This window comes from Elaeis guineensis, chromosome 9 (assembly GCF_000442705.2).
Source record: "Elaeis guineensis isolate ETL-2024a chromosome 9, EG11, whole genome shotgun sequence".
NCBI classification, from domain to species: domain Eukaryota; kingdom Viridiplantae; phylum Streptophyta; class Magnoliopsida; order Arecales; family Arecaceae; genus Elaeis; species Elaeis guineensis.
The window spans coordinates 20,057,600-20,129,688 of NC_026001.2; the positions used below are offsets into that span (position 1 = coordinate 20,057,600).

General features: G+C 35.8%; 4 protein-coding genes across 6 annotated transcripts; 3 read left to right on the plus strand and 1 right to left on the minus strand.

Annotated features, from left to right (window-relative positions):
- The first annotated feature begins 625 nt into the window (after positions 1–625).
- Positions 626–2,126, plus strand: LOC105036545 (myb-related protein 315). The gene is given in 4 exon segments (XM_010912301.3): positions 626–771; positions 1,125–1,254; positions 1,413–1,423; positions 1,426–2,126. Coding segments are annotated over 4 exon segments (804 nt in total). The 5' UTR covers positions 626–638; the 3' UTR covers positions 1,956–2,126.
- Positions 2,127–18,031: 15,905 nt separating this feature from the next.
- Positions 18,032–30,459, plus strand: LOC105051349 (elongator complex protein 3). The gene is given in 10 exon segments (XM_010931726.2): positions 18,032–18,549; positions 19,695–19,764; positions 19,882–20,011; positions 20,014–20,053; positions 20,275–20,449; positions 22,877–23,043; positions 23,544–23,763; positions 23,864–23,968; positions 29,256–29,408; positions 30,106–30,459. Coding segments are annotated over 10 exon segments (1,683 nt in total). The 5' UTR covers positions 18,032–18,085; the 3' UTR covers positions 30,265–30,459.
- Positions 30,460–53,842: 23,383 nt separating this feature from the next.
- On the plus strand, positions 53,843–56,277 carry LOC105051348 (uncharacterized). The gene is given in 3 exon segments (XM_010931725.4): positions 53,843–54,684; positions 54,687–54,873; positions 55,569–56,277. Coding segments are annotated over 3 exon segments (1,416 nt in total). The 5' UTR covers positions 53,843–54,080; the 3' UTR covers positions 56,194–56,277.
- Positions 56,278–56,609: 332 nt separating this feature from the next.
- Positions 56,610–67,782, minus strand: LOC105051346 (uncharacterized). Of its 3 annotated transcripts, none has more exons than XM_010931721.4 (10): positions 67,624–67,782; positions 64,019–64,044; positions 63,518–63,602; positions 63,214–63,423; positions 61,368–61,490; positions 59,251–59,332; positions 59,106–59,179; positions 58,633–58,721; positions 58,490–58,562; positions 56,610–56,976 (listed from the first exon to the last, which is right to left on the minus strand). In XM_010931721.4, exons 1-9 carry the CDS (start codon positions 67,696–67,698, stop codon positions 58,493–58,495), a joined length of 834 nt encoding a protein of 277 aa, XP_010930023.2. In that variant the 5' UTR covers positions 67,699–67,782; the 3' UTR covers positions 56,610–56,976; positions 58,490–58,492. The 3 variants fall into 3 exon arrangements, with proteins under 3 accessions (XP_010930023.2, XP_010930022.2, XP_010930024.2); XM_010931720.4 differs by having other exon boundaries at positions 56,610–57,054; XM_010931722.4 differs by lacking the exon at positions 56,610–56,976 and adding an exon at positions 57,067–58,202.
- Between the last annotated feature and the right edge of the window lie 4,307 nt (positions 67,783–72,089).

A 72,089-nucleotide genomic window follows, 5' to 3' on the forward strand; every position in this document is an offset into this window, starting at 1 on the left:
ATAAGACCAGAAAAGCAAGAGAACAGTGGAATCTAAAAATGGGTACAGTATCTAAAGAACAGCATCTTAAAAGGATGTCCTTTTAGGACACAGCCTCCCGAAACCCTCCCTTATTCCATCCCTACTTGCGACACAAATGGGAGGCCACTCCTTGAAGACAGAAGGCAAGCCAAGCTTCATGGGGACCACGGAATCCACTCCACGTCCGGGGTTTTTCTCCAAAGAAGAAGTATGGGACTAAACGGACCTGGCTCCATGTTTTCGTGCTCGTCAACCACCTCTCCTTTTTTTTTTTTTTTTTTTTTTATGCTCATCAAAAAGAATCTTTCAGCGAGATTTTCGAAGGTGATTTGCTCCGAGCCACTTTTAGTTTGGACGGTCCTCCATTTCTCTATGTCCGGCGAGTTCTGCAGGTTTTCTGGACTGACTCGACTTGGTATGCCTGGTCTCCAATCATGTGGCCCTCAAACACTGCCATTTCTTTCAGCTGGGCATGAACTGGCAAGAATCTTTAAGCCTTGGGTTATAACACCTATAGGGTCCTTCTCATGCACTGGCTCTCCACCGAAAGCTTGTGTCCTTCTTGTTCCACTTGGTACTCCTCTCTCCTCTCTCTCTCCTCTCGCTGTGTGTTCAATATGGGGAGACAGCCGTGCTGTGATAAGATTGGATTGAAGAGAGGTCCATGGTCGATGGAGGAAGATCAGAAGCTCATCAACTTCATCATCAACAATGGGGTACATTGTTGGCGTCTTGTTCCAAAACTTGCTGGTAACTCTCTTTCTTTTTGGTTAGAGATCAAGTTTTGTGAAAACAAGTCCACACAAGACTAGCATGAGGGAGATTTATGAAAGCACTATTTGGTTGCTTTTTGTTAATTCCATTTTGCAAAAGATAGCTTATAGAACCTGAATAATGGAACTTTTTGCTCAAAAATTAGCTCTCCTTTTCAGAAAAATCTTTATGCCTATTCTTCATAAAATTTACAGGAAAAAAAAAAAAAAAGGCATGCTTGCATACATGTGTAAATCTCTGCTAGCCTGAGCATAATTTTGAGTTGAAATTGGTTCTGAATTAGCTAACAAGATGATGTGGATATGCTTTTGCTGTTGTACTTTATGGAGGTTTGATGAGATGTGGGAAGAGCTGCAGGCTAAGATGGACAAATTACCTTCGGCCTGATCTTAAGAGAGGAGCACTCTCTGAGGATGAAGAGAATCAAATCATCCAACTCCATTCTCACCTCGGTAACAGGTCTCCTCCTCCAAATTTTTTGCCGTAGTCTTTATCTCAATTGTCATATTATCTTCTTGAGGGACTAATCATTTCATTAAACATAGAATAAGGAATGAAGCACATCAGTCATTAATCTTCTCTGCATGAGTTGAGTCTCTCCTGTATATGCATGGCAGGTGGTCCAAGATAGCTCTTATTTCCCAGGCCGCACCGATAATGAAATCAAGAACCATTGGAACACTCGAATCAAGAAGAAATTGAAGCTCCTTGGATTGGACCCTGTGACCCACAAGCCTCTCCAACAGCCTGCCAAATGTGACAGCTTAAGGAGTGACTCTGCTTCAGAATCTTATCCCTCACAGATCCAAGAAAAGAGCATAGAGATTATGGACTTGGTTTCTAGTAACCAAGAAGAACTTCTGGTGAAAAATGAAGAACAAAAGGAGGTCCAATTTGACTCCAATGACACTGAAGTTCTTTTGCATGGGAATGTGGTGCCATGGGAAAACTTGGATATTGAAGAGATGAAGCCTCGGCCCGACCCTTCGAGCAGCTCCAGCGCCTCATTCTCCATAGATGACACTCTCTACCCTTCTGCGCAAAGAGAATCTAGTCTTGAGGGCTCCAACCAATGTTGGTTTGATACTACTGACTCTTTTCCTTCATGGGAAGCATTGTATCCTCTTGAAGATATCTTTCCATTTGGGAAATTCCCATAATTCCCATCATTTTTTTCATGTAAGAGTCACTGTCAGGCTTGTAATTAGTCAATAAAAGGGAACAAGAGGAAAAGGAAAATAATAGAGAGACATATTTCAATGAAAATTCTGCTATATCTTGTAACATGAAGAGTCTCAAATGGGAAATTGCTCCTTTCTTTTAGTAATATCTGGCCCTGCAATATAATCACCATGTCCAAATACCTTTTTGTATTACTCTCACCATTCTTGCAAAACAAATTGCTCTGAGTTTTTACATTCGATTGGGATTTAAAAAAATGATGAATCATGTAGCATTACTCCACCTTTTTGTATTACTCCACCACCTCCGCCGGCCCCCCACCTTAAAAAAAAAAAGAGAAAAAAAAACGATGAATCAAAGATCTCAACTTCTCATAGTTTTGATCTATGTGTGCATTTACTAGGCTTTTGTGGTTAACATATTAGTAGTATGGCACATCTTGTTAAAATCATAATGACACCATTATTGCGCGCAAGACATATTCATGATCGCACTTAAATTAAAGAAAAAGAGGCTTGAATGAGTCCCAAAGTGCAGAAACATCATCACATTGTTGTGCTGACAAGTTCGGTCGCATGGAAAAATGCCACAATATTCAAGATCATCAATTTTGTGAAAGTGCAGTAATCAGACTCCTAAGTAGTACAATTAGAGAGAGAAAAAGAGAGGGTAAAACTGTTAAATTATATGCTGTTTTTAGAATATATGCAATTTGTTTCTGCAACATAATACTATCACAAATATATACCAATCTTGAATAGTATTTATATAAATACTGATTTTATAAAGAAAAGGTGTTTGAGTGTGATTTATCTTTCTGTCATTTTAAATTATGTTTCCAGATTCTCTTTTCCCAAACAATTTCAATTATATAGTTTGGTATATTAATATGATGAAAAGAACATACTTCTAAAGCTAATTATCTCCAAAGCTATGGTTTTATGAGTTAATGTTCTCCTCAATAACAGTTTGAAGTTTCAAAAACATTGGAGAGGAAAGGACAGATAAATGTGTATGACAAGATCTGACATGCCTTTTTCTTTCTGGAGGGTGATTTCACATATACAATATATGCATCCTCTTGAGCAGCACTGCAAGGCAAAGTGTCAGATGTTGGATAACCATTTATATATCAAGAAATAGAGCTTACCATTTTTCTTAAGGGTGTTGGGGTGTTTCTTTTCAAGTAGGATTGTTGCTTCTGATGTTATGTGAGTTTGAAATAAGAAATTTTCTGGCAATCCTTGTGTTGTTATTGTGGTTGTTAGAAGTGTTCTTCATTATTAGCATCAACCGCATAGCTAGAAGTTTCCTCTCAAGCAACTCTAGAGGTGATTTGTTCAAGGTCAATGGATAAAACAAATTTGAGCCCTTTAAGATCCAAAACTTCCATGAATTTTTTTATGCATGTGGGGAAAAAAGAGAGAAAGAAATGGACCACTGAACAGAATTCAGCTCATCTTTCCTGCTTGACTCCATGGTTATCACTTTCAGGGTGGATTTCTTAACCCTTTCCTTTCTTTCTCTCTTTCTAATTCCTTTTTCTTCTCTGATAAATGGTGGATAGCTCAATCCTTTCTTTTCTTCTCTGTTCCCCTCAATCTCTATCTTGTTGAATAAACTTGTCTTCTCTCACCAATCATTGATATGGGCTGTTGTTTAATTTTGGATTCATTGTACTTTGATAGTTCAGCCTCTGCTATTGGTGGCTAGCATGTTGGTTGGTATGCATCTTTCATGCACATTGGTTTAGAAAAACATGGTACATGCATAAACTATAACATAGATAACAGCAAAAGCAATGCCAAAGTCTAAACTAAAGAGAGCTCTCAAGCCAAAAATCAAGGGCTTGCAGAGTCTCGGCTTCATAATGGAAGCATGCAAGAGGATCAGCATATGTTTAATCACATGGATACTTTCTTTCCTTCATGGAGTCAAAGGGAAAGGAATCCTACCGAGATCAATCTTCTAGGCTTCTTGTAGTTTATAATGCATTCAGTTGTGCAGTTGTTAAATGAGAAATTATTATTTTGCCATTCTTTTAGGAATCAAGACTTCCATAAAGAAAAAAGAAGAGGAAAAAGGAAATAGAACAATGGATCGATGAATGGCTGAGGTCATTGCTTACATGTCATTATTGTATCATAGTAGAGGATATGGTTCTAAATGTTGTAGGTTGTTGCAACCTAATGAAGGACCAACAGCATTTGTTTATTTACAAGGTTCTAAAAATGAAGCCGTACCATGCTGGCATTTGGGATACCACATGGTCCATATTCCATGTGCCATATGCAGATGCATATCTACTAACATATATTATTGTTATTTTAAACAAAAAAATAAAACAAGTAAAAATTTTTAAAATAAATAAGATTTATAAAAATAAAAAATTTAAGCATATATTTTTCATACTTTCAAGAGCTTATTTTGGAAAATTATGATAAATAATTATTAAATCGAAGAGAAGGGATAGGATTGGATGGAGGATGAGAAGTCTGCGGTAAAGAATATGAATGGTATATGCAAACTGGATATGCCTATGTATACAACTTATGGTATACTTACGGCTAGGCCGCATCTAGAGATTGAATAGGCCAATACAATTTGATCAAAGCACCATATTATGATATCTTGAGGTACATTTGATTGTCTAGACCGTATTTTAAAATAACACACTTAATTTTTTGTCAATTTTATGTCATGAAATAAAAATATGAAATACTAATTCAACTTTGAATCGGTATGATTTGAATCTCACATTACTCCATGCTTGAATTAGCCAAATTATTCAAACGAATCATTTTTTATTCAATAATTCTCTAGTGAAGCATAGACCAAATAATTAACTCGGTCAAGAGATATATATTATCATGAGGATTGCATTTCAAAATAGTGCACCTAAAATTTTTATTATATTATGGTGATTAAATGAAAATCTATGAATTGGCTAATTCATTTTGGAGTTGGTAAGAATTGGATGATTCACATAGTTCATACTTGGATTAGTCAAATCATGCCAAATTATCATTGGATTCATAAGATTCCACTAATGCGTAGAACTTGATTTGGCTCCAAACCATGCTGTCATATAGCAACGTGAATTAAGTGGTCCAAAGCTGTTTTCTAACTAGAATTTGTGGCCATAGATTGCATACTTACTGTTTAGCCCCTTGTCCCTACCATGCTCCAACACAGACATATATATTTCACATTTGTCTTTCAATAAAGCCTTTGTCATCTTCTCTAACAAAATGCAGTCAAACAGGAATTTTCTTAAATTATTTGAATTAATTCTCTATAGTCTAAACCTCAAGGATAAATGGTTTAATGCTTGGAGTAAACTATCTACTTTATATGGTGGAAGAGTTAATGTTGAATTAAGTGTAAAAGTAGCACCATCAACTTCCTAAATATCTATTTTACCCTAAATTTCTTAGAGACGATCAAGTCCCTGAGAACCTAAGACCAACTTTCGACCAACTAGTCTTAGCAATTTATTGGAGCATTGGTAATGCTCGGACCTTCCCTAAAACATGTACAACTTAAGAGTTATACTCTTGCTATTGCATTGGCCCTCTTGGCACATTGGTGCACAGTTTGTTAACAGGAGCATCTCACTAATTTCTATAGACTCCATATAAAACTTTGAAATCTTTGAGAGCTGCCCACCTAGAGGGCTGCCTTGCTTCTTCATGGCTCCATATAAAGGGAGTTCTCAATGTTAATATAATCAACACTGATAATCTCATTAACTTCTTGGACATTTATCAGATCACTGTGGAGTATCTTAGAAACGCTAAACTAATAATGGTGATCTACCAATAATTTTGACCCTCATAGTTTAGTCTACAATCTGAATGCACTTTGGAGGAGCACATCTTAATTGTGACCATATTTCTTGATTCGTATGCTACTGCATAATGGCAAATTTGCTTGATTGCATGAAGTTTGATCTTCTCTATTGACTTAAATAAAGTTTTGACTTTGGATTTTAGAAACATAAACAAAATCCAGACATTTGGACCACTTCTTAATTGCTCTTAGATAGCATTTTGGAACCCATAATTTCACAAAAATTATGACAAATCTTCTTCAGCATTTGTTTGGAGATGATCATGCTCTTTACAATCATTTCCTCTTAGGCCATGCTAGGATGCTGGGAGTTATTATCTACCCAATAAGAACTTTTTGGTAGGAAGAGAGTTAGAAAAAATCAATGGAAAGGAGAGGTTGAAAGAGATCAGGAATCTTATACCAGACACAACTAACTAAAGTTTTTCTAGGATAAGTAATTGCTTTTCCTAACGTGATTCAACTTATAAATTAAAATTTGGGATTAGTTATGTCATCTTGCTTCCATTGTAATGTTAGAATTAAAACACTAGCAGAATCCTGCTGGGAATATCTTAGTGGCCGATCAACTCTTCTAGTGTCCAAACACAACCGTCGGTGCTAACAAAACTTAAGAACTCATTTGGTTGACGAGAAGTGGAGGGAGGAAGAGGCAGTTTTGGGAAGTGAAGAAAAAACTTATTATTTGGTTAGAGTTTTAAGAGAAGAGAGAATGGAAAAAGCACTTTCTATGGAAGTCACTTCCCACGTTTCATAAAAGTGAAAATCCATGGGAGAGATGGGTTTTGACACTTTCTGTGACATACAAAGTGGTAGTACTTTTTTCATTTCTAAAATATCCTTTTAAGATATATAGCTAAAATTTAATAAAATATCAATGAATGGTTAGAATGAAATATTGAATAGTGATATAATATTATATTAATATTATCTTAATATTTATATAAATATAATATTAATATTTATTATATTTTAATATTATTTTAATATTTATATTATTATAATATTTTTATTAATATTAATATAATATTTATATTAATATAATATAATATTTATATCTATATTAATAAATTTATTATATTAAAATATTTATATTATATTAATATAATATTAATTATTAGTATTATATTAACATAATAAGTTATTATGGTCTAATGTTATATTATAATATATTAATGTTATATTTATATTAATATAAATATAATATTTATATTTATATCAAGTTTATAAGTAAAAATGTATGGTTTTATATCTACTAAGGGTATAATAGGTATTTTACATAGTTTTTTCTGAAAAATAGGTACTCATCCAAATATAAGCTACTTTATAATAAGTCATCTTTCCATGGTCAATCAAATATATACTAAAATGCTATTCCCAAGAAATAACTTCCTGAGAAGTTACCTCTCAGAAGTTACTTCCTGAAAAGAAAAGTTCTTTCCGCGAACCGAACCAAATGAGTCATAAAAGGAGGAACCTTAGAATACTTATTCAAGCTCAATTATAAATGTAAAAGCTAATACAATACCATGCAAACTATAGTAAGGGCATATTTGGTTAGAAGCAATTGAACTTTAGAATTGGGATTGGAATGAATAACTCCTATTCTGACCATCTGGTTGGGGGGAAGTCCCATTCTCATTTCAATTTTGGAAGAAATGATAATTTTCTTTCTTCCAAAATTCAATCTTGACTCTCTTTTAGTATTCAAATTTTATTTTGATTTTGATTCCAATCATGAACCAAACATGTTGTGGAATATGACTATTTTGATTTTTATTTCAATCCATTTTGATTTCAATTCTAGTTGTGAATCAAATAAATTCTAAGTTTTTTAGCAGAAGAATTTTTCAGTAAAACAAATCAAAAAAGGAGAGGGATGAAAAAAATTATATCTAATGAATGAATAAGGTTGCAGACTCGATATGAATTACTTTAGACACTCTAAGTATCCAAGAAGATCATCAAATAAGATGTGGATCACTTTGACCATTATGGATATCTAGGAGGATCATCATGCTCAACGTATTTCACTTTTGACGGCTATGGATACCATTGGATAGGATCCAAAAGATCTACCATATTAGGAAGATGAATTGCATGCCAAACTTCATGAGGCTATAACTTAGACATAGAATATTCATTGAGATGATCCTTTTATGTTTTAATTAGATATTTTTCGAGATCTATAACTTTGGACTAATCCCTTAGGAAGTTGAATTAGACTGAAATTCTATCTTTTGAATCTCAAAATGAGATGGTCAAATAAAAAATTTACTTTTCAGGAAAGACTTTCACTGAAGGTTATCTTCCAATATATAAAGAATTAAATAGAGCGATAAAAAGTAAAAATGATATAGAAGATAAGATTTATCTTCGATAAATAGTATTTTTCTTGTAATTATTTATAATTAGTCATATTTTTTTAGAAATCTAGTTCTATTCAAACTAGAAGAAGAATTCTACTAAAATTATGCAAGAAAAAATCACATTAGTATGATAAATAGGGACTATAATTATTCAAGAAAGGATCACATTAGTATGATAAAATAGGGAGTATGTACCTAAGTTTATGAGATGTAGAGAATCAATGAAAGCAAAGGAGACTTCAATCCTATTTCATAATCCTCCATGTTCTAGCTTTCTTTTGTGAGATTTTAGTTATGCAGATTGAAAAAAATCTTTGTTCTTTCCAATCATATCATCCTTAATGCTCAAATGGGCAAGAGAAAGAGTTTATGGGCAAAGGCTAGATTCAAGTGATGTTTATTTTTTTCTCTTCCATCCCTTTATATTTACTTACCTCGGTGTTGTCTAAACCCCATCGCCTCAGCCTTTTAAAATTATTATTCCAGTACAAAAATCATATGGGATGGGCATCAAAAAGAAATTATGTGGTGGACTTCTTATTTGCCATATTTTTGTTAATTCTCATCTTAAAGAAGAATTCAAAAGTTAAAGACTTTTTTTATTACAAAGTATTGATTCTATAATTAAAAATATAAATAAAATATATATATATATGGCATCTTATTTTTTTTATTAAGCCTCTCCATCAATCCTCTTTCTTATCAAGCTGTCTCTCTCATTCATAAAATTTTTCTTCTCCTAAATCCCTTTCTCTTTCTTCAAATTGTTTCATTTTTTCAGGATCTTTGTACATAATAGTTCATGAAATCTAAGAAATAGTAGGTACATAATTTTTTGGATTAGACCAAGTTAGAAAATTATGTGCTATGTACTGGTACTAATGAACATGATATTCTAAAAATTGTGTATCAATTTATAAAGAGGTGTTACTAGCTTGCTAGATAACAATATATTTGTGTGTATCATCTGACCATATAGTATGTACTGATAAAAGTATATTTTAAAATTATATATTATTTATCTAAAAATATGCATTTAATTATTACTAGATATACATCAAAGAAACTTGTAATATATTTAGAAAATCATAAGTACATATCATCTAGCCATGAATATATAGTGGTAAACATGATGTTCTAAAATTTATGTACCAATTTTTTTGGAGTATATATTAGATTGCAAAATGACTAATTTGTTAAGTATATATCACTTGGCTATGTAGTGTATATTGATGGACACTATATTTTAAAAAATATATATCGATTTATCTAGATATATATATATTGGCATGCTAGATGACTAATTTACTTGGTGTGTATTATTTGACCATGTAGTGTATATTCATAAAAATAGATTCTGAAAATAAGAAAGAAAGAGGATATTGGGTGATTTTCTTTCTTTTTTTATTCTTTTAATCATGAGAATGATGTATTTATTAGGAGGAGTCTCTAATTTTTGAATTTTTTTTTAAGATGGTATAAGAAGAAACATGATAAAATAGAAGCCCATCCTATATTTCTATATTAGTGCTAGTACTATATGATTTTTATTCATTGTGTCATGTGCTTTCTTCTTATATGACTTTGGATGCTTTTTTTATAGCTTTTTCAGACTTAAAATTGATTTTTATATGTGATTATCTTCACACAAATATTCTATACAAGTAGAAGTGTAAATGGAGCTCACAATCCAAAAAACTGATCAGAAATCAATATGTAGAGCTCAAATTCATCATTTTTTCCTGAACAAAAGATAGTAATAGATTGGTTTGAGTTATAATCATACATCAAGTCTCTATGAGCCTAACTTGAACCTAATAAAGGTCAACCTCCCTGACTAAGGTCTGACCTATTGATCAATTTAGTTTATAAATCTATTGTTAAAATAAAAAAAAAAACTTTTAGACTAGTAATATTTAGATTCAATCTTCTTAATCTCAATCATCATATAAATGCTGTGACTAACTAATAGACTCACCCTACTCAAGTATAAACTAGAGAGAATCTCGACTTAATCAAAATTGTCAGACCTATCTTGACTAAGCCAATTGACTAAAATGGCTTAAATCCTGCCAACAACTATCACTTTCATATGATGATAACATGCTAATAACATATCCATTTTGATCAAATATCTCTAATTCTAAATAACGAGGTATAGAATCACACAAATTCCTTATCAAAAAAATAAATAATTATGAAAATAGCATGAACATGGTTAAAATTATCATGTACATAATTCGCATCTTTATTATAATAGTACTTTGTAAGATGGATTGTTAGTATTAATTATTTAATATGATAGTACTTCAAGTATTAGTATAAGATCTGATCTCAAGAAAGAACTCTAGACCTCCACTATCCACACTTCACCTATAAATATGAGCAAACTTCAAGTACCTATTTGATCTTTTTTCTAATTTCTTCTACTTAAATAAAAATCCACATTATTCATGAACTCTTTCTGGCTTTATGATCGATTTCTGAACATATCTTATATTGTATATAATCATTACAAAAAAAAATTTATGCATAAATTTAATAAATATTTACAATTATAATTTGCTTCTCTTTTTTCCATCAGTTAAGGTAATTAGAAGATGGACATGCTAAAAAGCTTACTAGTTGATAAAAAAAGACAATAAGTCTCACACTTAGATTGGAATAGATATGCAGAGAGCCACTAGCATCAGATTAGCTAAAAAAGAGATAATAAAAGAATTATGATAAGTAGCCGTATTCAGTACATAATTTTTAAGATTTTTGTTACCATCACACTATCTGTTCAAATGAAAAAAGATGAGATATAATTGAAGCTATGATTAAAATATTCTACTACTACTAGAAACTTAGAGTCCTACTGAGAAACTAAAAGTAAGAAATTAAAAAATGAAGATAAAATAAAGATAAAAATAAAGGCAAAAATAGAGACAAAAATAAAGATAAACTAGTTTCATTGATCAACGAAAAGAATCTCATTTAAATTACAATCTATTATTTATATATAAAAAATTATTAAATAATCGTTAAGTTCTTGTAACTATCCATGTTGTCTCACCATAATCTTCAATGGTTCTGAAACTTTGTCTCACAATTCTATGCACTTGATGCATAATATAACTATGAGCTAAATTTTATTTTAAAATAAAGTTAATTCCTATTCCTTCAGCCTATGCTTCTATACTTGTCATAGTCACTCAACGAATATGGATCAATATTGTTATATCTAACAAGAATTTGTAAGTTCTATTATCCCAATCTTTGCCTCATTTATGTGGCACCTGTTTAAAGCTTCTCTCTAAGTTGCTAATATAAGATATTAACACATACATAATTTTTTTAAAATATATCCTATTCCAACAGACACTACTCTCACATCTGTGCAGAAGAAAATCCATGCCTTCACTATCTACTATAATAATCTTATAGGTGCGATGGCCAATCTCATTCATAACTATGAGTATATTTCAAACACCTATGTCTATGCAATCTTTTTCATGATTAATCCACTTAAACAGATCTTTTAGTATCCATAGACTCTTTTCTGACTTTATAACTGATATATAACACACCTACATTGGTATCAAAAATCTAGTTTAAAAAGACTGAATGAGCTGGTGAATGATGAATGATTAGTTTTGCTCAAATTATTCTACTTGAGAAAATAGATCTACTCAAACTTGGAGGTCCGACATGCAAAAAAAAAAAAAAACACCAAAAATTATCGAACTTGATTCGACGAGGGATCCTTCGATATCTAAATTAGACCAAGTTCTTAGAGAACAATAAAGATTTAAAAGAGCTATGAGTGTAGTAAAAGAAAATAAAGTAGAATTCATCTATTTGGAGTCCTTTGGATCTGATATATATAATAATTAACATATTACTCAGATGATGCATGGGTTGTTTCTCTTTTAATTTTATCATATATAAATTATTTTGAATCAATACTCTTTTTCAAAACAAATGTATATACTGAAAGTTGATTGTTAATCTCACATACATTTAATATTAAAAAATTTATAGATTAAAAGATAATAGAATATAAAATGCTATTCAATTCACATGATATAAAACTCTCAAATTTTATTTGAATAATAAAGTAAAGTATAATATGTGGTATCATATATTGTAAATTGAAATATAAAGTCAAATTATTTAAATAACATGATGACAGAAACTAATATAACTATTTTTATCTTTTCTTAATAGAAAAATCAGTTAGACATTTATTTTTATCTTGAAACATATACATCTATTGCCCTAACGAGCATGATTCTGATTTTGAGTATGGTACTCAATCGTACACTGGCTATGAGCCCACCAGTATGAGAGCCATCCGAGCTAGGTCATTCTTTTGCTCATTCTTTTTTGTTATTTTTACTTAAAAAATTTTTGATGGTAGTTCTTTAGTTTAATTCTTGTGTTCTTTTGATATAGTAACTGTTTATTATCTGAAAATCTTTGACAAATAAAAAAAATCTTTTTTTTGATGAATTATAGATAAAATTAGCAATTTTGAAGTATGTGATATATGTTCTCTTTAATAAACTTAAATCTGTGCAATAGTTCGCTCCAAGTTTGAGGAGAAATAACTCAGATTTGACTTAATTTGAGAAGTAAAGCTTCTAAATTTTTAAAATTTTGAAAAACAAAGTCATTACCCTTTAATTATAGGCATTAGCATATATTTATATACTTTACTATGATAACTGCCCTTTTGGCAACCACCATATTATCCTTACTGACATACTTATAATATCTAGTTATAGTCATACATCTCTAATGCCACTTAAACTAGTAAAACTGTAGATAACTATCTGATATACTATTGAATTCTAAATCTGAATCTCTTATATATTTTTTTTAAATAAAATAAGCACATAACCCTCCTTCCCCCTTAACACTATCTTTTCGACAAGGGTGATGTGTGTACAATATGTAATTCTTTTAAAATTTTATTTCTTAACAGCGCTAATTATAAAACATCGATTATCTTTGCCTTCAACATAAGGTTTCTATAAGCCTAATGTAACAACCTAGGATCTTATCTAAAAAATTTAGCTGGAAGGTATTATTTGGGTTTCTTAGTCTATATAAGAGTTAAAGATCTTCTTAGCGAATAACCAATATGAGACTAAAAATACACCCACACGGATCCTCACGCCCTGATGTCATCGCCAGGCTGAGGGTCCAATTTTATACATCCATTCATATACACCACATCGGCCCAAGGTCAACCCAATAAATTCGTGCTGCGGAATATCCTAGTCTTGGTTCACTTTAATACCATTTATAATAATTCACAATCTCATTCAAAAAGACTAGCTAGAAGATATTATTTAGATTTCTTAATCCTGTATAAGTATCTAAATATATGTCCGTATGAATCCTCACATACTCTCCCCTTTAAATCTTGGTGTGCTCACCAAGCTAAGAGTTCAAATCTATACTTCCATTCATAAACACCACGATCAGCTCGTGGTCAGCCCTACTAAATATGTACGGTAATATCTTGTAATTTATATAGATTATGCTCTGATTTACTCTGATACTATTTGTAACAATCCAAGATCTTATCCAAAAAAAAGCTATCTGAAAAGTAATTTAGGTTTCTTGATTCTGTATAAGTATCCAAGATCTTCTTAGTGAATAATCGATGTAGGACTAAATATGTGCCCGTATAGATCTTTTAATACTCCTTCATTTAAGCTCTGGTGTCCTCGATAGGTTGAGATCTAATTTTATGCATCGATTCATAAACACCACGATCAACTTGTGGTCATCTCAATGGATTTGTACTGAAGTATCCCTTAATTTACATGAGTTATAGTTAGATCCACTCTAATACTTAATCTATCACATCTCAATCCAGCAACCCAAGTCAAGGGAGCAACAAACAGCCGTACATCCTTAGGGTTTAAGCTCACAAGGCATGAAGATATGCCTTCATAATCATATGTACTCATATGCATCCTAGGTAGTGGTAATAAAAATAAATTTTTAATATATTTATCTAGTGAAAGTGGTTCATAAAAATTAATAAGAATAAACCAACATTTATTTTGAAAATAAATTGTAACTAGGGCCCTACTCTCCTCATACTTATTCTTCTTAAGACTAAATGAAGATGAACAAAATATGCCTTCTCATCATTGGAAAACTCCAGCAGTGAAATAAACTATGGATTTAAAAGTTAAAGCACCTGAATGTGCATCTTGAAAGATTGAGCGATATCTATGGATTTCATTAGTTTGGGATATGCTATGACATTGTATGTTTGATCTTTTAAATCTGCTATTTTGGCTGAATGCCTATCATCCATATCCATGTGAATCTTATAATCTCTATTTAGGTAAAAAAAAAAATATTTTGACATACTCTAGACACAACTAGTTGTTGTCTCCTGATTCATTATGTGCATTATTAAAAATTACTTTAAGAATAATGTAGCTGTGTCTTCTCTTTTTGAGATTGTATTCGTCAATTTTAATTTAGAATATATAATTTCTCAATATTTTTTGATTTCTAATGGAATAAGATAATACATAACTTTGTATTATCAACTAATCAATGAAATGAATAAGATATGAAATATATGTTGTACATACTTTCTTCATATATAATTCTTTAACAGATTTGCCTATTAGCCATTGAGCAACTTTATCAAAAAAAATAAATGATGCAATTCCAGTATAATCTTCAACATAAAATTATAATCGATATTCAAAGAAAAAAAAAGTAGAACCAAATCAAAATTTATTAAAATATAAGTAACAATGGACATGAGTAAGATATATGATATTAAAATATCAAATATATAATTTTTTTTTCTTTTATAGTCTAAAGTACATATTTATTTTTTATAAAAAAATTTTAAGTATTAAATACAAAATAAATCTTGGCATTAAATACTTAAGCTCTATGTTGTGTCAATTATATTAAAATCCAATATCAATCTATCTCACTTTTTTTTGGCAAACCTAGCAAACTGTATAGCACCATCCAAAATTTATTTTGATATCACTAACTAAAACCTTACAATTAAAGATAGACTCTTATAAATTAAATGGTTGAATAATTAATCACAATTACAGATCTCCATAAGATTGATTATGGTAAGCATCTACTGATACCTAATCTGAGAGTTTATTTATAAGATTGAAAATTGTTGTTGTATATAGGAGCAACAGATGCTTTCTCTTAAGAGATGTGATCACTATTAAAATATCTACATAGATTTTTTGTCATGCATTTGCTTCATAGAGTGAAAATTAACTAATATATATTGATCAAATGAATTATTTTAGAGAAGATTATGTACTATTGATATACTATCTAGTACTTTATATCTAAGATCTAAAGGTATTGTTACTTCAAAGAGCAATAAATTCTTCTCTGAGAACTATTTTCACTTTTAAACTTATGTTTGAGACCTAGTAAACAATATGTAAAAATATGTTAGGTGCCTCTTCTAATTTCAAAACATAGAATTAGAAGCTATCTATAAATATATTGAAGTTACAACTTATGATTTTAATATTATCTATCTCTTTGTATTCTTTAAATAGACTTTTCATATATCTTGCATGTAAATATATTGATGTTGTAACTTATGATACAGTGCATTCTACTCTTAGAAATTAGAATTAATGACCATTACGTATTTTCAGTGCATAAATGATGATACTTAAAAGGGGTTGCATTCTCTTTATCTCTATCATTTTGATTTCAACCTTTTCATCATATATAGCATGTGGAAGGCATCTAATAATTTTGAAGAAATTAATCATTAATTTGCTAGTTGACTTGTATAGCCTTTAGGCTCTCTTCCTTTTCAAGTGATGGTTTGTATATTTCATCATTTTTTTTACTCAAAATCTCATCTTTTTTTGGGCCCACAACAAGAATTATAATTAATAAGTGCAAAGTAGATAGGGTTTTGTATAAAATTAATAGTGCTTTACTGATTTTTAATAGGGTTACCACTAATGAAAGATGTTGATTCCAAAAAGAAGACGCTTCGGGCTTTTTATATAGTTTTGAAGAATTGGATAGATTAATACAATTGAGTGGTAAGGAATTAATACAAAGGATGCTTTAGATTTTTTGTATACTTACCATCCATATTATAAATTTTCATGTGAAATTAAATATTATTATTATACATTACAAAATATTATCAAAAAAATAGCATACAAAGAGCTTTGCTAATGCAAAATTTGAAAAAAAAATAGATCCGTTCTTTGAAACAATCAAACACGTTGTAACTATCAATATGCAATAACTGCTTAACATATAGGATGAGTTTAACCATCCTGCAACATATCTCATAAGTGCGTGGACTATAACCATCCTTAAATGGATTTTAATTATCTTAAATATGATTTGACTTAGAGACACATGTTTTATTATAACTAGTCAGTCGATCTAGTCGGTCAGTGTAGTCAGTTATTTCAGTTGGCCATTCTAGTTGATAGTAGTTATAAGTCGATAAATTTAGACTACATCATCTTACATTATATACGATTATGGTAAAAAAAAAATTCATATATTAGTCTAATAAATATTTACAAGTATATGCAAATGATTTTTAGAGTATATCCTACTATAATAAACACCATCCCTCTTCTTACAACTTCTTGCCCTTCTCTCTTTTTATTTCTAGCTAGCTATTTCTCACTTTTCTCCCAACTCCTCTTTCCTTCAATATAACTCTCCTCTTACTTACCATCCTCTTTTTTTCCTCTATCCCCTTTCTTCTCTAGTTTCACCTCTCTATTTTCCTCGATCTCTTCTATTTTTCTTCGAATCAATACCTAAAATACAAATATAACCTAATCCTAACCTAGCGACCAATTTTGATTATATTACAAATAACTTGCTTTAAATTTATACAATGATCTTATTTCTCATATAGACTTGACTTAATTTATAAATGAGTTGGACCTAATTTATATATACGAAGAATTATTCATATCTTGGTTATATTGGATCCTAATCAAATGCATTTTTAGCCTATGAATCACAAAATAGAGGATAATAATCAAGTGATCTCTAAAGAATACCTCAAGGTTATGTACTTCCTAAATGAATAATGAATAACTAATTTTTTTATATTCAAGAATTTAGTGTTTCATGAAACTTCTTAGTACTCCAAAAATGATTTCTCCTATTTCAACTTGAAATTGATAGTTGGCATAATTTTTAAAATATCCTTCAAAATAAATTTTTATTAGGTATAGCTTTGTATTTCTCTAAACTATTCTTAATGTCTTTCAAAAAAAATTTCTATTGGCTATAGTTTTCTTAAATATCAAAATAAAATTAACTTAAAGGTCATACACTTAAAAATAATACAACATAAATGCAAGTTATAAGAAGCATTAACTGATCAACTCAATCTAGTAAAAAGAATAAATATTTTTCAATAATTATATCCTTAAATTTATACATCTAAGTGAAGTTGGGTTGTTGAAGATTTGAGACACGAGCATTTGGTTCTATGTTAAGTCACTAACACAAAAAAAATTGAGGAATGCTAAACCAATCTAAGTATAACAAAATTTTTTGTTAACTATGTTAAATCTTATATAAAAAGTTAGATGCATTCCTTTGTATATGTCTAATTGCTAGTATATCCATGCTTTCTCTGTTAGGGATGGGATGGACAATGCATGGCCTGGGCTAAAACATTGGCAACTTTTAATGGGGCCGGGCTACTGGCCCGACTAAAACATGGGCCAGCCCATGTGCACCCTGTCTGCACGTGCGAAGCACTTGCAATTATCAGCACTTTAGTCCAAGCAAAACAAAAAGCTCATACCCTCGCCTTCTCTCCCTGGTCCTACCCAGCTCTTCCCCTTGTCTCTCTTTTGCCGCCGCCGATGGCCGCGGCGGAGCCCCGGAAGAAGCCGACGCCTGGCCGGGGCGGGGTCGCGATCCCGCCGGGACTCTCCGAGGAGGAGGCCCGCGTCCGCGCCATCGCCGAGATCGTCTCCGCCATGGCCGAGCGCTCCCGCCGTGGCGAGAACGTCGATCTCAACGCCCTCAAGTCCGCCGCCTGCCGCAAGTATGGCCTCTCCCGCGCCCCCAAGCTCGTCGAGATGATCGCCGCCGTCCCGGAGTCCGACCGCGACGCTCTCCTCCCCAAGCTCCGCGCCAAGCCCGTCCGCACCGCCTCCGGCATCGCCGTTGTCGCCGTCATGTCCAAGCCTCACCGCTGCCCCCACATCGCCACCACCGGGAACATCTGTGTCTATTGCCCTGGCGGGCCTGATTCCGATTTTGAGTACAGTACTCAGTCGTACACCGGCTACGAGCCCACCAGCATGAGAGCCATCCGAGCTAGGTTATTCTTTTGCTCTCTTTTTTTTTTCTGTAATTTTTACTAGATAAATTTTCTGTTTGTGGTTCTTTAGTTTAGTTATTGTCTTCTTTTGATGCGGCAACTGTTTATATCTGGAAATCTTTGACAAATGCAAAAAAAGAAATCTTTTTTTGATGAATTACAAGTAAAATTAGCAATTTTGAAGAATGTGATATATGTTCTCTTTAATAAAATTAAACCTGTGCAATATTCGCTCCTAGTTTGAGGAGAAGTGACCTCAAATTTGGTTTAGTTTGAGAAGTGAAGCTCCTGAATTTCTCTTAATGAAGAATGTTTAGAAACAAAGTCATTACCTTTTAATTACTAGCATTAGCATATGTTTATACACTTTACTATGATAACTGCCCTTTTGGTAACCGCATATCATCCTTACTGGCACATTTATAATATCTAGTTATAGTCATACATCTCTAATACCACTTAAGCTAGTAAAAGGTACAGATAACTACCTGACACACCATCACTGAATTCTAAATCTGCATCTTTTAATATACTTTTTTTTAATAAAATAAGCGCATAATCCTCCTTCCCCCTTACCACTACCTTTTCCTCAAGGTTGATGTGCGCATAATAAAATAAGCTCTAATTATGAAACATTGGTTACCTCTTGCCTTTGATATAAGATTTCTGCAAACTTAATCTTCTTAAGACAAATGAAGATGAACAAAATATGCCTTATCATTGGAAAACTCAGTAGTGAAATAAGCCGATGGATTTGGAAAGTCAGGGCCCCTGAATGTGCATCTTGGAAGATTGAGCAATGTCCATGAATTTCATTGGTTTGGGATGTGCCATGGCATTGCATATCTGATCGTTTAAATCTACTATTGTGGTCTGAATGCCTGTCATCCATGTTCATGTGAATCTTATCATCTCTATTTAGGTAAAAAAAGGGAAGTTTGTTTAGACATACTCTAGACACAACTGGTTGTTTGCCTTATGGGCCTTATGGCTTTTGTGGAATGTTTTCAGTTAATTGGTTTTTGAGATATGAGGTATGCATTTAGAATACATGCCATGTGTTCTTTCTTTACCCAATTTTATGAATTTCCTATAGCTATTCTGCTACTAATGAACTGATTCTTTAATATGTTTCATCATTTCAGATATAACCCATATGTCCAAGCTAGAAGCCGTATAGATCAACTGAAAAGGCTAGGTCATAGTGTGGATAAGGTTTGCAATTACACTGCAGTCTGAATTTATATCCTTAGGCTCTTGATCTTGATTTATTGAGATCATCAATATCCTTTAGGGGTTGTGTTCATATTGTAAGTACCAAACTCTTTGCAGGTTGAGTTCATCCTAATGGGGGGAACATTCATGTCTTTGCCAGCTGATTATCGTGATTACTTTATAAGAAACCTTCATGATGCTCTATCAGGACACACTTCTGCAAATGTTGAGGAGGCTGTCTGTTATTCAGACACAGTGCAATCAAATGTATCGGCATGACAATTGAAACGTGAGTGACCATTTGAATTTGCAGGTTCTGCATATTCCCTTTTAGAAATGCTGTAGTAAATTCAAAGATGAAATTGAAATGTCTCTAATAAATATTTTAATAAATAGAACCACTATAAGATCACTTTGTTTTGTGACTTCATTCAGCATTGTTAAAATTTCAAGGTGTTTTTGTAAGCTTTCTGTGATCAGCTAAAACTACTGTTGATTGTTGACAATCAGGAGACCTGATTACTGTCTAGGGCCTCATTTACGTCAGATGCTATCATATGGTTGTACCCGACTGGAGATAGGAGTTCAGAGCACATATGAAGATGTTGCTCGTGACACAAACAGAGGTCACACAGTAGCTGCTGTAGCTGATTGCTTTTGCTTAGCGAAAGATGCTGGTTTTAAGGTGCAAACTGCTTTATCTTACATATCAACTGGATTGTGGCAAAGTGTCCTTTAATAATATTCTATCCTACATTACCATTTTATTTTAAACCAGTGATGGTTTAATGCTATGAGACAGACCTGAGCTTTTATATTCTGCTGTTATTTTTCAAAAGTAATAAAATAGAAACTATGTTATACCTTGCTCTTGTATACTATGATACTTGCCTTCTGCGGATATACCTTGAATTTGATTTGTTTTGTAATGCCTGAATGATTAAAAATAATAATATCATCAAAGGTATATTAAGTGTCCCTTTTGCTTGCTGGCACCTATGCTCTAGCAAAAGGATGTTATCATATCATTCTGTTTATTGTCGATTTTTTATTGGTAATTATCTGACATAATATGTCCAAGTCTCCCAATTTATAGGAAGGAAAAACATTACAGAAACAAATTTGAATGACTATTCACTGGAAGTGGCCATTTTCAGGAAGTACTTAAGGAGAAAGGAAAGGATGCTCATGTAACATAACAATTACCTAAAACCAATCATTAGCTTTCCCTTTCATTAGTAAGATCATACCAATTACACAGACATAGAGACACACACACCCTGAATAGCTAGGGATATCGAGTATTGATATCCTTGCTAGGAAGTACACAGAATACTTACATTTCATACATGAGGGTTGCATAGTCGAGACACCATCTCCATGGTAAGAGAGGGTATAATCCATCCATACATCTGCCAGTAAGAATCTATTTTGCACCGTTGCTTTTGACTGCTTATTTGAAGCACCACTATATGTCCTAATAAGTAATGTGACCTAGGTCATGTGATCAGATTGGATTCTCGACCAATCAGGTTGGTAAATTATTATATCAGACCATAGTGATTTGCTTATTCAATGGTCATAAGGAGAGTATCTCATGTAAATGGTTATCAATGCATCAAATAGGAGGACAAAATCTTACAAGTCTGGTTGTGGAGGTGTTTATCTGATGAGAATCTAGAAGATAAAAGCAGACTTTGTTATATGATACCTAGCACGTTATGACAACTTCTGGAATCTAAATCTTCTTAGCACGTTATGACAACTTCTAGAATCTATAACATCCAATATGAAGTAAGAAGGTAAAATACTTCAGCTAAAGCTTTAGGACTTTCAACTAATGTCACATTTATTTGGATTTGCCATGTAGCTTATGTCAGTGGATTTTTGAGGGCTTTCTAGATCTTATTTGACTGGAGCACATAGCAAATCCATCTTTATTTTTCGTCTTCAATTCTGAATTTGAGGAGTATGGTTGGACTAGGTGAATTTTACATGGTCGGGGCCAAGTATAAATCTCATATTGATTCACTGCCTAAAAGTAAGATGCCTTATTAATGCTTCCATATGGCATCCATGTCAGCATGTACATGCTTGTAAGAGGATTAAAGAAGACATGTTAAAACACTTTACATGGAGTTTTCATAACACATGCACTTAGACATATGCTTGCTTGCATGAGGATTGTTGCACTTGGTCTAACACTGACCTCAAACTAAAGATGGGTTTGAAAAGTAACAGCATAATTGTTGCATGTACACATTTAGTCTATAATATTGAACCCATGACCATACTTGTAGGAAAGTTGGAAAAGTATAGAAGACAGCTTGCTTTTCATGTGTATTTTTCTAGAAATATACAATGTATTTCTTACAAATATACTATTTGAAGTTTAACATCTTCTCTACTAAGACAGATGTTTTGACTGTTAGGTATTGATACACACATCAACTATGGAAAAGGCAAGTTCAATATTACCGAAATAGTAATATGCGAAATATTAGATAAGCGGTTGCTATAAGTCAAGTCTGAAAGTTGTCTGTTTGAAGACATCCAAACATGTCTAGAGGTCTTGAGCATCAGGCAGGACCAAGATAACTAAGAAACATGGAGATATGGTGTCAGTAACGAGGTAGCTACGAGTGAGCTGAATAGTGAAGCTACATGGAGCATGTTTTGTGGTGGTAAGAGTAGCATTTAGATGAAGGCAACATGAACTACATGTATGTTTTGGATAGATAATGGATCCAAAGCTAGGAGTCCCTAAAGCTCTTGGTAGGAATGCCAACTTGAGCTGATAATTAGAAGGTATTCCACTTACCACTGAGAGATTTTTAGATACATACATGCATACATACATATATAGGGATTTTGCTATTTTTTGTATGCATTGGTTGTAGGATTGGCCTGATATATATTTTGCCAACTTATTTTACCTATTCTTACTTTGATAATCATCACTTCTATATCAATTGCTATTGTTTTTATGGATATCTGGTACTTAAAACTTGTGAATCAGATGTTTTTATGTCTTGTATAATGTGATGCTTAATATGTCATGCTCTTTAAATTCTTTTTTCCTTTTCATTAATTTCCTTGCTCGTATTTCTAGGTTGTTGCACATATGATGCCTGATCTTCCAAATGTTGGAGTTGAAAGGGATTTGGAAAGTTTTCGAGAATTCTTTGAAAACCCTGCTTTTAGGGCAGATGGACTTAAAATCTACCCAACACTTGTTATCCGTGGGACTGGTCTTTATGAGCTGTGGAAAACTGGAAGGTACAATTTATGCTGGGACATCTTGCCAATTCCTTCCTGTCACAGAAATGCATGCAAACTGTCCAAGTCATCTCTGTTGTAGTCATTTGTCCTGCAAATTGAACTAGGGATCATTGTTGCATGTTGACTTTGGGTTCATTTTGCTTTTGACTTTCGATAGTGATTTTATTTGATCTTAGAAAAAAGGTAAATTTCTTCGAAGAGCATGCCCATCCTTGGTAATTGGCATCCCACCATCCCTAGTGTCAAGATGAGGCATTGTCCCAAGTTTTGGGATGGGGATGAGTTGGCAATGGGCTGGGATGGAATGGGATATCCACCATCTCTAGTGTCGGGATGCAGGGCGTCCAAGTTCCACAGAAAATAGGGGCAGCTCTTGTCCCTACAATATTTAAAACCTTGATTGAACTAATCACTTTGTTAAACTGTCTAGCAATTATATTTGACTAGGTATGCTATGATTGATTGGATCTAAGATAATTCTTGCTTATTTGTTGCAGGTATAGAAATTACCCACCGGAACTCTTGGTAGACATCGTTGCCAGGATTCTTTCCATGGTACCTCCATGGACACGTGTTTATAGAGTCCAGAGGGATATACCTATGCCCCTTGTTACTTCAGGAGTTGAAAAGGGAAATCTCCGTGAGCTTGCTTTGGCTCGCATGGAAGATTTAGGCTTAAAATGCCGTGATGTTAGAACACGTGAAGCTGGGATTCAGGTCTTTAGATGTTAATCATCTCTTGATGTTATTGCTGAAGATATGAGCTTTGTACCTTGTTTGATTTTTTCCTCCCCCATCCTTTGTGAACTATTTTTAGGGCATTCACCATAAAATCAAACCCGAAGAGGTAGAGCTAGTGCGGCGTGACTATGCAGCAAATGAGGGTTGGGAGACCTTTCTCTCATACGAAGATACACGTCAGGTAGGAACTTAAATAGTACGGTGAAATTTTATTTTTGTGTAGATTTCTCTTGAAGTATGAGCTAAGCCAGGGCATTGTTTTTTATCAAAACATGTTGGAGCATTTTTCTATATTAGCTATGTAAACTCGAACTATATCATTTGTTTTCGAGAATTCATGCATTTTTGCATCATATTATATATTGGACTTTCTACTCAACTAACATTTTGGTTATAATGACCTTTATGGTGCTTTGTCAAGGTGCTAATGATGGTACAATTTTTTTATTTGTAAAAGGATTCTTGAACCTTTTCAGATTAGATCTTTATAATTTATAAGGTTTGCTTGTAAATGATCGTTTATTAAACCTTAACCCTTCCAAAATCCTTCATATAGTCTATTTAACATTTTGAAATGGTTGGATATATGGTATTGTTTTCCCAAATTCATAAGGTTATAGTTTTTATTTGTTTGTTTGTGATTTGTGATAATTAGATGGCATTTTTTAGACTATGGGCTTCAAGTATCCTAACCAAAGTTCACAAAACTAGTACCTGACCCATAATATTAGGTATCGGGTCGGTATGGTAACTTACCATACCAACAGCGGTGTGCCGCAAGGTTTTAGTCAAGTATTGGTTTCACTAATATAGGGTTTCATGCAAATTTTGATAGAGAGGATTTACCAAGAGAGAAGGGGAGGGAGGCAATGAGATTGGCACCCTACTAGTGGCTAGGATTAGGAGATCAAGGATGTCAAGTGCGACTGGGGACATGGAGGCAAGTATTAGTGGGGGTTGTTGCTGGTGTTCTAAGCCGTCAAAGGGCATTGAGGCAAGGTATTCATTGATTGCAAGGCTTGCTGTGGGGCTGTCAGATTTGAGCTGCATTTGGGGAGATCTGCACGCGGGGGAGGGGGGGTGAGAGAGAGAGAGAGAGATTAGAGAAATGGGACGGACTGAGGTATTGGGATTAAGATAGAAGAAGATAGAAAGGGGAGGGGAGTTTTAAGTTGTGGCACCAATTAGGCAGGGCGAATTAGGTCAACACCCTATCTAAAACTGGTTGAACCAATCAATTTGGACTGATACTTTTGACCAGTTCTGGATTTGCCCTTGCAAAATTGACAGTATGATATGTCTCGAACTGAGCAGTTTGGATCAGTTATAAGTCCTTGCTTTTGACATTATAACACTTTGTCAAGAAGGAACTAATAGTAATTTATCATGCTTTTGGTTTTGAAATAGAAATCATACAATCATTATTAGCTTGAGGTTCAATAACCAGGTTTATGTTTGTTAGTAGAAAGCTAGATATATGTTGTTAAGATGATACATTGACAGACTAAAAAGTGTATATGGTGAGAAAACTGGGAGTTTCACAAGTTAAAGTTGCAAGACCATGGATTTCAATAAACACTGCATGGCATGTTCAGCATCCTTAATGATTTACGAACTTGAAGAAGTTACTAAAAAATATAATTATCTAACGTGACATTTTATGCTCATCACTTTGCCAACAACCATTATCTGCATGATGCAAATGGAATTGCTTAACATACTGCTCCAATTACAAGGAGCATAAAATTGCTAATATCTTTCTTTTTTTTTTTTGTTGGCTCAAACTAGCAGTTCTCATGAAGTAAACAATCAAAGGATCATGTGATGCATGGAAGCAGTTTATATATTGAACAAAAAAGAAGATAAGAATGAATGGAAGTAGCATTCTGAAGAAAGGTTTCATGTGCAAGAGTGTCAATTAGGAACTGTATGACATGAACACTTGATACGCCCTTTAATGGATGCGGAAAGAGAGTTTATGAACGTGTTTGAATGCGAAGCATCTGGACCATTTAATTGAAGTTTTTGAATCAAATACCTTTTGATTCTGATATTTCTCCAACCTGCTTGAAAGAAGGAAATTATATAAACATAAATTGTTTCACCATTATTTGGTATAATCACGTCTGCTGCTCAACAAAGCTTCCTTACGTTGACAGCTTATTAGAAGACTGACATGTTCAAGGTGAAATGTTCAAATTGATATGCTTGGCCATGTAAACTATTTTATAATATGATTAGCAAAAATTGCAATAGCAATTTAATCAGAATCCTCAGTCTTATCCATAAATCTCCCCTCCCAACTTCTGTTCCTTTCCCTGATAGAGAAATCTGCTATAGTGGTGATGGTAGACTTCAGGCTGGGGTTGCAGACACAGGCACTTGGAGCAACAAAGATAGATGACAATCAGGATGAGGAGCATGATCTACTTCGGCTTGAGTTTGGTGGATTTTGGTTGTGTCAGATCTGGTTTGGTGGCTGATTTGATTTAGTTAGATGTAAATTAAATTAGGATGTCTAAGTAGGATTGAGATGAAGCTGATGGTAAGTTCCTGCATTGGATGGCTATTATGTCATAGTAAAATCTCAAGACGGCAAAAGTTGATTGAAGCTTTCCTAAATCTGTCATTGTTACAAAAGAATATCAAATAATTAACTTCCTTTAGGTATGATGTTTTGGCTTCTTTGGGACTTCCTGTTGTAGTTATTCAGTTTTTTCCTTTTGCAACATGCAATGTAATTTCTCAATTTCTTCATATTATCTTCTCAAGAGGCAACATAATTTGTAGAAGTGGGAGAGGAGAGGGATGAGTTGTGATCTTTAGAAAGACGAAGAGATGATGATTGCTGATCTTGATATTTGCTGCCATATGACTAGGCTATGAACGCTATATTGCTACACCATTTTGGGATGATCTTAGACCAAGCTTTAATAATTATGTCATTTCAGGGATTTGCCCACCTAGGCCAATTTCATCTTAATGCCATGCAATTTATTTAACAATTGATTCCATTAAATTTTACCTCCTGATACACCTGGAATTTTGAGATGTTGGCTTGAAATAGTTCAAGTTGGCTTCTTCAATGATCTTGTGAGTTCTCTCAAGTTTTTGAAAATTCAATGCATAAAAGAAGGAAAATACAAATAAAAATGCAAAACTCAAAGAAGTGAAAACCCAAAGAACAGGAACCATGAAGCAAGAGCAAGTTTACCTATTTCTCTGATCCTCAGTAGAACTAACATGGGGGTTTCACCTAAGAAGATAAAAGTCATTCTCTCCTCCAAGTTGTCACAAGTTGCTGCCTAGGGGTCCCACCTAGGTGCTTGGACAGCCCAACCTCCTAGGCACTCAGTGCTTTCCAAGTCTTCAAACAAGATGGTCACCCAAGTGCCTTGTTTAGTGAGGCACCTCACCACCTAAGGCTCCTCTGGTTCATTGATTTGTTGAAGACAAAAAATTTTTAACTAGTTTTCTCCTTGGTATTTAGTTCAAGGGAGAGAAGTTGATTCCATCTACGATCTGTTCCCTTAGATACTAACAGATGCTTGGGCATATTGTGCTTCTAAGAAGCTTAAATACTTTAAATCACTTAACAAAATGTTATTGAGTAAAACTAGGGTAAATAGGTCAAATCATTTTTAAATAAATTAGTTAGTACACAGTGTTACTGTTTAAAAAATATGACGCTTGATGTGCTTGCTTTGAACTATGTATGAGGAAAACATACATCTATGCTAATTTTTTAGGCTTTTTTTTTCAGCTTTATTGCCTGCTTGGCCTCCTAGGCATTCCTCCTAGTCCTTTCAAACGGTCAACAAGTAGGACTGCCAAGGCGATTTGACAACCTTGCTGCCCTCAAATTGGCCTTCATTACTTGCTCAAATAACCACATGATGGAACATTGGAGAGGGTTGGGACATGAAATCACTCCCAACTGTAACATTTTTGACAGTGGGGGAGGTTCACAATTGGGAGATCCGCAACCAGTGAGGGAGAATGAAGATGAGAAGGCATAAAACCTATTGAGGTATCCTACTAAGGGCAAAGTGATTGATCTAATTGAAGCTTTTAGTAAATCCACACTGTTGTATGAATAAAATATTTTGTTCACCTCATGTTAAGTAAACCCGAGGAACTTATATGCAAAGACTGATATAATTTCAGGGATAAGGATTCATGGACAAATTTAGAGAATCAAAGCATTAATGTGCAATATGAAAGATCTTAGAGAGAGAGTACGCTTGTTTTTTGGGGTTAGGTGATGTGGCAAAAAGTATCATAATAAATAAATGAAAGTGAAGAAATAACAATCAGAATAAATATATTTAGATTGTCTAAAAAATGGAGGAAATGGCAATTACATATTTCATAATCTTTTGCAATTTGCCAAAGGATCATGATTGGATTGAGAATCTGTTTAGGCAAAGAATCATGTTTTGTTCTGTTTTATTATGGAAACAATAAACATCTAACAAAGTGAACTTAAAAAAATTAAAAACAAGATTATTTATTCTGGTGTCGGCTTCCGATTGCTCTTTTTGAAAATTGTGAAATAATTTGTCTGAAACTTAAATCATGCTTTGGAGAGAGAAGGATATTGGTGACATATGTGCTACTATCACATGTAACAAGGAAAAGTTGTTCATCTAGGTTGAGCTCATGCCCCAAATATGGTGATATAGGAATGGTTACCAATGTCCTAGTGTTGTTATATGACATTCATGCGCGTTAAACTGGCACACTAGATACTGCAACATGGGCACTGTTTAGTGCATGTCCAGCAAATCTTGTAGGATTACTTAAGTATGCATAGATATAAGTATTTAAGTGTCATAGATTGCTATATGACATGGATACATGTAACCAAGCATGCTACACACTGACATGGCCATGCTTCATGTGCATCCATTAAAGTCATAGGATTACGACTGTCAGTCATTGGGTAACTAACATAAGCTGTGATGAAAGGAATGAAATAGACTGGGATTGGCTATGTTGAAATACCATATCCTTTTATGCAAAATATATCTTGTTGATAATATGAAAATTTAACAAAATCATATGTGAGTTCATAGATTTTCTTTTTCTCATTTTCTATCTAAATGTTCTCCTTTTACACTGTCTTTCTATATTGGAGGCATCAAAACTCAGTTTTTGTTCACACAGATTGCTGAAGCTGAATAGGATCTTGTTCTTAATGCAATATGGTTAGTAGGCTTGGGTATGATAGACATATGCATAAAGATCTGTGTTAGATTTCTGACGAGAAGTTTCACTTCTCTCTCTCTTTGGCTTTCATGTTTGGAGTTACATTACTCTTAGGCATGCCAATATCTTTCTGGCTGGTAAATCATGTTTACTTATATAATGGTTTTTGTCTTCTTGCTTGTATCCCTCTGTTAGTAAAGTTCTAAGGAATCTGGGTTGCTGGACTGCAATGTATCTAATCTTTGCGTTGGGAACAGGATATTCTTGTTGGACTTCTACGCTTGCGTAAATGTGGCCGCAACACAACATGCCCTGAACTTAAGGGGAGGTGCTCAATTGTTCGTGAACTTCATGTATATGGAACTGCAGTTCCTGTGCATGGACGTGATGCTGACAAACTGCAGCACCAGGTGACTGCTATGTTTGATTCATGCTGTTGATTCTAGAATTACCAACAATCAGGCACTTGCGATGCTCATTTGAAGGGAGACTTTATGATTATAATTTTTTTAAATTACATTCCATGGAAATTATAAAAAATGATGTATTTGAATAAGAATTATATTAAATGGTTTTTTGAGAGGGGAGGGGGGAGAGTGAGAGAGGAGAATCTTTAGAGGAGATATTTCCATATAGGCATGAAAGATTCTAACTTGAATAAGACAAGTAATTAAAATTTAGAATTTAATTTTGATTGATCTTGAATGGTTTAATGGTCTGTCGTTGGAGAGAGAAATTATTTTAGTAGTAAAAATAGGAAAGACGAATAGAGGAAAGATAGCTAATAACATCAGAATGACCCTTGAGAAGTGAATTCAGGCATTCCTTTTTTTTGGTAAAAAATTTAGGATGCAGAAAAAATGACTAAAAATATCTAATTTGGGCTTTCCTTCACCACATGCAGAACTAACTTCTTGCTTACATAATCCATTTTCATTGATTTCTATCACACTTGAGTAGCAATCTTTTGTGCTAACAGCTGAACTACCATATCTATAATTTAGTTAAAACATATGTCCTCACAGACAGAAATTAAGCTCTTACATGACGGCATGCGCATTATGATGTCCGCTTACAAAACTAGTTTGCTTGTTTCTCATCACGCAGGGTTATGGCACACTTTTGATGGAAGAAGCAGAGAGAATTGCTGAGAGGGAGCACCGGTCCACAAAAATAGCTGTAATTTCAGGTGTTGGGACCCGTCATTACTACAGAAAATTGGGTTATGAACTTGAAGGACCATACATGGTAAAATATTTAATGTAACACAGTAGAAAACTTAGTGTTCTTTTACTAGTCCATGCTGGTTGAGAGACTTCAAATCATCTGCAATTTTGTAGAACTATTGGGGTTGCTATTCTGTATGTATGTCTATCCAGTATTTAGAACATGGTATGTTCTGATTTAAATGCTTATCTCAGGTTTCATATCAGTTAGGAGAAATTCCAAACTCAGCAAAAATGTGGAAATTATGCCTTTAGACGTGGATGAGGACGTGAAAACTTTTAAAAAATAAAATTTAGAAAGAAAAGAGAATGTTCCTGCTTACTGGATTCCAGGTTATGCTCTTGTTCTTTTCAATTTTACCTATAGCCTTTCTTCTGGTATAAAGTAAACCAACAACAATACAAACGCACTCTCTTCTGTTGGTCTTTCTTCCAAACTTTCTTCAAAGATGGTAGCCAAAGGATGTCTTTTTGATCGGAGAAATAAAAAGTGATTGTAATTTTAAAGCCACTGAAAATATCACCATTGGAGGAGGATCTACACAAAGGGCGACTCGCAGCCATGCATCAAATGGAATGTAAAGATCTGATGCAGGAATATGGAATCTAAAGCTTCAAATCCTGATGATAGCAGTGCAACCCAGCTGCTGCTCAGCAAGCATGCACTGTTCTAGACTGATTGGTCGCATTTTCTTTACAAAATCACCAAATCGTGCAACCACTTTTGACTTGGGTGTAACAAATCTTTATTTTTTGGGTTGAAAATATCTACAACATTGTAATTATGATATACGTATTATATAAGTATATCACTTTATTATATTTAAGCATTTATTTGTTGTTTTGATGAATTTTATTGAGAATGATCTCATGTTTATCAATTATTTATTCACTAAAATTATAGTTTGTCAACTTGTACATTAAGAATGTATTAATTATTATTTGATTTGGCATTCTTTAGTCTCATATGAAAACTTTTAGTAACCTTATATTTTATTATCAATTATTATATTTTTAGATATAAAATTGTAACTATTAGCTTGATCTATTCCATCCAATACAAATCTGAATATTTTGAGTTGGATTCAATACAAGTCTGAGTATTAGATTGTGTCTGGTTTGGATCCAAAATCAAGACCCGAAATTCTTGTTAAGTCAGGTTGAGATCAAGTATTCCCCATCCGTTCCAAACCGTTTGCCTCTCAGTAGGCCCATTAGTGTACATACTTCTCCCTCCTCATGCCTATCCCACGATGGGATTCCATACCTGAAGCTTCATTTTTCTATCCTTGTATGAGTTCTGTAACAGAGCAAAATGCAGGACTTGATGACAAATCACTAAGGACAAAAATCTCTCTTTAGGAAAACGTATAGACCTAGATTATTTAACTAGTTATCTATTAAAAACAAACATAAAATAGATGACTTAAACAAAATAAATCAAGTATTAAATTGTTTGTAGATTAGGGTAGAACCTTAATCAAAACAATGTCAATCTAAAAATTAGTTTTTTTCTTTTTTTTTTTGGGGGGGTGGGTTGGTTTAAATTTGGCTTTCAACCCATGAATTAGGTAGTTATAAGATTGGATTTTGTAAAGGAAACTTTAATCGTTGTTGACATTCTATGATTAATTGAAGCCAAGAAAATATATGGATCAACTTAACTAGTTAATTAAAAAAAAAAAAAAAATATACGGATGTCCCAAAGAAAATGAATAATAATCTATCAAAATAGGGTAAATCCTAAGGTGCTAAGTAGTCCAATGTGGTTGAATCATGAGGAGCATTAAAGTCATCTATCCTATATTAAATGAGTAATAACACTTTGAGAGCAGTAGTTGGTGCAGTTTTGATCCTGGTCCTCCCATACTTTTATTAGTTTAAATAAATCAAATTTATATTTCTTCGTATCTATACATATTTTACAAAAAAATTAAAGTAAATTATAGAAATACCTCCTCAACTTTAGCCTAATTTCACTTATACCTCTTCGACTTTAAATCGCATCAAACCAGTCCTTCAAGTTTTCGAAATGTTCTAATATGCTCCTATCATTCATTTACCAACTAACGGTACTAGTTTTCTATTTCAACAAATGAAAATACTCTTTGCTCATATTGGATGGATCATCGGAAAGAAAGAGACGGAGGTGGAGTGAGTTGCCGTAGAGAGAGAGAGTGGGATAGTGGAGGTCGATATGGAAGCCTCATAGACAGGATTGGTGGAGTAAGAGGAAAAGGGGTTAGGTGGAAGAGGGGGAGAAGTAGAGAGAGCACTCATGAATGGACTGAGAGGAGAAAGAAAATGATAAAGAGAAGTGGATGCGGAAAAATGAGAGGAGGGAGAAAGAAGAATGTCGGTAAGAAAGGGTGGAGGTAGAGAAAGAGGAGATGGGAAAGCAGAGGTGGACGGATTTGAAAGAGGAGGAGAAATGAAAGAGAAGGAAGGAGAGGAAGAGGAGAGGGAAGGAGGTTCGCCGGTAAGATAGGCGGAGGTGGAGGAAGTCACCATGGAGGGACAGAGCTTATAAACAGACTTGGAGGAGAAGGAGGAGGAGATGAAGAGAAAAAGAAGGGGAAAGGAGGGATCGTAGGTGAGTTTGGAGGAGGAGAATGAGAAAAAAATGGATGAGGAAGGGGAGGAGGGAAAAAAGAAGAGGAGATCACCAGTGAGGAAGAGGTAAGGTGGTGAGAGCCATCATAGAGAGGGACATAAACAGACTTGGAGGAGAAGAAGTGAGAGAGGAGGAGAAAAGGGCTCGGGGGAGGAGGACGAAGAGGAGAAGGGGATGAGTAAGAGGAGGATGGGAAGGAAGGAGGAGAGACATCAGTATTAGAGGTGAAGAAGGAGAGCAATCGAAGAGAAAAAAGGATGAAGGAGATGCAAATAAAGATAATTTGATCATTTTATAAAATAAGTATATCATTCCATGAACAGATATAGACATTAGGATCATATTGGAACATTTCAAAAATTTGAAGGACCAGATATATTTTAAAGTCGAGGAGATATAAGTAAAGTTAAGCTAAAGTTGAAGAGGTATTTCTATAGTTTATTTCAAAAATTATTTTAAAAAATTAAAAAATTTGATAGGCTCAAGCCTTTTGCATATCTATGCTGTGCCAGGAAGAAGAAAAGCTAAGTCAAGAGTATCAAAAATATGTACCATACACTAGAGGGACATTTAAAGTCTAACACATCTTTAATCCACATTCTCCTATACTTTTATTAATTCAAATAAAAAAATTTAAAAATTAGTTCTAATTTATTATTTTCATAAACATGATTCTTAGTCATATTAATTCTAAATATTTCTAATTTATTTTTGGTTTATCTCCAATAAAAATTTCAGACATCAATCAAAAGAAAATGGAAGGACAATCCATAGCAACAACATCTTGCAATATTGACAAACCAAAATTTGTGAATGATGTAAAACCAAATTACAATTGTAAAGGTGATTCTAGCGGCTTCAGATCACACAATTGAAATTTTGGCTAAAAAATACTTTTTTGATGAAAATGGGAGGCTATTACTATCCAACTTTATTTTAATGAAAAATTTATATACAGAGGGAGAAGAAAGGAAGAAAAGGACATAAAATAAAAGAGAAGAAGTGGGAAGAATATACAAAGCAGAAATGTTAGTAACAATTTTGATGGCAGATTATCTCTTTGAATTAATGCGACTAAATTTTTGCAACAAGAAAAGCAATACAAAACTCAGTGAAGAGAAGAAAGATCCATCTAATTCTCTCCTGAGAGTAGAGTAACCTCATTCTTCCCATCCTTTTATAGCTTTGTCATATTTTCTAGCTCTTGTTTTACCTTCCCAGTGACACATGAAGTCCAATTTTGAGATAGGAGAATGGCGTGTCTAAAACCACATTTGGCAATGAAGCTTCCGATTAAAATATTTTTTTATTCCTTTCTTTCCATATGGATCAGTATAAAGACACCAAGAGAATATTGAAAGAAAAAATTCACCACCTCGACTAGTGAGGGGTAATTCATTTATAGGAAAATAATGCACCATAAACATGGTATACACGATATTACAGGGTCTAAGTATAGAAAATATAGATATTACACGATATATGTGCCTATTCAAGAAACTGACAGCTCATCTCTTGTTTTTACTCCCCTGCAAGCCTAATGGGAGGGTGGTCACATTGAGCATGGATCAAATTGCGGTGAAATACAGGGTAGACAGATCCTTTGTAAGAGCATCCACAAGCTGATCAGAGAAGCCAATAAATCGAATGAGAAGCTACTGTCGAAAGACTTGTTTAAGAATAAAGTGGTAATCTATCTCAATATGTTTGGTCCAAATGTGAAAGATCCGATTAGCATTGAGATAAATTGCAGAGAGATTATCACACCACAGTGTTGGTAGATTTTGAAGTTGAAAGTCCAACTCCTCATTGAGAAGCGATTGTATCTAGATCAGCTCAGCTGTGGCATTGTCCAAGCTTTTGTACTCTGATTCAATGCTTGAATGAGCTATCGTTCGTTGCTTCTTGGAGTTTCAAGAAATATGATTAGCCCCTAAAAAATAGCAAATCCGTTAAGAGAGAATTAGGATTACTAGCCCAGTCAACATCGGAGAAGGCATGTAGATGAGAAACGACCCTTGCTTGATGAGGAGATCATGAACGATTGTCCCCTTCATATAATGCAGTATCCATTTAACAGCTACCCAATAAGCTGTTGTGGGTCAGTGCATAAACTGGCACCCCTGATTTACTACATAAGAAATATCGGGCCTGATAAGCGTCCGGTACTGTGGGCAACCAACTACTCGATGATAAAGAATAGGATCATCATGTAGGTCATCGTCATATAATGAGAGGTGAGAACCGGAGGTCACTTGTGAAGGTGCTGATTTACTGTCCAGCATAGAACTTCAGCTAAGCACCTTATGAATATATTTGGATTGCGTAAGATATAATCCCTCGCACTGGGGTGAGCCTCAATGCCGAGAAAGTAATGCAGTGGCCTGAGATCCTTCATGGCAAATTCTGATTCAGAGCCCTGATTCAGAGCCACCAAGAGAGATGTGAATGGTGCATTGGATGTCCCAATAAGAATAATATCATTCACATATACGAGGATAAACATACAATAGGAGGCAGTGTGAAGGATGAACAGAGAGGAAGCAACATGAGACCCCTTGAACCTGAGATGCTGCAGAAATGAGCTTAGGTGAAGTAACCAGGCACATGGGGCTTGCTTGAGGCCATAAAGTGATTGTTTAAGGTGACAGACATAGTGCAGCTTTGACAGATCAGCAAATCCTGGCAGCTGCTTCATATAAATCTTTTCATCAAGAAAGTCTTAGAGAAATGCATTCTTCACATCTAGCTGTCGAATTTTTCACTATAGAGAGGTGGCAATAGATAAGATGGCCTGAATAGTAATCAGCTTGATGACCAAATTGAAAGTCTCATCGTAATCAATACCTTCTCATTGATTTAAGCTGTTGGCAAGCAATCAAGCCTTAAAATGATCAAAAGAGCCATATACCTTCTGTTTGATCTTGTACACTCACTTGCAGCCGATAACATGATGGTGTAGAGGAGGAACGAGTTCCCATATATGATTGTCCATGAGAGCTTGAAACTCCTGCATAGCTTAACGCCATCTCAGATCTTTCTATGCCTTGAGAGGGAGGTGGGTTCATGGAGATCAGTAGACATAGAAAATATAATAGGATACTTAGATATAGTAAAGCGCCGAGGTGGAAGAGAGCCATCCTGAGATCGAGTCACCATCCTATGAGTGCAAACAAACTGAGGATCTCTCATCTCATCAGATGATGGTGGATGCTCAATCTAAGATGAAACAGCTGTCACATTGTTAGTCGGTCTTGTTAGTGTAGGAAAATCATTCTCTAGTTGATCAATAGGTAACGATAATAAATCAGATGATGGAATGGATAAAAAAAATTGATGGGTCTAGAATCTGAGAAGAGATTATCGGATTTTGAGATGGGGCTAGGCATAGGGTGAAGTGTTGGGGTGCTCGTAGTGGACAAACTGTTCAAAGCTAGAATAGACACCTTCAAGCTAAAGAAGAAAGTGTGTTCATCAAAAATGACAGTATAAGAAATTAAGATATGGCCTGTAACTGGGTCGAAACAGCGATGCCCATAATAATGTGAAGGATAGCCCCTAAAAATATAAGGACAGGATCAAAAATCAAGTTTGTTACTAGTGTAGGGATGCAAATAGGGAAAGCACAAGCATCCAAAAACTCATAACATGTTATAATCTGATGGAGTTCCATGTAAAACCGAATAAGGGACAAAGATGAAGTGATCTTGTTGGATTAGGTAAACTGTTGTTTCAAAACCATAGTTCCAAAATTTTGATGGTAAGTATGAATAAGAAAGAAGAGTCAAACTCATGTCAACTATATGTCTATATTTTTGTTCAGCAAAACCATTTTGTTGGGGTGTGTGAGGATAAGAAATTCGATGAGTGATGCCATCTTGTTGAAGTTTATTTTGAAAATCATTGGACAGAAATTCTTTGACACCGTTAGATTGAATGTATTTAATTTTATAGCCAAACATGTTTTCAACTTGTAACTCAAAAGATCGAAAGATATGAAAAACTTCCACCCTAGATTTTAAGACATAGAATTAGGAAAACTTGCTATAATCATCTAAAAAATGAATATAATAAGAGCTGATCCTCAAATATCAATATGAATAAAACAAATGGAATTAAATTTTTATTGAAAGTAAGTGCAAACAAAAATTGAAAAATTTCTCCAAGCTGATAGTAGAGTCCCCAAAGAAGTTCCTAGTAGGTGTGTAGATCCTTCACAACAAAATAAGTGGGGTGAAGTTCAAAGAAATAAGAATTATCCTTCACAAATTGAGGTATGAAAAGTAGATTCTTAGAAATATGAGAAGCACAAAGAATATTATTAAGAACAAATTTATGAATGAGTGTTATGAGAGTAGAGGATCCAGAGGAAATGACAAGCAAATCTAAGCCATCGTCAATCAGAATTTGATCGGAACTAGAGTGATCTTTCTGAATGTGGAAATTGTTAAGATCCGACATGACGTGATGTGTTGCACCCAAATCAATGTACCAGTCCAAGTCATGAAGATTAGAGGATCCATTGCAAACAAAATGAAACTATACATTTGATAGAGTAAAGTGGACGTCTGGAGGTAACATTGGACAGTCTGAAGCAACATGGCCAGCCCGCCCACATAGCTGGCAACAAATCAGAGAGTTCAGCTCACGTGCTACATAGAAGGAAGCGAACAGGCGAGGCTTGGATTTGGGCCGAAAGCTCCAGCAAAGAAAAATGGCCCAATTCAGTAAGAAAAGCCACCAGATCTAAAAGAAGATGGTGGGTTAAATGACCCAGATTGTGATCCAAAAATCTTTCAAATTGTAACCTGCAAAGTTTTCAATCTGATGAGAATTCTCAAATTAAAAATTAGGATTTGTACCATTAAAGTTCTTTCTTTACCTTTGCCACCACGACTGTTGCTACCAAACCATGCCCTCCACTGCGACCATGGCCGTTAGCCACGTTAGCGAGGCTGGTGTTTGTCCGAGCAGTCCACCAAGAGATGGAGTGAGCTGAGTAGAAGCTGATAGGAGCGGCGAGCCTCCTCATTGAGAAGTATCGAGAGAGCATCGGTGGTCATGGACAGGAGCGACGGGGCAAGAGAGAGGATGAGAGGCTCCCATTCAACATCGAGACTAGAGACGATCCTCTGATTAACCTATTGAGGACTCTGCATTTTTCAATAAGAGAGAAATGAGTGACCAAGTGCTTTACAATCTTCAAGAAGTCGAGCATCAAGGACTTGCCCTTCTGAAGTTTACACTATTGCTATTTGAGAAATCTACCTGAGCGAAGGTATGAGAGTCGAAGAGATTCTCAATATCTTCCAAGCTTGATGAGTAGACTTAGCACTGATGAGTTGGGTTCGACCTCCTGATTGATGGCAATTAATCATGAGGCAAATGAGGACAATTGATCTTGAATGAGTCATTTTTCATATTTTGAATTTGGGATTTCTTTGGTTGTATCTCCATTTGAAACTATGATAGTTTTCGATGGGGGTGGGATGGTGCCATCAGCATAATCAAGAAGCTAATATGCTCTTAGGAGAGGAGTCATGATGCTTTTCCATAAATAATAGTTGTTCCTGTTAAGCTTAACAGGACATTCGGGAGGAAAAACGTAGGTTAAGATATAAGAGGAGGAGGTCATGAATCTATGAGGAGTAAAAAAAGAACAAGGAGAACCAAATGAAAAAAAATAAAAAACTAAGAGGAGAGGTGCCCAAAATATTGGGCTATGATACCATAAAGACATCAAGAAATATTAAGAAAAAAACTCACCATCTTGACTAGTGAAAGATAATTTATTATAGAAGAATGATACACCGTAAATATGGTATACACGATTTATAGAGCCTAAATATAAAAAATATAGATATTACATGATGTACATTCCTATTCAAGAAACTGATAGCTCATCTCTTGTCTTTACAGCATACCACTACAATCAAGATGTCCCATGCCTTCTCTTTTTCTATTTTCAATTATTTTTCTCCAGATATTCCATAGTATTTGAATTGAGTTTGGCAAAGATGGAAGTGATAGCTTTGTGAGGATTTGCTGCCATACCATTAAAAAAAAAAGTATTGATAAATAGGTGGTCAGTGGTTTCGTCTCTGTTTCACAAAGAATGCATACTGGTATTCCATTCTAATTTTTTTTTCTTAAGTTTTCTATCGTCAAAAGTTTATTATGGTATTCAACCAGTTGAAGATCTTAAATTTTTTTTATATGCGAAGTTTCTAATTGACCTTCCCTATATGAGATGTGATGCCTCCATGAATGAGAAAATTGTAGTAGCTATTATTTTAAAATCTTGGTATTGCTCCATTTCCATTCGACATCATCTTCTTTATCAGATAACTCTATTTTGGCAAGCTTATCAAAGAGTTTTTGAAAATGTTCTAATATTTAGTCAGTTGGGAAAACGAAAAAATTTGCTGTGAAGTCGGATGCATTCATAAATTCCACTATTGAAGTTTGAGGTTAATTTTATTGCAAGAAGGAATAGAACTCGTAGAGATCTTTTAGAGGTGCTTTCTTTATCCATTCTTCATGCCAAAGGCAATTTCTTTCTCATTTTTAACTCTATCTGTAATGCTAGAGAAGAAGAATATTCTCACCTTTAATATACTTTGCCAAGTAGATGAAGCTTTTCTAATGCTGCTAGCTGAAGCTTGGCTTGAAGGTCGGTTTTTGAAATATAGTTCTCGTATGAGATTTTTTCATGGCCTATTATTTTCCTTAAAATACCTCCATCACCATTTCATGAGTAGGCTTTTGTTGAGAAGTATTAGATCTATGACACCAAGGCCTCCTAAAACTTTGGATGACAAAATTGTGACCAGTTAATCAAACAATGTCCACTCAATATGTTTTACTCCCTCTCCACAAGAACTGTCTTCTTTTCTATCTATTTTTTTAATTACCTCAGCAGGTATGATATTGTCAACATCCAGTATGCATACCTCCCAATACTATGTTAATCAATGCAAGTCGACTAGCAAGAGTGAGGATTTTAGCTTTCCATCCAACTTGCCTTTTTTCAATCCTTTCTTCTATGAAGTGCCAATCCATTACTCTTGGTTGTCTGCAATGTAGAGGAAAACTTAGGTAATTAATAGGAAGGTTGGATTTTTTACACCCCATGAACTTTGCATACTATTCTATTTCTTCTTGCTTCAGTCCTATGCCACGCGACCATAATATTTTTTCAAAGTTCTTTTTTAAACATGATATAAGTTCAAAAGAGTAGAGTATGAACTTTAAGTTGCACATATAATCCCTTTTTGCTTCATAAAAAATAATTGCATCATCTGCATACTGCAGACACTGAATTCTTTCAATGTTTTTTGTGGTCCAATTTCTTTGATCTCTCTATTTTTAACTGCAACCATCATCAGTCTGTTTATTACATTAGCTGCCAGAATGAAGAGTAATGGGAAAAAAGATTTTCCTACTTTAAACCTCTCTTTGACTGGATCAAGTTTGATGGTTCACCATGAATTAAAATCACCACTTGAGATCAGAATTTTCTTAATCCAGTTACACATTTAGCTCCAAATCCTCTTATCTTGAGAAGGGAGATGAGAAAATTTTAATCTAGATTATCAAATACTTTTTCAAAATCAAGTTTGTAAGCTAGTCCTTTATACCTATTTTTCTTACTACGACGTAATATTTTCATTGCACATGTATTGAAATTAATGCTCTTCTAGAGCATTCAAAAGCCACATGTGATGAAATGAAAAGAATTTTTTAAAAATTAAATTTTAACCACAAAGAGTTTGTAAATCTAGAATATGCTAGAGAAATTATAAAATAATAATAAAATGTATTATGAAGAAAATATCAGAAGGTGTTGTCCGATAGCTTATGTCAGTTACAAAGTCAATAAATAGACTATGCGGTGTTCAATTTGTATAAGAAAAATAACAAGCTCTCCAAAGCTTGTATCAATAGCCTTAAAGCCTTGTATTCTTTCTTCATCATATAAAAATTTTTATTTTAATTTTCTTCTAGTCCCAACTATTCTTCAACTATCATATGTAACCATCCAAAAGTTAACAGTGGTATAGAGCCACATTCGGTCATTCATTGGGCATACGCAAAATCTTACCTCTTTTTTTTTTCAACAACTAGAATTATTCAACACCATATATTCTTATCATGACCACAACCCAATCATCCTTTTCTCTGTCAATTTTCATTTTTGATCGGAACAACTATGATTTTTGGAGCCTCAAAATGAAATATTTTTTTTTCCAAGATTTACAGGATATCGTATCAGAGGCACTTAACAACCCAAAAGATATCACCAATCTTATAAAGGCCCAACAAAAAAAATTAAAAGATAAGCAGAATGATGCTCAGACTCTATTCATGCTACAACAAGCTCTAGCCAACTCAATTTTTCTAAGGATTACTAAAGCAAAAACTGCAAAGCAGGCATGAGATATATTGTAGGACGAGTTTCAAGGCAATGCTAAGGTACATGCCATGAAACTTTAATCTTAAGAAGAGAATGGAAAAATTTAAAAATAAAGATTTTAAGGCCATCAAAGAATATTATGGAAGATTAAAAGAAATAGTAAACTAAATGAGAACTATGGAGAAAATGTCACTAACAAAAGGTTGTAGAAAAAATATTAGTATCACTGTCTGAAAAGTATGATTCAATAGTGGTTGCTATTGAAGAATCAAAAGATTTTATAACCCTATCAGTAATAGAATTAATGGGTTCTCTAGAAGCATATGAACAAAGGTTGAGTAGGTATAGACTCTCTCATTTGAACCGCCCATATAAACATAAAGCAGGGATTATTCTTTCATAGATTAAAGCAGCCCCTTGGGAGGGGAAAGGAAGAGATGGTGAATGCAAATGCTACTCAATCTTAATGGTAGGTATCTACAAGGAAAGAGCCATTCCATGCAATCGCCTTCAATCTTCTCCACCTTCCCATGAGGAGATACTGCATGCCTATGGCCATCGCATGCATCACTTCTGCTCCTCGTGCCATCACCAACAATTAGAATGTATTAGCAAATAAAGTTATTGTTGCGGCCAACTCTCTGTCATCTCTCTGTCGCCTATCGTCGGTGATGAACACCTGCAAAACAGTGTCCTCACAGATTAAAATTTTATCAGATAGGGATCCTCCGATACTTAAGTCAGAGAGAGAATTGATGAACAGTAGATTTGAGAGTAGCAGAGTTTTGGCCTCATAGTAGCTTACCAGTACTATTCTCTTACTTGCTTTTTATAAATGAATCTAATATAACCGTCGAGCATAGGGTCTCGCTTTTTAAGACGCTAAATCATCGGATCATAAATGTAGAGTTAGTGGGTCGTTAATTCTCCTTAATAATTATAACATGTGGTCGATAACCATTCGCAACGATTATGGTAAGTTGAATAGATTACTGACCATATGTCGGTAGGATCTACGAGCGTCTGTCAGCTAGTAGTTCTGTTATGCTGACGGCTCCAGTCATCTGTTGTTGGTCAGTAGCAGTTGAACATTAGTCGGTCAGCCGACCATAAGTCGATGAGGTTTGCTCAGTCGGTTGATGAAGAGTCGGGAATGCACATTCAGTCGATGCACGGCCGGAGTCATGGTGACAAAATTCGAAGGTCGATCGGTTTACCCCAACAGTTGCCCCCCACTCCCAAGTCCAAGGTGAACCGACATGTATATTGTCACGTGCTCTATCACATTGGACAAAGAGAGCTATTTTTGTCACATCGAACCCTGATTCAGCTGCCACTTTTTTCGGGGTATGGGCAATCGACTATTTTGTCGTTTCAGTGGGTACAATCATCTTTATCCTGCCACATTGACAGGATGATTCGGTATCAAATGTCAGTATCAGACATCATTTCAAAAAGTTGATTCGACGTCGGACGATATGATCCTGACAAGTTGATATGTGCCACATGTCTGAATGTTATTGTGTCAGAGCTATTCATATGGATTAGGATGATGTGGCTTAATCTGGGGCAGAAGCGTCAAACCGTTCGATCAATGATCGGTCCAGATATTGCCATGTATCGTCATCTGGTAAGTCTTCGATTCGAACATCCTTATCTCAGCCATTGAGGATCTTATATATATAGGGTCACTCTCAACCAAACTTTCACTTTTCATTTTATTTTTTGGTGCTGAGACTCTGCTGGAAGATCATCCCAGCGTCTGAGGTGGTTGTTCCCAACTTTTTCAGGTCAAGTTTTTTTTTTTTCTTGAATCCCTTCTTCTCTAGTCTTCATCTTTTATGGCTAGGATTTCTTCTTCTTGAGATGGTCAGTCAGAGTCCCAGTCGGGTCCGAAGGTGAAGGCTTCTTCACCTTCGAAGTCAAATATCGAGCGGCATCAGAGACAGTATTGTATTCCGGAGCAGTATCAGCTCTTCACCCTGGGGCCAACGGTTGGGTGAATACCCCTCCTTCAGACCAGATGACTTTTTATGTCGAAGATCTTCGGGTAGATCTTTGATTTTTGATTTCAGAGTTTGTTCAAAATGTCTTGATTATTATGGCTTTTGCCCCGCTCAGCTGGTACCGAACTCGATCTAGCTGATAATCAGTATTGCTTTGTTGTGTCGGTTGCTGCTGATCGAATCTCATCTTTCTCTTTTATGTACCTTCTTCATCCTTCGACCCCATTTAAAAGCCCAAAGGTGGTGGTTCTTTAACCCTCGGAAAGGCCTTTCTTTCATCACCGATCTTCCATCGTCCATTCATGGATGGAAGAACCAGTTCTTTTTCGCATTTTCTTCTCTTCCTTGGGGTTTTTCTTTCCGTTGGGGCGATCTAGGAACTGGTCCCAATGACAACAATCGAGTAGAGGTCGGCGATCGAGAAGACTTCCATCAGTTGAAGGACATGCGGTCCCATCGCAGAAGGAGCTTGTGACTGAACAAGCCTTTTATGACATCAGTCTCAGTTCGTCACACATCTAGGTATAGTACAGTTGGTCATTTCTCACTTTATGCTTCTTTTGTTGAGTTGTATTGACTTCTATTATAATTGCAGCCATGCCATCAAGGATGCGAATGTCAACTGCCGACATTCGTCAGCACGCTGCTAGAAAGAGGGCAGCATCCGAGGTTGGGCCTTCCCAACCAACGAAGAAGAAACAAGTTGTCGCTTCGATGCAAGTTCAAGTGGCTGCTCCAACACCAACACCAACTCCAGTCGTTGCTCTAACGCCGACTGAGCCAGCTCCTGAGCCGGTCTTGGCACTATCAGCCCCGACAGTGCTTTCTGCCAGACCGTCTAAAGAAGGGGCGGCGAGGAGAACTACTAAAGCAACATCAATAGTTTCACCATCTGAGGAGGTTCGGGCCGAGGCGGAAGGACCCAAACAATCTGCAGCTATGCCAGTTGCTCCTTCAGTCGAGGCACAGTCGAGTTCAAACTTCTCTCACTTTCAAATGTGGGCCGTCGAGAAGGGATCGGGGAAAAGTTTCGATGACTTCGGCAGAAAACATAGCGTCGGAGGGCCACACGGTTCACTTCGACGTTCAAGTACCCGAAGATGAGTTGGCCCTTGCCAATCCAGCATTGGCCAAGTGACTGTGCCAAGCTGCTCTTCTTCCTGTTGATCGGGAGAATCGAAAGAGCCGAATAGTGGCCAAGATGTTCTCATCCTTTTACCCGATGATACTTAGGATAATTTTTTTTTTTTTAATCTGATTTATTTTTTTCTGCAGTTGATCCATGACATGTTCGACTTAGAAGCCGGCTACGCAAAGTTCACGACTTTCATCGATCGTAGATGAATAGAGTGGCAGCTACAAATGCCGAGAAACGACTGCCCTCGAACAACTTAAGTCGGTAGCTGAGCAGGAAGCCCAGCTATAGGAGAAGGTTTTCCAGTTAATTGATGACTTAGTATCTTCTGGAGCCGAACTTGAGTTGGCTCGCGGACTATTTCGGCTCTTGAGTTGCGGGTTAAGAGCAAGAAATACTTTATCCACGATTTTGATAAGAACGAGATGGATGCATCATTGAACTCGAAGCAAACATGAACGACATCGAGCCAACTTGGAAAGATTGGCACTGATCGAGGAGGAGTTCTCTTCCACTTGAGCCGATGCTGATTTGGCGAAGCGGAAGCAGAGTCGACAAGGAAAGCATTGAGTCGAGCATCGAGGATTTTGAGGTTGAAAGAATTCAAGGAAGAAATCTTCGAAGGTGGCTTCGCTTGTATTAGTCGGGCATGAGGACAGTCGGGATGCGGTCAAAAAATTATATCCGAATCTCGACTTGAGCAGCATCATCCTCCGGGTCGAAAGACGGGGCTGTCGAAGAAGAAGCTGCACCGACTCAGGGTGAAACACTAATCAAACTTGAAGTTATTCAAGTCACCGACTCTACACCAGAGCAAAGGGATAGGGACGTGACAAACCTTGATCGGTGTATTTTTTTCTCTTTTTGTAATCAAATCTGTAATCGGACTTCAGTCCAACTTTGTAATTTCTTTTTGACAATGAATGAAAGCATTTTTTTCCAAGTCCAAATTTTTTGTCTGCAATGTTAAGTCTGTGATGTAAAGTAGCCACCAAAATTAATCGGTGATCTGATCATTCGTAGGACTTGTAGAATATCCGTTGTCGTATAGTCTTTTTGACGTGCTTAATAGAAGTTAGGATAACGATGGTAAGTCAAATATCCTGTACCCAGCGCTTGGTCAGATTTGTACGTCAGATCATATGATAATCAATGGCAAGCGAATATCCTTCGACTGGTCGTAACTAAGTGGTATAATTTCATGCGACTTGATCGTATTGGCATTTCATTCTGCTTAGTTAAGAATAAGTCGGCATACTAGTCTTTCGATACGGTCGCTTTTACAGTGGAAAGCCGATATTGAATGTCGAGATTTAGTCGATATTACGGCTTTTGCAGTAAAGCCTGTATACTTGACATCAGTTTAAGATTGCAGTCGGTATATCAGTTTTTACAAGAGAACTAAATACAATCGATATCGAAATAGTTGATTCTCTAGCTTTTACAGTGAAAGCTGAAATAAATCCTAGGTCAAAGTACGGTCGATAGTTCGGCTTTTACAGTGAAAGCAACATGTAGTCAATAGCTGATAGAAATTGATCAAGGCTTGTGATTTGAAATTCTGTATTGTATTTCAAATAATATATATATGAGCAACTTTATTGATGATACATCTTTAGATTGTCGAATTCCATATTCGGAAATTGTCGATCCTTCAAGTGTTTCTAGCCAATATGCATTCGTCTAAGTTTTCGGATATCCTGTAAGGTCCTTCCCAATTCGGAGATAGCTTTCTCTGATCCAAAGATTTTGAAATTTTTGCTCTTCTTAGAATCAAATCTCCTGATCGGAAGACTTTCGACTTGACTCTTGCATTATAATATCAACTATCCTTTGTGATATACACCATCCGAACTTGAGCTTGCTGTCAGAGTTCTGAAAGAAGATCTAATCGGCTCTCCGACATTCAGAATTACTTGCTCACTATATTGTTCCATCTTTATTGATGGCAGTCCGATCTCAAGCAGAATCATTGCTTTGTCCCATAAGCCAAATTAAAGGAGGATTCTCTAATCGGTATGTGGAGAGTTGTTCGATATGCCCATAAGACTTGATATAGTTCTTCCACCCAGAGCCTTTGGCTTCATTTAGTCGGGTTTTGAGCCCATACAAGATTGTTCGGTTGGTTACCTCCACCTCTCCATTTATTGTGGATGGCTGACTGATGTGAGTTTGTTGTAATATAAAATTTGCACAGAACTCTCTGAAATTTTAATTGTCAATTATCGATCATTATCGTGATGATGGTGTGTAGTAAATCAAATCTGTAAGTGATGATTTTAAATAAGTCTTCCATCTTACTTTCAGTGATTTGTGCCAAGGTTCGGCTTTTATCCATTTGGTGAAATAGTCGATAGCGATCACTATAATTTTCTCTGACCAGATGCTGGGGGAAAAGGCCAAGTATATAATCTCCTATTGTGGAAAGGCCACGGTGCTATAATCGATGTTAGCTGACTAGCTGGTTGATGTTGTAAATTTGTATATTTTTGGCATGGTTCATATCTTCAGAAAAGTTTAACTGCATCTTTTTTCATGATGGACCAATAGTATCCTTGTCGCAAGACTTTATAAGCTAAAGATCTGCCCCCAAATAATTTTCACAAATCCCTTCATGTACTTCTCTAAGTCATAATTGGTATCTGTTGGTCCCAAACACTTTAGTAAAGAAAGAGAAAACGACTTTTGTAGAGATGGTCATTCATTATTACATATTGAGAAGTCGTCTATTAGAGTCATTTAGCTTCTGAGGATCTGCAGGAAGAATCTCATCGATCAAGTATTGGACGATCGGATCCATTCAGCTTGGTTCAATAGTAAGTTGTAATACTTCTTTGACCTTGTCGATACTTGGCTGTTCGAGATATTTAACGAATATCCGATCCAGCGAGTTGAAAGTAGTAGTAGCCAGTCGTGAAAGTATGTCGCCTGAGTATTTTCGATTCTCAAAATATGAAAGATCTGAAATATTTCAAGTTCGATATAAATCTTTCATCTTTCGAAGGTACTTTATCATTGTGGGTCTCGGACTTCAAATTTATCCTTGACCTGTCTAGCAATCAGTTGTGAGTCAGTAAAAATTTTAGACTATCGATTCAAGCTCTTTGGTTATCTTCAAACTGACTAAGAATGCTTCATATTCGATTTAATTATTTGAGGCTTTAAGTTAAACCGAAGGACATATTTAGTAACTACTTCTAAATTTTGAGTATGAGGCCGGTTCCACAGTCTTGTGCATTAGATACTCCATCGATGTGCAGCACCCAGATCGACTTTAGATCAGGTTCGGAGTTGTAGCCTCCTTTATTATGTTGTTATCCGTATCTTTTGATTTAGTGTCGGATATAGTACATTCAGCGATGAAGTCGGCTAGAACTTGCACTTTCATAGACGGTCATGGACAATACTGTATGTTGAATTCACCAAGCTTTACTGTCCACTTCACCATCCGACCTGATGTTTCAGGTCGATGCAAGATCACTTCAACGGCTGATCTGTCAAAACCATAATTGGATGTGTCTGAAGTATGAATGAAATCGTTGTGCCGATATGATGAGAGCGTAGATAATTTTTTCTACTCTTGAATATTGTACTTTAGCATTGTAAAGTATTTACTGGTGTGGTAGATTGATCTGTAGATTTATTTTCATCCTCTGGAAAGTACCGAACTAATCGCTTCTGTGGAAGTCGCCAAATAGAGATACAATGTCTTTTGACCTTCGATTTTGTAAGTAAAGGTGGAGAAATCAAATATTTTTTTAAATCTTTGAAGGACTGTCGCATTCATCCCACCATGAGAAATCTTCATTTGCTGCAAGATTTTAAAGCATGATAAGCATCTCTCGACCGACCTAGAAATAAATCAACTGTGCGGCGATCTTCTATTGAGTTGCTGTATCTCTTTTTTTGAAATTGGATGTTTCATGTCGATGATGGCCTTTATCTTTTCGGGATTAACCTTAATTCTCATTGTAAAACAAAAAATTCGAAAAATTTCTTGGAGGTTACTCCAAACGCACACTTGGTCAGGTTTAACTTCATCTGATATCGTCGAAGTGTGCCAAAGGCTTCTTCTAGTCCTGAATATAATCTGTTGTTCGAGGACTCTTCACCAGCATGTCGTCCACATATACTTTCATATTCTGTCTGATCTGTGTCTTGAAGATCTTATTGACAAGCCGTTAATAGGTAGCTCAACATTTTTCAAACCGAAAGGCATTATTTTGTAGCAATATATGTCTTTGTCGATTCAAAAGTTGTGTGCTCCTTATCTTCTAGTGCCATCCGATTTGATTATATCCGACGAAGTATCCATGAAACTCAAAAGTCGATGGTCAGAAGTCGCATCAACCAGTTGATCAATCTTCGATAATAAAAAACTGTCATTCAGATAAGCTTCATTCAAGTCCGTATAGTTGATGCAAATTCTTCACTTTTCATTGGCCTTTCTCACCATTACTACATTGACGACCAATCAGGATATGTAGCTTCTCTAATGAAGCCGCAGCGAGGAGCTTGTCGACTTCTTCATCAATGACCTTTTTCTTTCAGAAGCAAAAGGTCATTTCTTCTATCTCATCGGTTTAACATTCGAGTTGATGTTGAGTCGAAAGTTATTACTTCTAAAGAATCTCGGCATATCGGTGGCCGACCAAGCAAAAATATCGGTGTTTGCTCTGAGTAAATTTATTAACTGTTGCCGTCTGAGTCGGACAACTGCGATCCAATTTTGATCGTCTTTTCAGGATCTTCTTCTTTTAGTGGGATAGAAATCAGTTGTTCAGCTGGTTCACCCCTCTTCTGATTTTTCTTTGGTCTAATTTGTCGACAACAGAGAGTCTTCAAGTTTATTATTTTGGATGGAGACAAGAAAGCAGTGTCAGGCCAATTGTTGATCTCCGCATATCTCTCCGACCTCATTTTTCATCGAGAATTGACTAGTAGATGATATGTCGAAACCACTACTTTCAGAGCGTTAAGTCTAGGTCATCCGAATATGACGTTATAAGCCGAAGGACTCGAACTACCATGAACATTATGAAGATAGTGCTCTGTTGTGGTTCAGTTTCAATGATTAAAGGGAGAGAGATTTCTCCTCCACTGTGATAGCATCTCTGTGAAATCGATCAATGGTGTCGAGACTCTTCTAAGTCGATCAGTCAGTAGTTAATTTGAAAGAAAGTCGAGTAAAACAGAATATCAGTCGAACTTTCATTATCTACAAGGATTCTTTTTATATCATAATTTATATTGTTGCAAGACAACAACAGCATCATCATGGGAGTTTGAATTTTTCGAACATTTTCTTTCAAAAAGTTATTACATTGTTAAGTCATCATCATTTTGCCAACTCTTCTTCGAAAGTTGCCCCTAGCTCGATCATCCAAAATCATGTTATCACTCCTGCAGTCGACTGATTATTTATAGCTTCATAGTTTGCGACTGAGATCGTTGATTGGCAGGAGCTTGAGTCGACGGATCTCTCCGATACTTCTCGAGGTAGCCTCATCGAATCAGGACCTCTATCTCATCCCTGAGTTGGATACATTTTCAGTATCATGACCATAGTCACGATGGAACTGACAGTACTTCTTCCGATCGTGGCTCCTCGATGGTGCTTTCATCGGTGGAGGGTGTTGTAGGTATTCTGCTCCTTCATTTTCATGAAGATCTACACACGAGAGCAGAAGAGGAGGATAGGAGTCATACCTGTCGTAACTCGGTCTTGGACTCTGTCGTCGAGATGAAGCTCGCTTATTAGAAGGTGGCCGACTTAATTCGGCCGAGCTTCTCCTTTCTTCTGTTTTTCTTCTTCTGACCCTTACTTCTGTCTAGCATCAGTCAGAAGCTCCTTTGTCCGGTGCATATACTTGTATGCACACTCTAGAATTCAAATAAGTCCGGGGAGAGTTTTATCCGAAGAATATGGAAACGAGATCTCCTCAGATCTCTTTTCATGGCCGATATAGCCATGTCTTATTGAGATCTTTGATCTTAAGTGTGGTCGCATTAAAACGAGCCACAAAATCTCTTAATGTCTCAGTCTCTCCCTGCTTGATTGAGAAGAGACTGTCAGAAGTTCGTGGTGGCCTTCGGCTAGTGCTGAAGTGAGCCACAAAAGAATGTTCGAGCTGTCCGAAGGATATATGCTTTCCGACTGAAGTCGGAGTACCAGACTTGAGCAGCTTTCCGAAGGATTGCTGGGAAGCTAATGCACAAGGGACGTCGTTGCCCCTGAATCATCATGAGAGCCTTGTAGCTCTCAAGGTGGTCGATCAGGTCTGTGGAGCCATACGATGGCTCCACTTGCGGCATCTTGAATCGAGATGGAATCGGCTCGTTCAAGATGTGCTGAGAAAGAGATTGGGCAGTGTGGAAGTTGTAGTTATTGGAAGACTTTCGACCTTCCACTTGGAGCTGAGCGAGTCGGCGGTTGATTTCTGAAACTTGCGTTCTAGTCATTGAATTGTCATTGCTAGGAAACTTTGAGGGTGGAACCTCCCGACGAGCCTGAAGGAGAAGCAAAAGGCATTCGCGACTGTTTCCCCTTCCTAATGCTATTGAGATGGGAAAGAGAGGGGGGACGCCGTGAGCAATGGGTGGCACGATGAGAGTGCAGAATGTCGTTGTTCGTCTCGACAGGAGAGCCAGATGGTCGCTTCAGAGAAGGAGAAGGTGATCGCACGGATGACGGTGGCTATGCCTGGACGGCACCGACTGTGCCACCGATTGCTCCGCATGGCTGCTGCTGTTTGGCTGTTGGAGGCTTTTGACTGCTTCTATCAAGACGTTCATCTGCTGCATAAATACAGTGATTTGAATGTCCGTGGTGACCACGAGACGTGAGGAATTGGGCTCTGCTACTGAAGGAGGGGGTGGAATCTCTTCCGACGAGAAGAGTGCCTCACCGATCCAGTTACAGTCGAATGCTGGGCTCTGATTTTTGCCATGGCGAGTGTGATCTTTTCGGTCCTCTATCTGACGTGCCAATCTATTGCGGCCAACTTCTCTCTCTGTCGCCTGTCGTCGGTGATGAGCATCTGCAAAATAGTATCCTCACAGACTGAAATTGTGTCCGGTGGGGAGCCTCCGATACTTAAGTCAGAGAGAAAATTAATGAACAGTAAATTTGAGAGTAGCAGAGTTTTGGCCTCGTAGTGGCTTACCAGTACTGTTCTCTAACCTCTTTTTTATAGATGAATCTGATGTAACCGTCGAGCACAGGATCCCGCTTTTTATAGCACTAAATCATCGGGCCATAAATGTAGAGTTAGTGAATCGTTAATTCTCCTTAACGGCCGTGACACGTAGTCGATAACCGTTCGCAACGGTTACGATAAATTGAACAGATTACCGACCATATGTCGATAGGATCTATGAGCGTCTGTCGGTTAGTAGTTCTGTTATGCCGACGGCTCCAGTCATCTGTTGTTGGTCGATAGTAGTTGAATATTAGTCAGTCAGCCGATAATAGGTCGGTGAGGTTTGCTCAGTCGATTGATGAAGAGTCGGGATTGCATATTCAGTCGATGCACAGTCGGAGTCGTAGTGATAAAAGTCGGAAGTCGATCGGTTTACCCCAACAGTTATATTATTTTACTGCAGATCTTTTCACCATAATAATTTTTTGTAAGAAAATTAATGATTTGCAACTGCTAATTTAGTTGTTCATTAAAGGCATAAATTATCACTAAATTATGTAATGGCCTCAACATACCATGAATCTTTTATTCTTCTCTTATCTTCCATGTACAATTGATTGATATCTAGAATTTTAATTTTATTGATTATTGATTATTTTGTTTTACATAGCTATAAATATCATAATTTAATGGAGCAATGTCGCATGAAAAGTAAATGAGGTAATATTTGAAGGAGTTGGTCGGTTTCTATTTCTTTCTCCCAGGGTAGGCTCCTTTAGGAAATTTATGAAGGTATTAATCATTCATTATGTTTGTTACCAAAAGAAAAAAAAATCATTCATTGTGGGAGGATAGAGAGAAGCAAAACGAAAGAAGTCCCATTGATTTTTCAATAGGACATTATATGTAGCTGACCATACTAGAACAATTTTGTGGACTACTATGTTGGATATTTCAATTAATTATTTATTTATTTTATTTTTTGATTCACATGGATATATTTTTTATATATTAATATAAATAAAATTTGAATTAATTTGCTCCTAAAAAAGAAAGAGAAGAAGAAGTTCTTCCATCTTCTCTATCCGATAGTTAATTATCTGTTTTAAAAAAACTACTCTAGACTTTTTCCACCTGAAAGCAAACCAAACTTTATTTAATTTTAAAAAGCCAATTTGGCTATTCCTATATGATAAAACTAAAAATCATGTAGAATTCGTAGATTAAAGCATTTATTTAAGCATGACACTGTATCAATCACACTCTACTTGGCCAATATATTTTTTTCTTCCCGGGACCAAATGCAAGGATGTGAGCTAAATTTAAACAGGTTCTTAGAAAAAAAAAAAAAAAAGCTAGATGGATCAACAGATTTGATTCTTACATAATTTTTAATACAATCCCATAGGAATTTCTATAAGAATTCATTTGGTTGCGGTGTTTTTGGTATAAAAAAACAAATCTCACATTAGATTATCATATTTAGTATGAAAATAAAAGAGAAGGATAGTAAAAAAAATTAGTGGATCACATATTTATTATTCGAAGAGAAAAGTTAAAACAAATATCATGAAGATTGGTATTTAATAAATTTCTGAGTAATGATAATCCATACTTAACAAAAATATCCTCAATAAAATGCATATGTAATCATTGAATTTATTTTGATATTTTTTTAAAATTTAATAAAGAGTTTTTATAAAAAAAATAAGACGCAGATGGCATTATGCAAAAGGCTGCATCATTATAGTCATTATATAAAAACTGATAGGAGATTATAATACTATCTTGATATTAAAAAATTATTTTTTATTGAAGATATGTTTATAAATTTAACCATATTCTTATATAAGATTATCTCTAATCAAACGTAAAAAAAAAAAAATAATATATATATATTTTTTTTTTTTTTTTTTCAGAATAATTTTTTCATCAATCAAATATAGTAAAAATTATTTTTTTTATAATTATTTTTTGAGATAAATAATTATTTAAAATTATCAAATTATCTCATAATTTAATATATCCCACGAAATGGATCCTAAGAATGTTACAGATGAATTTGGATAGGACAATGAATTTTCGACCAACATATATTTTATGGTTGGACTAGTTGGGCTTTGAGACAAATAGTAAAAGATCCAAGCCTAGACCCAAATGAGAAAGAGGAACCCGAAATTCAGACCTAACAGAACTCATGATCTCATATGGGTTTGATTGCCACTGAATCTTATATTGGGTCAGGGCTGGGTTGTGGATCTCAGGAACATGAAATCCATGTGCAATGCTAACCCTCCACCCAGTAAACAGGTATGATAGCAACTTTATCTAAAGATTCTGAATGCAGTTTGGTACAATCCATTACAGAGGCTTTTCCTAAGTCTAAACCTTCTGAGGATATCGCTCTCCATCAATACAAGCAGATTCCTTGAGACCAAAGGTAAGGGTTTTATTTAAGGGAGTACCCACCACCCAATTTCTATTCCCAGGGCCAAGGTTGCCACCGTTTTTAACCCATTTTGTTCTACTTACAAGATATTTAAATGCTTAGGTCTACCCTGTTCCCGCCCATGCTCTTCTTCCATTTCCCTGTGCTTAGAAACGCCAGAATCCTCCTGCCTGTGCATTCCTTCCCCAACCCACCGCCACGCCCACCAACTGTTTGCAAATTTTCCTCTTCAGCCGATATCCCGCCACCCACCTCCGCCTACGTCCACCTCCCTTTCTGCCGCAAGCGCTGCCACTACTGCGATTTCCCCATCATCGCCCTCGGCTCCTCCTCTTCTCCTTCCCCATCCCATGAAAACGACCCCAGGATCGCCAATTACATCCATCTCCTCCTCCGAGAAATCGAAGCCACAAAACCAGCATCCCACAACCAGCCGCCCCTCGAGACCGTCTTCTTCGGCGGCGGCACGCCGTCCCTCGTGCCCCCGACCCTCGTCGCATCGGTCCTCGATGCCCTCCGATCGAAATTCGGCATGTGGGCCGCCCCGGAGATCTCCATTGAAATGGATCCGGGGACCTTCGACAGGGGGAGATTAGAGGAACTGCTTGAGCTGGGGGTGAACAGGGTGTCGCTCGGGGTCCAGGCATTCCAGGAGGAGCTGCTGAGGGCCTGTGGGAGGGCGCATGGCTTGAAGGAGGTGTTGAAGCTATAGAGATTGTCACTGGGTGCAATGGGTTGGAGAATTGGAGCATGGACCTCATCTCCTCCTTGCCTCACCAGACACCAGAGATGTGGGAGGACAGCTTGAGCCAAGCGGTGGATGCTCGGCCCACCCACGTCTCCGTCTACGACCTGCAGGTCGAGCAAGGGACCAAGTTTGGACAACTGTAAGCAATGCTGAACTCTCCCTTTCTCGCTAGTAGTTTAAGTGTAGAAAAGAGTCTAACGCTAAATTTGCTGAACCTCCATTTCTACTTTTCTATAGCTCAAAAGACCAGAACCGCTTTTTAATCCCATATCTTCTGCTAAAATCTTGTAGCAAAGGGAGTAATTCAAAGTCTTGCATTCTTGTTTCATAATAAAATCATCGATTTTGTGTTCAAATGCTTGATGAAGTTTCATACTTAAATTTCTCTAATTTAAAACACCTGCTCTGCATGGAGGATCTTTATGTTAAATCATTATTTTATGAGGGGAAAATAAAAATTTTTTATTATAAAAGTTGAGTTATTTTAGCAGGTGTTAAATTTTTGGAAGGAGAAAAACTAGAAAATTGGTATAATGCAAGACAATAAGGAGAGAAATTGTTTGTTTGCAAAATTCTACTCAATTAAGAATTTCAGTGTAATAATTTTAGGGCTTTTATGTAATTTCATTATAAAAAAAATTACATGTAACAATTTTTGGGTTTTATGTGACTTTATTCCACAGTCAAACAACTAGGATGGTCCTCAACCAAAAAAGGAAAAGAAAGAAACATCTAGTGTTGTAAAATCATAACTTGCAATATACAGAAAGTGTAAAATTCCAAAATATTATAACTTTGTACCATATCTTGGTGTATTGTCAACCCTGATTACAGGTACACTCCTGGGGAGTTCCCTCTGCCCACAGAGACACAGTCAGCCAACTTCTACAAAATGGCTTCGGAGACGCTTACAACGGCAGGTTACAGCCATTACGAGATCAGCAGCTACTGCAAGAGTGGCTATGAGTGCAAGCACAATCTTACATACTGGCAAAATAGATCATTCTATGGGTTTGGTCTAGGATCCGCAAGCTACATCAATGGCGTGAGGTTTTCAAGGCCAAGAAGATTGAAGGAGTACATAGACTGGGTGCAGAAACTGCAAGATGGAATGGTAGATCATGATGCTACTCGTGTTGGAAGCAAGGACATGGCCATGGATGTCGTGATGCTTTCTCTGAGGACAGCAAGAGGCCTAGATTTAAGCAGTTTTGGAAGATCCTTTGGAGACTGTTTGGCACTCTCCCTGTGCAAAGCCTTCAGACCATTTGTTGAGAGTGGCCATGTGGTTGCAATAGATGGTGATAGAAAATCATTGAGTTTTCATGATTTCGAGCAGCAGTTGAATGATGATTATGAGATGGGGAACAAAGTTGCATTCATGAGGCTGAGTGATCCAGATGGCTTCCTCCTTTCAAATGAGTTGATTTCTATTGCATTTGGGGTTATATCTCCATGAGATCACAGCAAATTTTTTCTTTGACATTCATTTTTATTTATAAAGTTCTTCGATAATGCTTGAGTATACTGCTTTTGAGACTAATGAGGTTGAGCGTTTCCATTAGTTCTATTTTACCCATTGGAATAACAAAAATAACTTCTCAAGTTACCATGGAGGGCATACAATTATAATAAGACCTTCAATTATTTGCATTCCAAAAGCATAGATCATAAGCAGAAAGAAAGAAAAAGTAAGACCTTCATTCCAAATTTCAACGAGTACCACTCAGGCACAATCCAAGTATTAGAAAGAAAAAGGAAGAAAGAGCAAGATAATAACTAGGTGGCAACAAAGACAACTTGAATATTATCAGATAAATTGTTTGAAGAAAAATGGTGATAGGTTTCTAGTATTCGCACATTCTGCATTCCCCATTAAAATGAGTACCACTCGTGGGCACAATTAAGTATTTCATGATTCATGGTTCTTTAAAATTAAATGGCTTCTGTTTGAGTACATGCTGAATAGTTACCATTCTTGTTAAACATACAATTCCAAAGAATAGTGTTTTGTCGAGGCTTTTCAGATTATATCATCAGTGTACATAAACTCAGTAATGGTCCACACGACAAAAATGACCAATTTGGACTCTCATTTATGAACTGGACTAGTTCTTTCTTGGTAGACAGGTGAAGACCCAGAGAGCAGAAAGGTCCGACAGAACCTCTGTCAATTCAAAGCAATTTTACAAGAAGGTTGGAGGAGATTCAGTGAAAGCAGCTCTGCACCAGCTCAACCTCCCTGCAAGTTTCGTGCATAATGCCTTAATGAAGCCATGAACGTCACGCAATCCCATAAGCATTCAAATATACAACATGCCTGCTTCATGGACAATAAGCAATTAGGAAGGAAAATTAAGGCATTAATACACAGTTATGAACACATTACAAAATCTTCATCCAAAGCACTTTCCCTTGTCATTTCTACATAAAAATCAGTGACAAATGCAAACAAAGTTGCAAAGGTTGCAAATTGCAGTCAGCCTTGGAGGTTTGCTGAGTAGTTACTAGAAATTGGTGACAGAGCAAACCTCAGAAAAAAGGCCACCTTGCCAGTGGGGTGTCCCATTTCTGATTCCTCATGTACAATGATATTATGTGATCGCACATAAAGCACCCGAGCAAATAATATAAAATTAACGTAATTCAAAAAGAAAATGATTTTAAGTGAGGGCACAAATCATGCAGGTAGGAACCTCAAGATTCCAGCAAGCAGGAAAAAGGTGGCTTTTTTTCCAGCAATACCCCTGACCACCCTCCCCACGCTATGACCCTGATGAAGACAGGATTTGATCCCCAGTCACTGGTACAACCACCAATATACTTGGCAAGTAGCAACCTGGCAACTTCTGAACCAGGGAGAAGATGCCATGGTCACTCAAATGTTAATATTTGGAGCATTAAGAAGTATAATGTCAACTGAAAACATGGAACCATATAATACAGTTTGTAGAAAAAATATCGTTATTGCTAAATGCGCCAGAAAAATACCTTACATGAACCCACTATCAGATAGAGAATGAGCTTATGGCAATTATAATGAATTGTCTCATACTCCATACACATTAAGCGGGTCTGGGGAAAATTCTGTGGGGCTAGGATAGATATGAAATATTTGAACCCTATGACAGACGTCAAAAATGACTGCCTGGTCAAATACAGCATACATGAGTAAGGCAGGCAAAGTAAATGGATAAGCATGAAATTAATCCTGAGAAGCATAAGGTATCCAAAGAAAGCCAACAGAAAAACAGAACATTGTGGAGCTCACTATAGGTATCAAAAAGGATCATTAGCGGACTCAGGTTCTAAACGATGGTAGGACAAATTGAGGAAAACCAACAATATGATAGTCTGATATATTCTTTACTTACATGCTGTTTATATGTAAAGACTAAGGAACGGGAAGGTTTTTAGCAAATGGATGGCCATCACTTGTGCAACCTTAGGCCCTTAGGCTCCATTTGCCTGCATAAAAGCAGATCCAGGGATCAAGTCACTCATGCAAGCATTCCATTTTCAGGTGTTGCAATGCAACTTAAGATGTAATTTGCACATTTTCCCCCTTATGTGTTGAAAATAAGGTTGTTAATACAATAGTCATGAAGACCTTGACCTAATGTTGCTTCGGTGGACAAGGCGGTCATCTGCATAAGCTAGCTTGCATAGGTACCACAAGCTGTGATTTTAGGATACCTCTCTCTAAGTTGGTGACATGTGACCTGTTAAAGTTACTGCACGTTGTTGAGACTTACCACCTAGGATGGCTTTGACTTGCGCATTGTTTTTGATATACGTTTCAGATCTTGAGTGCCCTTCCTCATCTCTCTGCAAAGACCATAGGGTATCAGAGCATCATTCAAAACCATCAAGAACAGAATGTAGATGAGATATATACCTTTGATGCAAATAAACCAAAAGATAGAACAGTGGTAGAAGCATCACTGTCAATATGCAAACAGCAAGGTAAAATACGCTTGATTGCTTCTGCATAGATCAAGGGGAAAGAAGAGGAGATAAAAACTGTAAGAAGACATCAAACAAGCCACTTGGATTTTTTCTTTTATTCAATTTAGTTAAATGGTGGGTATCAGTCAGAAATGATTATCTCTAACAAAGAATGTAGAACATTGCACTGCCAAATGAAGTTCAAGAACAGAATAAGCCAAGAATTAAAAATACTGGACTTGTGCCCTTTCAAGAATAAAATTGGCATCTATCATTTTGCATTGCAAATGAACTCCATCAGAATGAAAAGAGACTGCAATTGATGGTGTACGGTTGTTCTTTCCATAGTTAGTCAGGATAGAACACACAGCAGTCCAAACTTTGGAGAAAAAAATCTGACAGCATAAACAGGAAGACTGTTACCTTGCCCCCTCTGGAGAAGGGTTTTTGTCCCCCACTGCATGTGTGAGCATCACAGAATTGCCGTAAGAAAAGTTCTGCGAATACAATTGCATCAAACAATATTTTATAATAAGATGGATATGGAGTTGTTTAGATAGCTAAATACCATGAAGACGGCTTGCCAAAAAAAAAAAAAAAAAGCTTGCCAAGCGACCTTGGTTAGTCGGAAAACAACTATCTGCAAGGCTCTGAAGCAGATAAAAGATTAATAAAGCAATAACCATTTTCATATAGGCTATACAATAAGCTGAATATCAATGTAGACTAAATCAATGATCCTAACTCTGATCAATGATGTCGTAGGTGGTTCATAGGTTGCTGGAGGTTGCTAACAAACGTGGTCCTATAACCAATCATTTTATATGACTGCAGTTACATGGATGGGGATGCAATCATTTTATGGTACTAAACATAGATGGGGACAATAGATTGGAAAGTAAATTTAGTTTTACACTGTTGCAGAACACAATGAATTCATCACATGATCCGCATTCATGGAATATAGATCCATCATAATTGCATCAGGAACTGGATTGAATTGTTCATAAGTTTGAAACCTGGACAGCAGGATATTCATTTTTTTTATTCAGATAACTATGGTTGCATCTGGCACAATTGCCAATCTTCTACTTTGGCTTCAAGTGCTTTGGTTTTGTTTCTGATATTCTAAAGATAGGAAGACATCTGCTAATGTTTCATTTTCAAAGAGGAAACACTAAAAACATGTTTGATGGCGGTGATGGTGGGAAAAACTGTAAGCGGCGGTGGCGCTAGACTCTAGTGATGGCAACAAAAGATAATGACATGAGCACTAGTAATGGCGGTGATGGCCATTCAATAGTCTGGTCCTCACATGGGGATGCCAGCCGAGGAGGTGATCATGGTTGTGTTCACAGTGATGGTGCGCTGCAGTGGTGGCAGCAACAGCAGTACTTCCAGCAGCAGTGGAGAGGTGATGGTGGTAAAAGTGAAAGTTTCAAACTTTCAATCATGGTCATGGTTTTGGAGTTATGTGGAGAAGCATTGATGGCAACAATGGTGGAGTAAACTACCATAAACTTTGAAGATTTAGTAATTAAGGGGGAACACACTTAAGTATCAACATTTTTCTAGACCCTACCACTGTTTCTGTTTTAAAAAGCAAAAAAAATAAAAAAATAAAAAGAAAAAACAAGCCCTAAATTACTAAACAGACATAAGAACTTTGTAGAAAATGCCAATGGCTAAATTTTCACCTGAATCTTTAATGAGTCTGGAATTGCTTTTAATTGAAAAAAATAGATTTGTATCATTATTTAATATTTCATATCTAATGCATCATGTGATCTTAACAAGAACAAAGCATGAATACAAATACTAGATACAGATACAACTTCATATTCATATGCATAGAAGGAAAATCTTGGAAAAATAGGATATGACATGGGTGGGATATAACAATAAAATATATATCATTTTTTCCACACATATACAGTACCCATAAAGGATAATGTGTTGTCACTATAACACAATCCACATCATATACGGTTACATTAACATTATTTAACCCTTTGAACCCATCAATGAGTAATTATCTAATCCGCAGACCACAATCCATACTCCACAAAGAGTATCGATATCACAAACTCTTAAAAAGGACAACATTCATAAAAAAAGAAAGAAAGAAAATCTGGGTCCTGGTCCCCAGATGTATCCAAAAGTATCTCAAATGCATCCAGAGTTTTCTTTTTTTTTTTTTTTAATATAGGATTTAGACTAAGCATGCAGCATGCATCTAATTGGTACCCAATACTTATTGAATATGGACAGGGAAAACAATTCAAAGGATCCATGCGTACATTTCAAACACAACCGAGATACTTCGTTATGGTTTTCCATTGCTTTAGTACAATATGTAATTAAAAATCAGACTACTATTTCATAAGATGGTTATTTTGTTATTTATAATCATTTTCCTCTTTTTCTGTTTTCTTGTGCTCGTGAATGGTTGACTGAGAATTCAAGGATAGTTGTTTCCAGGTTTCAACCGAACTGAGTTCATGATGCCACAATTTCTAACTGTATTTGCATGAAATCATAGCCTATCTTGAAATATTCATGCATAAGGTACAACCAGCCGTCTCTGATCATTTTTATCACTTAAATCATGAACAATAAGATTTCAAAAGACCGTTATAGATAATGAAATATGATCCTAGAAAAGTAATGGAGGCAGGACAGAACCTCACAAAGGTGGCGGTTCCTAGCAGCAGCTGCAGGATTGCATTTGGTCTTGGTCTTCTTGGAGTCAGCCATCTGGTCGCAGTGCAGCGCTCCACATAGATCTGCCAAGCATCGTCCTTGAGTCTGGAATAGATAAAAGTTCGCAAACTTCAATGTTTAGTTCAAATTTTTTTGAGCAATAGAAGCTTGAATTTAAATGTGCATGTTATAATCTCGATAATATCCTCAAAGTAATCAAAACACTTAGGATACACATCACAAGAGATGAAAAATATCGATTGATAAATCAATAAATGAAAGGGGGGTAAATGCCATCATTACTTTTTTTGTAGTACTCTTAACCAGTCAATACTTAAGTTGAGAAACCATGATCAAAAAGCCCAAACTTGGTGAGTCAAGAGATGTACTTTGGTATCAAGACACTCTAGTGCAATATTTTTCATCATTTCAGATGTATTACATAGAAAAATGAAAGAGGCATTTCAACATAATTACATTGTTAGGTATTCAATAGTGAGATTGCATTCAAACAATTTTAATTATACGATAATACTTTGACCTGTATGGTTTCTCAAATGTTTTACAATTTCCACACTTTTATCCCAAAAATAGAAAGTCGAAAACCATATATCCAAAGTTTCCAAACAACAAAATAAGCTTTCAAATTACCTATATATGCTTCCCTGTTCTATTTAATTTCTATCAAAAACTTTGTTGATGTTTCATAATTGCTCTAACTTTTTTTGGCTGGCAGCCAGAACCTGAGGAGAAATTGTTGAAATTCCAAACTTGGGCCACCTAATCGAAATTAAAACCAAGTTTCCAAACCTTTGCGCAAACAACTAATAACCTATAAGGTATGAAATAACATAGCATACTGATATGCATTATAATATGATCAAATAAGGATCGAGGGCTAACAACTAATAAAATGATACATTATGTCAAGAAGCAAGAAAATAAGGAATTGTTGGTAATTTTACAAAAGGCTCTTAGTATAACTCTTTTGATAAGCATTATCTAACTTCCTAAGTTTAGCCACTACAGTATCTGCCAAACCAGCTTCTGGGTAGTGTTACAATTATGGAGTAAATTTTTAGCTATTTGGCACCATACAAGTTTATTACTTATTTAGCCATGTTTAGAAGCCATGCATGAGTTGTCTTAAAACATGAAGGCCAACCACTTATGGAGAGCAATATTGTTATTTCTTCTTAAAAAGAGGTGGCCCCATCAACCTTAGATAAGAAAAAAAGACATGTCATTTCTGTGTCATTTCTTCTTTATTTATGCATTTTTTTAAATATTTAATATTCTTCCTCCCACATGAGAGCTCTTGTACCATGTATAAAGTCTGCCTAGTCATCTAATTATCATGGTCTAATATTTACAAGTCAAAAAAACAAGAGCTAATGCCATGCATTGATAACAGGGAAACACTGGCATATGATATCAATAGATTAACTGATGACTGATAACTGATAAGGAATGCACATAACTAGACAGTTATTTAGAATTCAAGGGCTGTACCATTGATGTTTATAAGGATGTCAAATTTAAATAACTGATATAATAAAGTCACTTGCAAAGAATGATATGGGCAAGGAGATAATTTGTTGGTCATAAGATGCCACCCATCCGTGAAGAGCCATGCAGCATCAGCTTACCATGGGCATCGGATAATCATTGTTTAGTCTTGCCTTTTTCATTTCATATTCTCTCTTGTGTAGATGTTCATAATTTATTGGTTACAGATCCAAACTCCAAAGTCAGCAGTGGTAATAGCAAGCTGCTTGATGTAAATAATAATTTTCAAATATTTTATTTATGTTCTGAATGCACATACATCATTTAGTAAATTATAGTGTCGGTTATCAAAATGTTGATCAAGGAATTTCTCTGCACGGAAGGCTTTTTTACAAAATCCACAGCGCCACTCATTTGTATCCACATGAATTTTGTGCTGCTCCTGTTCGTGGAACATGTCATTATCAGGATGAAGTCTACACTTGCTTGAAATTTGATACTGCTCTTGATCCACAAATGGCATCAGATACTGCATCAATTATGGAAATCTTAGAATGAATTTTCAGCCAAAGAAATGAATAATGTAGGCTAGGGTCCCCACTGTACCACTACCACAATCATACCTCCTCAATAATTTTCCAGGCAGTTCTACTTCTTTCTCTAGAACAATGCACTTCATGTTTGTGTGCAACTTCTTGCAAGAGGGATCTGAACATAAAATCAAGCAAAATATCAATCTTTTGAATAATGCACAAATATAGACACCAAGAGGACATCTGAACCAGGTTGATGACATAAAAATTCTGAGATAAACTGTCTAAACTGCTACAGTTTTTCAGGTTTCCTCATTAGAAAAGCCAAACTGATCCTAAAGAAAATTGCAATCATCCCAAACAAGATGATGTAAAAGCTGTAAGCATATCTTCTTAAAATAAATGCTTAAAAGATCTGAAACTTGCATAAGTTTTGTATGTCAAAAAAAGGGGGTGTTAACCAGGTATGTCATTATACAATACCAATAAAAGCTTCAGCTAAATAGTACAGATCTGTGCACATTTAATAAAAACAACTTATTGTGAATGAATACAAAACAAGAAACTATATGACTTTGGAAAGCATATTACCTGGCCCCAGCAGCCCCTTCAGCCTCCTACAGCATAAGAGAAAAAATGAGAAGGAATCAGCAGAAGAGCAAGGAATATCAGTTTGTTATATTAACATAGGCACAAGAAAAAAAACAATTAGAATAGATAGATCAGCATAACCTTAAGCATAACATTAACAAAATAAAGCTAGTACCACATGTTTATGGAAAAAAAATATGTCCCTAAAAACAAAGTTCGAATATCATGCTATTGATTCTAGACACTTGGTTCAACAAGGCCAAGCCAAATTCATATAGCTGGTGGGTATATAGAGCACTCCATGCAGTTAAAAGTCTGGCAGTATCATTATTTTTTATTAGCTTTTTCTTTTCTGTATAAAGAAAGAATGAGACAAAGATATGGAACAGTGATCTGCCATCTAGACTGAGTTTCCACACTAGCAATTACAGTCTCCAACTCTTAAAATAGGCTTAAAAACCAGAAAATCAAATGTACTGGCAGTTTGTCCAACAATGCATGAGTGAGAGATCATGGGTAAAGATGTCAGGTATAAACAATGAAAGAGAAAAAAGGAGAATAAGGAAAAGAGGGGAAAATGAGAAAAAAAAAAGAAAGAAAACAAAAATAAAGGGAACTTGCCTTGGCTAATTGAACCCTGTCCTCTTTCTATTACTTTCTATATATAGGTTCTATCAAGATTCACCATCTTGTTCCGGACTCCATACCAATGCTAACCTGTTACTATACCGATAAGGGGCCGGTTTGGTGTACTAAGTGTCAATACATCCTCCGTACCATGTATCAGTACCGAACCAATACGGTATGGTACACACCCGGTTCGGTACTATACAGCAATCCATGGGTCCTATTCTCTTCCCATTTACATCCATTAGATCTAGGTCTGACCATGCAACGATTAAGAGTGGATCAATAGTGCCATGCCATGCTAGCGTTGGAAGGGTATTCATTGAACCATGCTATGTTGTGCTAGTGCTTTGCACATTCTAGCATGTAAATTGACAACACAACATACTACAAACTAATAAGGCACCATTATATACCTACTAGTTCATGCTGATTGGCACAAATGACACACATATAGGGAGGTGGGAAGACATATATATATATATATATATATATATAGAGAGAGAGAGAGAGAGAGAGTGTTAAAAACTTAAAATGCTTCTGAGAGCAAGGTTTGTCATCTTGGAACCAGACTCCGTACCGGTACCATCTTAATATTGTTTCAAAAAAAGTAGGCAATTCGATACGGTACAAGATAGCATACCAAGTGTCAGCATGGTACAAGACCTCATAACAATACAATACTGGTATGGTAAGATACGCCCCATATCGAGCGATATGGCAGATCATGTCTAAGAGCATATGATCTCAAATGCCTCCCAGTGAAGATTAGCGATGGACATCTCAAAAGCAAAATCCACACCATTAATCATGATTTATTTTACATAGGATGCCTAAGACTAAATAATCATCTATTTTGACATTCTCTTTCCCATGCATCAGGGTAGAACAACATGAATGGTAGCAATATAGCTTATAAGCAAAAATATATTACATGCTATATAATTTACAAATCCAAACCATTGAACTTGATCTACATATTTTTGAAACATATGTATACTAAATTTCATCTGATTTGGATGCTTTTTACTGTAGATCAAACCACAATGTAGTATTAAACCATTAAAATCATCCATTTTGCATCCATTTGATGCACAAGAAAATACCTCATGAATGCATCATTTTTTCTCTAAGCATTTGATATAACATAGATCTGATAAATGCTATGGATTTTGATTTTGAGAGGTCCACCACTGATTTTCACTAGGAAGCATTTGAGGCCAAGTGCTCGCAGAAGCATTCCTACTTTTTACTTCTTCAACTTTTCCTTTCCTCACTCACTTTTCTGCTTTTGATTCAAGAACTTACTGTAGAACATGAATTAATTACCTTGTGCAGGTTATTGCACAAACCTTAGTCTTACTTCATATTTTTACAAGTTAAAAGATTTAACATTAAGTTTTTGTAAATTCTATCTTCCCAAATTGTCTCTACATCAGCATTATTGAAAAGCAGATAAAATTGGTCTAGTCTTAAATAATTAAATAATATAAGCATCTTAGTTTGTTCACGGTGAATCTTTCCATATGATAACATATTTCCATGCTAGTATGTGTAAAATGTCAATGCATAACAACACAAGAATTGTATTTAGCCAATCCTAACCAACACAAGTATGACAATAATACTTAAATCCTTACTATCATGTCACAATTAGCTCATTGCAAGTTATTGTGAAGATCTTTTGTCCATGTCCGAACTCAGAAGAAAAGACAAGCATTTCAAATTTCTGCAAAATCACTTCCTTTTGATTTCAACCAACTTCAATTCAGGGCACAAGCCAAATACTTCAGTATGAGAGCAAATTTTTTGGCAAATTGGCTTAAAGAACTTGTTGTATCAATCACTTATTTTAAAATTAATTCCATTGAACTAGAAAGTAATCAAAATGTTTCCTCAAAAAAAATTACAGCCATGATACTAATCCATGTGATCGTTGAACAGCATGCAGGAATTTAGCAATTTAACTTCACCTATCAAGAGAATTTCATATCTCTCTCTCTCTCTCTCTCTCTCTGCATATGCAATTGCACTTGTGTGTATGCTCATGTGCGGTCCTAAGCCACTACCTATCACAACCGTACCATATAAAAGAATCTACATTGAGTTTCTAAGCCAAGAGCTAAGGACTCCATTATTGTTCTTCTACATGACAAATGAGTCTTATTTCCTGGGAGCTAGCAGGTGATGGACCGGGAGCATAAGGACTGGGGAGACACAATCAATAAATGCATTCAATTGTCCTAGCAATCGTGAATAACTAAGGATAAATAACCCTCTTGAATCCCTGCACCACTTCACAAATTTAATGCTGCCACTATTACACACCCAGAAATTTTCAGAATGATCCCCAAAGAATCCATTTTCATTTGAAGTATCATAAAAAGTATGCTATGCAAGGAAAAATAACATCAGAAGTCAAATCCAAGAAGGAAAATTGTTTGGTCAGGACCTCCACAAATCAAGAACATTTGAAAAAAAGAAAAAAATCTGATACTTAACAGCCAGTTACAGTAGATGTCTAACAGAAACAAAAGCAAAACGCCAACATCCTCATGAACTAGCCAGTCGAGCGGCTAGATGAGGGAAAGCGCATTCACATGAGTTCATCCAATCATCACTTCCTTAATTCCATTTGTTTTATCTTAAACTCATGAAATGGTTGGGCAAATTGCCAAATTTATTAACAAAATTACGAAATAAGCATCTTTTCCATCGAAGAGACAATTAGCTCGGACGGTTTTTGCGTAAGATCGACAAAATTGACTCATTCCTGACCAGTATCATCCCGATAGTTCATCTAAAGAATCTAATAATCTTAACACAAACCAAGTCATGAAACCTAAAGAATTTAACAATCTAAACAGAATCCAAAAAACAATATAAATCTGGTGTACCGAATCCAAATAGAACTATATTCAAGTAATCGCAGCAGCAGAAAGAAGTCGAGGGCTTGGTCTCGAAAGAGAGGTAGGTACCTGGCGAGCACGGGCTCCATGGAGCGAGAGCGAGAGTAGGAGAAGAAGCGCGATCTCGATCACCCTCCGTCCCATCTTCGAGAGACGAAGGGAAAGGGGTTTCCGTGCGGCGAAATTTACCCACCGGCTGGCCGAAGAGAGAAAAAGAAGAACAATAAATTCCGCGCTGTGATTAGGCTGCAAATGGATCGGGTTGACCGTAGCCCGATCCAGTCCGCCTATTTAGATCCAATCCAACATTTTAAAAATTTCGTAAAGGAATTAAATTTTAAAATTGAATCCATTCAATATTTTAGATCGGATCTAAATTACTAAATTAGGATCGATTTAATCTGATGCAATCTAAATTTAGTATTGACTTCAATACTAAACTATAGAGCAGAGTAAGATTAGAATTCGTAGCATTGTTATTTTTTATATAGTTTTACTCAATTTGATCATGAGATTTTGAAAAATTTTTATAAATTAATAGTCAAGATAAAGTAATATTTATTTTTTTTATCATAAACTTCGTATATGTTAGTATATCATACAAACAAAACTCGACTAGAATTTGGATCCGAACCGGATCTAAATTTTTTAAATTGAGATCGAAATATACATGGATTCCATCCAATGCAAAAGATTTAATGGGACCGACTTTTTGATCATAGATCCGATCCAATTTTCAATTGGGTTGGGTCTGGGTCCAACATTAGGACCCGATCAAGGAATCGAGTCGGATTGGGATCATCACGATCCGATCCGACCCGACCCATTTGCAACCCTAGCTATGATATCTTGCAAGACGGCTCGATGTTGCTCGCATTCTATCAATTTTAGGCTTTCCCCTGCCAACTCACCATTATTTTTTATTACCTTTCCCCTGCCAACTCGCATTCAAGATTGTATTGCCTTTAAGTTGCGTTTGGTACAACATCACACAATCTTAAAAATAATCTGGATTATCTTCAAAATAAATTATTATAATTAAATTATCAATATTATTGATTATTGTATTTGATACATGCAGATAATATTACAGTAAAATTACTGAGAAATTTGATCGACATGTTAGGTATCACAATCAAATTAGCGATAATGAGAAATCAAAATTTCAAAATATTTCCAAGTCAAATCTAATAAAAAATCCATAAACTATGACTTACACAATATCATCCTAGCATCGTGGCTATCGGACAGCAACATGTTTGATCGTCGGTCATCACTTGCCACCCTCCACCCCTACCAAACTACCGACTGTCGACCGCCACCATCGCAGACCGCCACCCCCTCGCCACCGCTATCGATGGGTGACCATAATTTTTTATTTTTTTAATTAAAATATATTCATCAAAAAATACTAATTAGTTTAACTTAATAATTATAAAACATATTTTTCAGAAGATCGATGCTCGATTTGATCGCTTCTTATGACATAGAGCATATTGGTTCGAAATATTTTGATGACCGATGCATTTAGATGTATTTATTCAAGAATTTTGTATGATAGTCGATGTAAAAAATTAAATATTATTGTGGGGTCATATCACCTCAATCAATGTCCTCGAGACTTAGGAGTTCACAGGTCGACAAGAATATCGATGTAAGCCTCGACTGTGGACCTCATCAGACGGTCGATAATCGAGTTCATCAAAAGGCCGACCTCTGATACATGGTAGCATTATAAGACATCAGCCTCATACCGATCTGCAAGTCAAATATCTCTCATCAACACTATACTAAATCAGATCGGTTAATTACGATTGGTGCTATTATTGCCGACCTACTCAGTTTATATTAGCGGGATATTGATTTTAGCCAATCTCTCACTCAGTCAATAAAGATTCAAATTAGTTATCTTCCAGCTATATTACAGTTGTATTATAGCTATGATACAGTTATTTCCCAACTCAAGACAGCTCACAATCTCTCTACAGCTGACTAATCCATTATAATAAATTTTAGATGATTATCCATAACCATCTAACAAACTCATAACGGTCTAACAAACTTTTCTAACGGTCTGAGCAGGTTCTCTCTATATAAAAGATGATAGGATACTCTCTGAAAGGTAAATTATAGCTTACAGAGCGCAGACTCTACTAAACTCTTTCCAATTCTTCCATTGAAAGAAATCTGAGTTCTCTCCATTCCAATTTATATTTTTTGCTCTCTACTTTTCTATTTTTCACTATCTGTTCTCAAGGTCCCGACTGATTTAAGCATCGAAAGATCCTAAATCAGAGAATACTCTATTGATTTTAGGACTTCTTTCGTAGGATCATTCGTAGTCTTTATCAACTTGACCCTTAGCAACTCTCCTGCTCGGTTCAAGACCGACCTTGTTATATCTCCTCCGAAGTCTCGCAGTAACAGATTGATATTAGAAGAAGGGCATTTGCCCAAAATTTTATAAAAAATGATAAATTGGAGAGCACAAAATAATTCTATACCTTCGCTATCTTCTTTAGAAGGTGTGCCAGAAGCAGTCCCACCTTCAGTTATGGTAAATCCACAATAATTTAATCTTTAATTTAATAAGTCCAAACTCTTATTGCTACGTTATAATAGCTTCAATGTACCACAAAGCAGTAATAAGAGACAATTCCTCAAGAAGCTCTGTCTCAACACTATCAACAACCAATCCATCATAATTCTAATCATGATCATTGTCCCACTCTGACTAATCAATCTTTTAAGGAAATCTATTCTAAATAGTGCGAAGCCATGCTGGAAAGAAGGTCTTTAGTAAAAAATTCAAGATCTTGAAAAGAAATCGATAGAAGTACAACTTGGGGGTCACTCCCAAAATAAGAGAGATTTTGATCTACGATCCTCTTTTTCTCAAAAAATCTTGAATGAATCGTTTTTTCTCGGTTCAAGATACCAACTATGAATTATTTAATGGTTCTACTGATTCACTGGATCGCCTTGAGAGATCAAAGCCCTCATGAGATTTCAACGGGTGTTTGATGTCCTACTTTGCATTGCCTTTCCCATTATCTTCAAGAATTTAGGAGGGTATTGTTCTTTGGACTCCAACCAGGGTCTATCTCTTCTTTTGAGCAATTAGCAAGACTGTTTGTCACTTATTTCAGCAACAATTGACCTCATCTGAAGTATACAGACAGTCTATTTTCTATCAAGCAATAGAAGGGTGAATCTCTCCGAGAATACGTGGCACACTTCAATGCGGCTACTCTGGAAGTCAAAAACTTTAATGAATCCATCTCTATATCTGCTTTGAAGCATGGACTTCGAAGCAAGCATTTGGTCTTCTCTTTAAATAAGATTTTTTCAGACATCTATGATGAAATGCTAGCCCAAGCTTGAAAGTATGCTCAAGCAGAGAAAAAAAAACTTGAATTGACAGCAGAGAAAGATAAAAATGGAAGAAGTACCCTGTGAAGAGGATCGTGGAGATCGGCAAGGGAACAACTCTAGCCGATTTCAAAAAAAATTTAGGTCAAGAAACCCTCCTCGGCATTTTGACACTTATACCCCTTTGTCTGCTCCTCATGTCCAGATTCTGATGAAAATTGAGGATCAAGGATATTTTCATTAGTCTAATCTCATGAAGACTCCATCGATAAAGAGAGATAAAAGAAAGTATTATCCTTCTATTAAGATCATGATTATGATACTGAAAAATGTCGATAGCTCAAGGACGAGATTGAAGTTCTGATTCATCGAGATTATCTCGACAAGTATGTTGGGGATATCTGCCAGGATACCACCACCATAGGATCTTTTCGATATCACTTATATTGCACTCGATCAATGAGAGAAAGAAGAAAAAAAATAAATATAAATAAGAAAAAAAAATCAAATATGTGCATCAGCCAAGGTTTACCTCTATGGGGCATGTAAAGCTTCACTATGAGAAAGAACAAGTATAAGATAATCCTCATACTCTCAACCCTTATACACAATCTCTCTCAACTAGAAGCTACCTTTATAAAACTCTCACTAGAACCAGGAGATCCTCTGAACCTCTGAATGGTCACTGTCTGCTGTCTGATAGTCTGCCCGAAGCATCTTATACTTCTGTTCTTTGTTGTTGCTGTTGCTCTCTCTCCATGGGTTTTAGATCTCTGCCAAATACCACCACCCATCTCTATTGCCACAGGTTGAGTTTATAGGCTCGAAATCCAAATTGGATTGGAAGCGACTCCTTTTGCATCAAACTGCCTCTCCAACCGCTAAATCAAGATCGACTCCCGTCCTAACCATCCGATCACATAACATGATTCTCCATCCACCAAAAACATCGTGAGCCATGAGAAATGCCTGAGAAACCTCTCTGGTCCATGTAGACTGTGAGAAATCAGATGAAAAATATCCGATTGATCTAAATGGTGCGTGGAATGTGCAACAACCCACGATTCACCATAGACTGCGAGAAAAAAATGGGTCCTGGGTGCCCCACTGATCGATGGGTCGGCCCATGCATGCGCCTACTTGGGCCCTGGCCCCCCATGCGT

What these genes read in the sequence shown, in the direction of transcription:
- LOC105051346 (XM_010931721.4), bottom strand. Translation starts at nt 67,698, where the DNA reads ATGGGACGGAGGGTGATCGAGATCGCGCTTCTTCTCCTACTCTCGCTC. An exon ending in ATGGAGCCCGTGCTCGCCAG is followed by an intron (nt 64,045 to 67,623) that starts GTACCTACCTCT and finishes CTTATGCTGTAG; the next exon opens with GAGGCTGAAGGGGCTGCTGG. An exon ending in ACTATAATTTACTAAATGAT is followed by an intron (nt 61,491 to 63,213) that starts GTATGTGCATTC and finishes TATCTATTCCAG; the next exon opens with ACTCAAGGACGATGCTTGGC.